This window comes from Pteropus medius, unplaced genomic scaffold (assembly GCF_902729225.1).
Source record: "Pteropus medius unplaced genomic scaffold, Ma_sr-lr_union100, whole genome shotgun sequence".
NCBI lineage: Eukaryota > Metazoa > Chordata > Mammalia > Chiroptera > Pteropodidae > Pteropus > Pteropus medius.
The window spans coordinates 4,361,650-4,422,597 of NW_024340695.1; the positions used below are offsets into that span (position 1 = coordinate 4,361,650).

General features: G+C 43.9%; 1 protein-coding gene across 2 annotated transcripts; it reads left to right on the forward strand.

The window, feature by feature from the left end:
* Positions 1-3,037: 3,037 nt before the first annotated feature.
* ACSS1 (acyl-CoA synthetase short chain family member 1) lies at positions 3,038-58,604 on the forward strand. 2 transcript variants are annotated; one of them, XM_039864656.1, is made up of 14 exons: positions 3,048-3,439; positions 11,680-11,776; positions 28,215-28,414; positions 40,251-40,426; positions 40,819-40,971; positions 43,606-43,753; positions 45,090-45,227; positions 49,449-49,541; positions 50,733-50,845; positions 51,241-51,367; positions 52,072-52,199; positions 52,295-52,358; positions 55,683-55,801; positions 56,928-58,604. In XM_039864656.1, the coding sequence occupies exons 1-14, from the start codon at positions 3,115-3,117 to the stop codon at positions 57,105-57,107; spliced, it is 2,061 nt and encodes a 686-aa protein (XP_039720590.1). In that variant the 5' UTR covers positions 3,048-3,114; the 3' UTR covers positions 57,108-58,604. The 2 variants fall into 2 exon arrangements, with proteins under 2 accessions (XP_039720592.1, XP_039720590.1); XM_039864658.1 differs by lacking the exons at positions 52,295-52,358; positions 55,683-55,801 and having other exon boundaries at positions 3,038-3,439; positions 52,072-52,158; positions 57,927-58,604.
* Positions 58,605-60,948: the final 2,344 nt, after the last annotated feature.

The following is a 60,948-nucleotide window of genomic DNA, read 5'->3' on the forward strand; positions in this document are numbered from 1 at the left end:
AGTAGCCTTCTCACATGTCATCTCTACCATTGAGTTCATGGGAACGTCAGGAAAGGTGAGCCCTTCACCCTGGTGAAGACACTCCCAGACTCCTAGTCAACTAGGTTCTCTCCAAGGTTCTGATTATGGATTTTTTGTTTTGGGTTTGCTTTACATTTCAGTTATTTGAGCTGGTATTTGTCTGTCACCCCCCACTCCACCCCCAATCATGACTTTGGGTTCATCCTTGTTGAGCTGACAGCCCTCAGCCCTGGGCTGTGTAGAAGGGGCTCCACAAATATCTTTTGTGTGTCATTGAAAAGAGAAGTGGGAGAATGAAGAGAACAGGAAAAGGAATAATGCAGGGAAGAGGAAGCAGAGTGCTTTATAGGTTCCTTGGAGGTACTCAACTACAGTGAATGGATTTGGTGACTCAAGGCTAGGTCTTGCCGACAGAGAGGTGGGGCAGGTGGGTCTTCTAGGGCATCCGTTATCAACAGACTGTTTCTTAGGGGCATCCAAGTGCTGCAACTTGCTGAGTAATGTGGTCGTATGACGTATGAACGCAAAAAGGGTATTAGTGGGCGGCACCCCTAAAGCTGTTAAAACTATAAGCTCTGGATGCAGAAAGCTAAGGCTCTACTATTTGCTAGCTTTGTGGCCTTGGGTAAGCATCTGTCTTCTCTGTGCTTGTTTTTTCACATGTAAGCAATGATCACAGCATCTTCGTCTAAGGATTGTGAGGGTCAGCAATTTTGGCTATATCACTGTCTCCAACTTAAACATCAGGCATGAGATACAAGGTTCCTACAGGAAACCTCCTCAGCCCTTCCTACCTTCTGTGCCTGCCAATTACAGCTTTCAGTACCAGAGGGCTTTGCTCATGTTAAGGCCAGGGGCTTCCTGGGGAGAAAATGTGACCAGAGCAGCCTGGATAACCTGCTGCTCTCTCAGAACCACCCAGACCCATAGGACACAGCTGTGTGGAGGTGACTAGGGTGGGTGTAGGGTGGGGTGTGGCTCCTCCTTGTTCTAGTTCAAGGAGATCCGCTTATAGGATGCAGCAGGGATGGCCTTGGCCTTAGAGGCTGTGACACTCAGGAGGAAAGTCTGGTAACCTGGGCTGCAGGAAGTGCAATTCTGGACTACTAGGTTGATTTTGAAATGTTTTATGTACAAACCATCACTTCTCTTTATCCAATCTGAAGGAAAGGGGAACTATGTGCCTCTTCATTCTATGTGCATTTTTCACTGTTCTCTTCATGCAGTCTTTTCCTTCAGGCTAAATCCCTCATAGCATGGCAGCTAGGTTTCAAGACAGCAAGGACTGCAGCTGTGCACTCACAAGGCTTAAGGCTGGGGCTGTCAGAGCAGCACTCTCACCTCAGTCTGTCAGAAAAATCCAACGGGCCAGGTTCCAGGGGGCAGGGGTACAGGCTCCTTCTCTTGATGGAGCGTACCTCCCACGCACTTAATACAAAGGGATGCAGTGTTGGTGGCCATCTTTGGGACCTCCTGCCACAGTTTTGGGCTTTATTTACAATTTTGTATATTCTATTAAAAATGAGGATTCAGGTCAAGCGGTGAGTTGATATTGAATGGGGGACTGGAGGGTACTGGGTGCTGCTCCCTCGTCAGCCCGTGTGCTGCTTTTTAGTAAGTCTATTGATTAGTTTGCTTTCAGTCTCCTTATTTCTCCTACTAGGGGTTAATGGGAGGGAGTTGATAGCACTAGATAATTTTTAAATTAAGTAAAAAATGCCGATCAAGCGCTTGGCACAGGTCAGGACACATGTTTAATGCTAGCTATTATCATTGGTTCCCCCGCCTCAAAAATCCTTTCTTCTCTGGCAGGAAGCAGGCATTCAATAACGGCCTGGGGCTGACTGACAGCGGAAGCTCCTTGGAATGGAATGGTAGGGACTTTGCCTCTGCAGACTTCACAGTCAAGAAGGTGGAATCTTTCCCAAACCTAAAGAACTCAACCACTCAGTTTCAAAAATATCCTTCCCTCCCCGCGTCCCCGCCACCGCCCCGTGTTTACCTTTTTTATTATGTGTTTACTTTCTGGGTATTGAAATACTTAAGAATTCGGTCGAGACAATTTTCTATGAGTTTCCTTCGATCCTTTTTGGCTTGACAAGACGACCACCACCTCAAGTAGTGAACTTCAGACATGATCTCGTTTATTCTTTTCCTCAGCAGGGGAGGGAGATATTACTCTCGTTTTATAGAAAAGGAAAATGAGGCACAGAGAGGCTTGGGAACTTGCCCAAGGTAGCAGAGCTAGAAGTGACCACTGAGGCTGGAGAAACTGGAGAAAACGCCTGTGGTTCCATGGTTTCAAAACAGCTGAGGTTAGTGGAACGTTGCTTTTGTTACACTTTGCCCTGGCAGGAGGGGACTCTCGCCGCGGCTGAGGCTGGCAGCTGGGTTATAAGAGCATTGGACCCCAGACCACAGTCCCAGGTCCCCACATCCTCCTAGCCTGTGGTCCCTTGATCAGCCCATTTAGCCCACGGGGACTACTTGTGTATGTGTACGAGAGGGTACAGGCCAGCCTAGAGGATAAGGGCATACAATTGGATTAATACCTTGACTTCAGTCTGAGATTCTGAACCGACCTAACTTTGGTACTCAGACCCACTTGTGTGCTTTGCAGCATCAGTCGCTTCTGTTCTGTGCAGGTTCCTTTCCTCCGACCCAGACTGCTCCAGGTGCCCGGCCCCGCCCGCGTTCCCGACGCACGTGTCTGCTATTCGCTGCGTGGCTGAGCTGTCGGAACTTGAAGATACACAAATTGAAACCGAGTGGCCCTATGTCCAGCGTCGGGGAGGGAGAGTAAACGATGCGAGTGCCTCGCAACAACTCTAGGGTCGGGGCCCCGCTCCGCCCCGCTCGCGGGAGCCCCGCCCCAGGCCGCTCCCCTCCTCCTTCGCAACACCCTTCCCTGCGGCAGGGGAAGAGGAAGGGGGTGTGGACCCGGCCGGTTCCGGAAGGCAGCTTCAGCCGGGAAGGGGCCTGGGGAGTGGGTGGTGGCAGGAGGGCGGAGACGGGGCGGGGCCCGTGGAGAGCAAAGGGGCCTCCCGCTCGCCGCCGGGCTTGGGGCACAGAGGCCTGGAGGCGTGGGGCGAGATGGCGGCTCGCAGCCTGGGCTGCGGTGTCTGGAGGCTCCTGGGCAGCCTGCCAGGGCACGCGGGACCGCGGGGGTGGCCGCCGCCCGGGGTCAGCGCGCTCCGCAGGGCGGCCTCTGGGCCCTCGGGCAGCGTCCCCGCCGCCGGCGTGCAGCCCGCCTCGTACCCCATGCTGAGGGTGCAGGCGGCCCAGCAGCCAGCCGCCTTCTGGGGGCCGCTGGCGCGGGAAACGCTGCTGTGGGACACTCCCTACCACACCGTTTGGGACTGCGACTTCAGCAGCGGCAAGATCGCCTGGTTCTTGGGAGGCCAGCTAAACGTATCTGGTGAGTGGGCTGCGGGGACCCAGGGCGCCCCAACTCACACCTCCAGGGAGGACTCACAGAACCCGGTCGGCGCAGCAGCCCCAGGCGGATCGCAGCCTCGTGGGCCACGTCAACACCCGCCCCAGAGGCTCCAGCCTTTCCTCCCGCTGCAACCCCAAGCCCAACCCCGCCTTGCCCACTCCAGCCTTTGCCCACGGAGACCTGGCCCGGCGTGAGCTGGAGTCGTCAGCTTCTGGCCTGGCTCCAGGGGCTCCTCCAATGGTGGGCTCTCAAGTTTAACCTCGTGGCTCCACCGCCCCGTGGAGCGCAAGCCTGCGCCGAGCAGCGGGGGACACCGGGGCCGGGTTGGGGTGGAGTGTGCCGGGCCCCCGGGAGTCGGGACTTCTCCGCGCCTATCTCACAGGCCGGAGGCAAAACCGAAAAGCATCTGGCTATTGTCAACACCAGCTGCCTGTCCAGCGACTGGCCTGGGAAGAAATAGTGCCCATGTAAACAAACCGAGTTGTGGCAGGTGGCCAGGAGGAAAACACCCCAGACCAGCAGCTGGAATCACTTATCTCGTTGCTCTTGGGCAGGAAGGAAGGAATGGCGGGGCGTCTCAGCTCTCAGTTTCAGTTGCCTCTCCTCTGCCCCCGCCCCAAAGACCTAGGGCTTGCTTTAGACCTGGTTCTCACTGAGATCCCAGAAACCAGCTCCACCAGTGTCAATACTGCTCTTTTGTTAAGATTTGAGATTGGGCCGGTGGGGGAGATTACACTATGCCTCCAGGCAGCAAGGAGAAAAGGTCCAGGAACTGGAGGCAGTGTCCAGCCAGGCAGGGTAGGCTGGGTGTGGGCAGCCTGAGGCGGAGGGGACTTGCAGCCAGTTGGGTGCTTAGAGGGATTGCGCTGTCAGGAAGGATGGCACACCCTGTTAGGTGGAGTCTGGGCAGTGTTTCAGGGAAAGACCTGCAGATCTTCATGGCAGGGTTGGACCCTGGTCAAGACCTGAAGTTTGAGATAGGTGTCTCACACAACTCCACCATTTACTCCTCTGAACCTGTCTCATTTGTAAACTGGGAATAATAAGTTCCTCCTGCTAGACTAATTGTGAGGACAGTGTCCGAGGTGTGGAATAGGCCCAGCACTTTTTAGTGATCAATAAGTAGTAGTGATTTTAATTTATTATATTTAGAAATAGCCATACAATTATAGATAGTATCTTGTAGTTATTTTTCAAAGAAACTCAAGGGAATTTTGAACCAGATTCCCCACCCCCCATATTGTATACTACTTTGCTGGCTTAATCAAAATTACTTACTAGATAAGTGTTTTCTCTAAAAATGAGTCAGCAGCAAGTGTCCTTAAACAAATGGGGAAAAAAACCAAACCCTTAGGTTTGCAGAGTTGGTGGCAGTGCCCTTGAAGAGAAGAGAGCAGCTCACAGAAGAGAGGGCAGAAAATGTGCAGCTACTGTGGAAGCCAACTGGGACTTGGGAGGTCTGAGGCTGTCATGAATGATCAGGGTTGGCTTGAGCAAACCTGCAGTCTCTTACTTTCAGATAAGTCACTGGAGATGGACCTCACTGGGCAGGCAGCAAGGGCCTCTTAATCCTCACTTGGTCAGGGTCAACATGTGGTCAGCTAGCAGAAGTGCCTTTTTCCTTCACTTATTTTGCCAGAAATGGTGCTTCAGAAACTGCCTTGTGGGAAAACAGCTTTTCAGCAGCATTCTCACCTGTAATGTGTATGCCCACCCTCTCATCTGTCAGAAATATCTCTGCCCTTTGTCAGCGTCTGCAAACCACAGAGGTGATGATATAAAAACGTCCAGACCAGGTCATAGCAGCCCTGGGAGACCCCTAGAAAGCTGTGGAATGGTGAGGGTGTTTTGGCCTGATCTGTCTGTGTGATAGTGTGATGATGGCTTGTCCCAAAAAGGTGTCAACTTTTGAAACTCTGATTACCCCTTCAGGAAGATCTATACCTGTACTTCTTGAATTGTGGTCCCCAGAGCAGGGGCATCAAGTATCACCTGGGAACTTTTAAGAAATGCAAGTTCTCAGACCCTATCCTAGACCCCTGGAATCAGAAACCCTGAGGGTGGGGCTCTGCCATCTATGTTTACAAGCCATCCAGTGCTTCTGATGTTCATGTAAGGTTGACTGCCATTGACCTATATGCTAGCGTGGACAAAGGCACTTCTAAATGAGCAGACTTGGAATTAATGGAGATGACTTTAGTAAAGAAACAGAAATGATAGATAGGTGGTATAGTACACCTTAGTCGTTCTGGGTATACCTTGAGAATCCCACCTGTGTCTTAATCCTTGCTTTCTTCTTATTCTTTGCATGGGTTTCCTTGTCTGTTCAATAAGGAAAATGTTCTCCTTGTAATTGTTCCATATCTTACCGGCCCCAAACATTGTATTACTCTCATAGTTCTGTGGGTCAGGACTTTGGACAGGGCCCCATGGGAATGGCTTTCTTCCACTCCCCATTATCTAAGTCCGGGACTGTTGTCATCTGCTTGCTTCTTACTCCCAAGTCTGGGGCCTGAGCTGGGATGATTCAAGCTAAACTCAGCTAGAACTGTGGCCCAAAGCACCTACACAGAGCTTCTCACAGCTTGATGACTGGGTGGAGGGAACATCATTGACCAGAGGTCACAGACACCACCTCAGAAAGCTGCTAGATTCCTTCTGACCAGCAGTGGTTGGCTTGAGGACACCTAGGACTGTCATTAGCATTAAACGAGAAAAGCTCTCTCTACACAGTTTTTAGCATGTAACTTGTACCTACTCACTCCAATTATTAGTCTTTGTTCTTTATTGAATCCTTTGGGGATGGGGTAGGGGACTGTGACCTTAAGCCTAGCCTTTGGCAGTGCTGCTGAGAGTGCTGTTTCCTCTGAACAGGACCATGTGGGCTTGTGTCTGATCAGCCTGGGACAGATGGGAAACAGGTCAGGAGGGCATGCAGGTGGCCAACATCAAAGTCCATCTGGAGCTCTGGGATAGTAGCCAGGTCTTTAGGTGGGTCTTGATGTCAGAAGGCCCACTGGGCAGGGGAGGAAGAGTCACCACCTCATTTAGTGACTTGCTTCTATTACCTTTAAATAAAACTGCTTTGCAGAAGGTTCTTTGGAAAGCCAAGATCTAAAAAAGATTTTTTCCAATCTTTGAAATATGACTCTGTTCTTTGTAGGGCTCAATAGATATTTTGCTCTGTGGCATATCAACTCAAGATGTCAGGAAGTTGCAAATGTGGAACTGGAGGGATATTATTACATGTGTTACTTTCAAAAAACACAAACTCTATTTTCTAAACACCAAATTCTGAGTTTGATTTTTAAAAAGTGTGTATTTTTACTTTCAAGCAAGGGTTAGAGAAACTGTATTTAACTAAGCATTAAACACAAGTTTCTGGATGCTTTTTGGAACATTAGTTGCAGCAATGGGAACCATTTTGCTGTCCTTTCTCTTCTTTATGACATGCCTGAAATAATTTAGAAGGCAGACACACTGACAATGGCAAGATGCTACATTCATGTGCTTCACTTATCTCTCAGTGATTGAAGTACTTTTAACTTGTCTAAGGTCTTTCAAGGAATTCTAAATGAAAATATAACCCCAGGTCTTAGGAACAAGATCCTGTAGAAGAGACTGAATTCTCCCCAGTTGTCAGAGGCATGACTGACTTTAAAGAGCAGATGTTTCTGGAAAGTTGGAAAATATAATTTTTGCGACTGATTTAATATTTTAAAATATGCCAGAGAGATTTTCTATTTAAAGAAAACCCATTGCGAATCATTTTTTTGACTATCAACTCCCCCTTTTTTTTTTTAAATTAAAATTAGATTTCTGTATGTAGGTTTACTTAAAGTTGGGGAGAGGGAGGGATGTATTTAAACCACAGACAGCAGGAGTTCTTGAAAATTCCTATGTAAGTGTATGCCATCTTTATAACAGAAATAATAACCCTCTTGTAGTCTTTTTTTAAAAAACAAAGCCCCAAACCTGTGAACCACCAGTAGGCATTTGTTTAACTATTTGCAGAGCTGTGTTTCTATGTTAGACCTGCACTGAAGTTAACATGATGGCGCCTCTTCTCATCCCATTGTCGTGACACCAATGTGAAGTGGTTGGTGGTCTTATTGTACAGATGTGGAAATAAAGGTTCCAATTCATGTAAGTGATGAACAGTGCAGGAAATGCCCCAAATGGCACAGGGCCTACATTCTAATGAGTAAAGTAGAATTTGCCCACAAATCAGTAAATGGGAAAATCCACACTGGGGTAACTTGCTCAATGCTTTTACAGTTGTTAAGGGTAGATTTGTGATGTCATCCTCCACGCCACCCCTATGATAAGTGAATCTTAGGGACCTTGTGACCCAGATGGAAGAGGGTTTAGCAGAGCCATCATTGTGTCCCAGAATGGGGACCACTGGGTGGAATAAGTAAGCAGTTAAATGGTGCAGGCCCCTGAATGATGGAGAGGGAGGATCATTGTGTGCTAGGAAATTTGGAAAAGGCTTGAATTAGGAGATAGGAACCTTAAATTTCACTAGGGCCTTCCCCAGCTCTTCTTGGAAATGCATGGAACTGGAATTTTCTTGTCCCACTGCCCATTTCTTTGGGTGGAGACACTTTTTCCTCAACATGAGGAAGTAAGAATTCCTTTCATCTTCGTTCTCTCACTCTCTTCTTTCTTTTTCTCCTTGCAATTGAGCTAATAGCAGGAACCACACATATACGTGGCGTTTTAGGGCCACTGTCACCCAGACCCTGCACTTTGCTTTTTCTGGGAGCTTGTGTCATCTGAGTGTCAACCCTGAGAGTTGTGCGCTGTATTTCCCTTGGAAACACTTCCATACCATCTGAGTCTGTGACAGAAAACTCTCCAGTGGCATCTAATTTCTGCTGTCATGCCCAGAGTCAGGAACCATTACCCCCACTACAGATTAGGAAATTGAGATTTAGATTAAATAACAGGTGGATCATCTTTGGTTAGTGAGTGGCTGGACAGGGACCGGACTTTGGAGAGTGGCTTTGGCCTATGACTGCAGGCTGCCTTCTAGCAAGGGTGGTGCCACCTGTCTTACAGAGCTAGCAGGTGTCTTTGATCACTCCTGTCTCTATAAGGAAAAGAAAGCCCCCTGGAATCTGGAATATACATACAAAGTAGAATGTGTGTAGATGTATGCATGCATGTCTGTCTGTGGGTGTATGGTCCTGGACCAGCAGCAACAGCATCACTAGAATCTGTTAGAGGCGAAATGCTCAGGCCTACCCAGACCTGTGCTCAGTCAGACTTGGGATAATGATGGTGCTCACAATCTCTTTGCTAAGAAGTCCAGAGGGAGTTCTGGGGGATTTAGAAGTGCTGATTTAGACTAATAAGAGATCTTTTTGAGGAAGAAAGCCATGAAGACAGGATGAGTTCTGTTCTCTCCCTTGGGGAGGGGGCCAACCTGGTGCCATTTATTCTATTGTTGCCCTCCAGATCTAGGACTTGAATGGTCTGTCCACCAGAGCTGTGGTGCTTCTCTGCTCTGTGCTCTTGGTTAGGCTGCTTGCATGCAAACATCTGGGAAGGACCTCTGGCTTCCTTCCACAGAGGGACAGCAGGGGCACACATCTTGAGTGAGAGGGGTCATGAGGTCCAAGGGATGTGAAGTGCTCACTGAGAGGGTGGGCACCAAGGGAAGACAGCAGTGAGGAGAGTGGGACAGTGTGTGCCAGGCAGGGAGAAACCATGCAAAGGTCCTGAGGCAGGAAGGTGCTCAACAGCCTTGGCACTGCCATTGGGGAGAGGTAGATCACGTGGAGCCTTGGTGGCCTCTTGTCTAGCACCTCCTATATGCAAGGAAGGCACCTAGGGGATACTGCACTCAGGGCTCGGTGCTGAACTGCCTGAATTCCTACCATTCGTCAGCCCTGGGCTGGTATTGCTGGCCACCCAGCTACACCCTGGATGCTGTCCATCCCGTGGACCTCTGCTCTCCTATTTGGAGTGAACCAGGCACAGAGTGCCCTTCTGGTCTCTGAGGCACTGAGGGTTTAGGTTCGAAGTTGGGCAGTCACCCTTGGGGTGGGAAGCATGTGCCGGCGCCCTGGCTGCTGTGAGAGCAGGCAATGTGAGTAGATGAGCCCTAGCTGAGGAGTTACTTGTGCTTTGAGGCCTTTCTTACTATTTCCTAGCTCAGTCTTGGGCAGGTCACTGGACTACCTGGAGACTGTTTCCTAAGCTATACCTGATCCAACCACGTTCCAGGGTGACTCAGAAGGTCCAACTCAGGGTGAGAGAAGGTGTGTTGGAGCAGGCTTCTAGGATAAGAGTGTGCACACCTATCACCTTGAGTCTTCTCAAGGCAAGTCTGGGGTGGAACTAAAGGTTTGCATCTGTTTTCCATTGCTGCCTGGAGCAGCCTTGGCCAGTGATCACTCATGTGCACGTGGAAGCAATACCCTCTTCCTGGGTGCACGGCTGTAACCCACTCTGTTTCTTTTCCAACCCTTTCTGCAGTATCTGCCTTCAGTTTCAAGGGTCTGGGCACTCCAAGCCTTGTTGTGAACTGCCCAGGGTCACTGCCTCCTGTTCCACTGCTCAGGTCCTCTAGGGCCAGGCAGTGGAAGGGGTACAGAGCCCAGGGCAGAATGTGGCTTCATCTACTGGATTGTTCAAGAGAAGTCAGAAATCCCTGGTGTCTGTGTGTGTGTGTGTGTGTCCCTCTCCCTCTCCCTCTCCCTCTCCCTCTCCCGTTTACAGTGTAAATCCAGGTTCTTCCATGAACCTCTTTTCAGTTTCTCTTCTTGCTTTTCCTCTCCTGTTTTTTGAGCATTTCTTCTCTTTTATTTTTACAATAATTCAAAGAACTTTTCTGTGTCGGTAGTATTAATAACTTTTTCCGTGACATTTATCTTTATTAAAATTTTTGATGTATAACTTATATACCTATTAGGAGCCACAAAATTGAAATGAAATTTTTTATTATAAGAATAAATAACACATAAAGTAACCCAAGAGAGAAAAATATAATTCATACACATACATTAAAGTATGTAAATTTTTTCATGCGCGTTCATCCTCTCAAGAATTATGGAAATCACGTGATCTTTGGTATCTCCCATAACTTTTGTCAGAATGGTTATCCCATTTCAAAGTCTCTGTAACTCATAGTATGATATTTACCAGTTGGTAATAGTACCTTGTATTCATATAATGGCTCTTTAACATTGTCTTTCATTTGTTTCTGGTCATAGCCCTGTGAGTTAGACATGATAGATAATGCAGCTCTCATTTACGTAGGAGGAGATTGATTTGTAGGAGGTAAGTAACTGCCTTGAAAAGAAAAACAAATTTATATACCCAGCCATTGGTGTGACACTGAAGACCACGTGGGCATATAGCTGCTGTCCCCAACAGTTATTTGTGGTGTTCTTTTCCCCTACTGATGGAGATGTGAGTGATGGGAGCCTGGCTTTGAGGGCTGGCTCTAAGGGGCTCTGGCATTAACCAGCCAGATCTAAGCTCACCTTGAAATCAGAAGAGTAGTGAACAGGATGTCAGCAAATGAACATGATCCTACTAATCTTCAGGTTTACAGTAAACTGGCAGAACTGAACTTCTGTTTTTGCGGGCACTCATGTGGCCTGAGCTTGGCTAATAGAGGGGGAGGGGATCAGAGCCTTCTGGAAAACCAGCATGGCATTTCCCAATTGTTGCATCACTCCTTGGAACAGAGGTTGATTTGTAGGGCACTGGCTGGACACCTGTGGCTCCTTGACCTGCGTCTCTACCACATGTTCCTCACAGGAACTGTATATTGTACTAGGGGTGTCCTATTAGCATTAAGTAGTTTTTCCAACACTGCAGGCTGCAGTGCCCAGCCCCAGCTGCACATTAGAACCACCTAGGGAGCCTTGAAAATGTCAGGGCCTATTGGGCAAGGTCCCTGGGGACGACCTGGAAGACACCAACACGTGGCTGGGTTTGGGACTATTGGCAAGAAGTACCTACTTCAGACTGTTCACAGGGAATCACTCTGTAACTGTGAGATCATATTTGTATAGTAATCATCTTATTTTTGTATACTCTTGACAATCACCCTTCTTTTTGAGGGGAAGTAGAAACATCAGCTTTGACGAGTGAGAGTCCACCTCAGCAGAGAGTTGTGTAAGCCACAGTAAACCAGACCCTCCCCTGATTTTGATTCTAAAAGCACCAAGTGTAATGTCCATAAACCTGTTTTTGTGCAGTCAACTGCTTGGATCTGCATGTTCGGAAGTCCCCGGAGAGTGTCGCTTTGATCTGGGAGCGAGATGAGCCTGGAACTGAAGTGAGAATCACCTACAGGTAACATGTGTCCCCTGACAGCAGACATCTCAGTGTGCCACACAGTCTCCTGGGCCTCCACGTCTCTGTTTGCATTAGATACCTCTGCTGGCTTAGAAGAGATGTGGCCTTCCTGTTGACTTGGCATTATTCAGTGTCTTCAGATTCCCATAGAAGGAACTCGGTGTTTGGGAATAACTATGATGAATGTTCAAAGCATAGTGGAGGCTGTTGGCATAGTCCTGTCAGCATGTGTCCGGTCCTGGGTAGGGGTATCCTGAGTATCAAGGAACATGATTTAGCTTTGAGAAAGTTCTCTCATCCCAGGAAAAGTAAATATGAATGCAAGCTGAATAAAATATATGCTGGCATAATGAAAGTCAGCCAACTCAGCCTCTTACTCCTAGTGTGCTTATGAGAGTGGGACAAAAAATAAAATCAAGTTTTTTAAAAAGGGGATACACCTTACATTCATATTCTTTGATTCCTTAAACAAATTCTTGATATAGTTTATGTGCCAAGCACCCTTCTGGATATCGTGTGTGTGTTGGGAGCTTTGAATGAATCCAGTGTTCAGGAACAGTAACTGGCCTCCCAAGACTGCCGCCTTCAACAGGGATGGCATTGCTTGGGGTCTCTGTGGCCAGTCACTGCAGGGCATTGGGTCTTCCTTCCCCGGTGGTAAAACTCCCTTTGCTAAAGCCTCGTGTTCCCTATATAGCATCATCTCAGACCCACTATGAACCTAAGTAGTGTGTCCTTTGTCTTTATCCCCACTCCCCATCGAGGAGTCATAAGCATGATTATGCTCCTGGTGGGTAGCTACTGCTTTTCTTGTCTGATCATTCAACATGTTTCATTGTGTGATGCTGTATCAGTCAGGACAGGCTGGGTTTGTTGCAGTAACAAACAATCCCAAAACGCATAGCTGAGTGTGGCTGGGTGGCCACCTTAGATTGTAATAGTCACAGAAGCCTCTCTGAAGAGGTAGCATTTAAGCTGAGGTCCTATTGATGAGAGGAAGCAGCCATGAGAAGAATGGGGGACCCTGAGGAGGAATGAGTGTAGGTAACCTGGGGAGAGAGAGAAGGTGTATGTGACTGGGGCGATGAGAGTGAGGGTATGTGGTAGGAAGAGTGTTCAGTGAAGCAGGTCCAGACCTAGGGGCTAGAGAACAGCAGTTCCTCCCCTGCCACTTGGTTGACTGGGTGTCCATAGGGCACCCCTAGTTTCTTGGTTGTTTCCCGAACTCAGGTTTTATCACAGACCCATCACCAAAGATGGTAAAACTACTCAGGTTGACTTTTGGGTACAGCAAAGTGACGTTCCTTAATCTGCTGCGGCTTCTAGTGGGCACTACCCTACTCGTCCTCCCCTCTTTTCACCAACACCCTCAGCCGTCACAATCCATCATGACCTTACCAGCCAGGGCACTGATGTATCTCCTGCTAGCTGAGTTTAGGGCCCATACGGATACACCTCAAGCCCTACCCAGATGACTGAAGCACCCCAGGACCCCTGTGCACACTGGAGTTGGGGAAGTGCTGCTTTAATAAACAAAGTGGCTCCACTGTTCTTTACTATTATTGGCCCGAGTTGATTTATATGTGATTCTTTAGTAAAAAATTAAGGCTCTGGGTAGGGGTAGAGAAGCTAACTAACTGAATGCTGGAGGTAAAGTGGGTCCAGCCAGGGACTGCTTGATGTGCCCAGACCTAAGAACCACTTTAGTTCCATTGCGCCACAGTAGCCCTGGGCAAGGTACAAACTTATGAGTACAGGCAAAGTATTTATTATTTTCTCTCCAAAAATCTATAGACTTCAACCAGAACAGTTTTACAGACTTCAGCCAGTCTTAGCACCAGATGACTATTACTGTTTCCTGTAAAAGAGAAATATGCGTACAGGTTGTCTGTAATTACAGCTAGTTAATTATTTTCCTGGTCATTTTAGGTTTTTGACATGAGATTTTCTCCCACTCCTCTCAGAGGAATGCTATCGAGACATTGGTGCTGGCTGTCCAGTTTAGTGGCATACAAACTGCCACTAAGCTTTCCAGTGTCTCATGCAGTGGCACCCAGGGTGTCCCAGGACAATCACAAGACCAGGACCGAGTTCCAGACACATAGCCTGAGACTTTTATGGAAACCCTGTGGGAATGTGGTTCTCAAAGGCTGAGGTGCTGGTGGCAGTGCAGTTTCCTGGGGACAGTGCCCACCTTGTCTCTCTGAAACTTGGGGTGACATGTCTCATTCCTCAGGTGCCCACAGCCTCTTACTCCTGGGTCTTCTAAATTCTTTTGATGAGAGGCACATTTCTGAGGAATCATTGTAGAGTTTGTAACATGAACCAACAACTCTTGCCCCAACAACCATTTGTAATACCTCCATCCCACTCACAAGAATCGCTACTGTTTGCCATATGTCTAGGCAGACACATATGCATGCCTGCAGGGGTACATATATACATGTGAACACCACATGTACCTGCACACATATGTATTAAACGTGTTCATTCTTCAGGCTCATTTCTACAACCTGCTCTTAGTGTTCAAGGATCTGTCCTGGAAACGCTCTCCAGGTGGCAGGCATGGCCCTGCCTCCTGCTCTGTTAGTCTTGCTGGTGATTTCTTAGCCATTGCCTGTGGCTGGACTCTCAGATTGCCTTCAAGTGTTCACTGTTCTGGATACCAGCACGTATTTGTAACCTTACCTCCCTCGGTTGGGGGGGTTCCATGTCCTCATCCTGTTCTCATCCCTCTTGTGCTATCGGGTCCTTCGTTCTGTGCCAGACAGGCTGAGGCTGTGGGAAGGGGGTTCCTCAGCAGTGCAGGTGGGCCTTGTGCTGTTGCTGGCCCCCTGGCTCTGGAAGGAAAACCTCTTCAGCTGTGGTATTTTCAGACTTCCTCCTTCAGAAGAACAGTGCTCACTTCCTGATGGGAAGTGAGGGGGCAGGAGGAGCACTTTGCTTGGTAGTGATCAGCCTGAAATAGTCTGTACAATCTCCCAGGGAAGAGAGCAGCCTGTGACCTAAGGCTGGAGCCAGGGCCAGAGGGCCTCCCTCGCCTAATTTCAGATGTGTGTCTAGGACTGGCCTGAGGAAGCTGTTCTCTTTCAGTGAACCAGAACTGCAAACCTTGGGCCCTTGTACCACTGGAGGCTGAGCCTGCAGGTGTGAGGCCTCCCGAGGCAGAGGCTGCTGAGACCAGGTGGACCTGGATAACCTGGTCGTTTCCCCAAGGCTTGCAGCCAGATAGCACCCTTGGTGTTTTTCCTTCCAACTGTCCACGTGAGCTGCTCCAGCATGGTGCCTGTTTTACAAGGTTGTCCACATGTAGTTCAAGTTGGCAGATTCCAGAAACCCTCAGGGATGGAGATGTAGAGAAACACAAATCCTTTTCTTTAGGAAGGTCGTGGTGGGATTTCAGGTAGATTCATGAAGTCAAGACCACTGCCTGCCTAGATCTTGGGGTCTGGAATTTCCAAGCTGGGGATGGACACAGGGCATAGAGTACAGCAAACTGAAGCCCTGTGGCTCGTTGTGGGTGTCCCTGTGTGCAGGGCCTTCATCCCATGGTGTGTATGTAGGTGCTTGGAAACGGGAGAGAGCACGCTACGGTTGCCATGCTGAGAGTATTTACCAAAGTTCTTAACCAGTTCATCTTTGCCTGAAGTTCTTTAAAGAAGGGTCTGAATTTGAACCTGAGTCTGGATGTGACTCTTTTAATTAAGCTGTCACAGGATTTAACCCTGGCCAGTAGTGTGGACTTCAACCTCCCCATCTGTCTAACCACAGATTAGAAGAAACCAGTGCTGTTCCAACATTAGTGGTCATGGGGCAGCATATGGTATCATGCCCAGTATTGTAAAATGCAGAGCAGCAGAGCTGGGCATCAGTATTGCACCAGGAAGGTCAGATATCATCTTATATGTGCCCCCCACATGAGCTGAGTGTAGTTTTCACCATGGTCGAGCCCCTGGAGGGGGGATTTCTGGTTGTTCCATCTGGGCCTTCTTATTGGCGGGGTATGCACAGTCAGGAGCCCCTGTTCAGAGGAGCATGGGGGATGTCAGGCCCCCCTCCATCCTGCTTGCCTCAGAGCTCAGGTAGGGGCCGAGGGGATGACTTTCTCCCTTGGTTTGCTGGGCCAGCATTGGGTATCATTGAGACTTGCGGCCTAGTGCCTAATATAAAGAGCCTGTAAGGAGTACCAGATGGGGCCTGGCCCTCTGTCTGAGGCAGCTAGACCAGTACACAGAGGTGGAGGGAGCTAGGCAGGCCTGCAGACTGGAGGCACCTCCCTCAGAGGCTTGTTTGTGTCCTTGACCCTGGGTGTCTTCAAACTCAGCCACTTATTAAGGTCACAGAAGTGGCAAGTCTCTGTGGATGCCAGCTGTAGGAAGCAGGAAGTCTCATCATGGAAACCCATCGAGAAGGCTCTGAGGAAGTCCTGTGGAGGGTTGGGTTTTGAGAGGCAGAGGAATGGGGCATGATAATGCTTAGAAAACCCAATATCCTTGGCCCCTGTGCAGCCGCACCCTGCCCCAGGCCACTCTGCTCTTTGCTCAGCATGTGGGAACCATACTGGTTTCAGGGTGGCTCCCTATGGGCCAAACTTCCATCTCAGAGCCTATTACCTTATCAACAATGCTCACAGGAATAGTATCCTTCATGGTTTTGCAGTCACTCCTCAATGAGGCTCTTCAGCATACCAGCCCAGTTTAACTATTTGCTACTCAAGCTCACATCCTCCTTTTGTGATATTGTCTATTACGCCAGACTTCTTCCCAGGGTCTCCCTGAGATGAAGCTAAGTCAGACCACAGGTCACTGGGCTCTTGTGATGGTCAACTTCATAAATCTTGTGCCCTGTGTAATTATGACACTGTTATTATATATGGGTCCCTATTTCAAGACAACTAGGAATGATGCTCTCTCAGTGTCCCCCGCCCCCCCGATCAAAATCCAGTTCTGCAGGCAGAGACATCTACGGTTCTGCTCTGGCTCTTCTCAAGCCAACCCATACATATACATTCTCTAATTATGATGTGACATACCATGTTTGTCCTAATGATCTTCTGTACTTCCCCCTCCTCTCAGATGATGCATTCTCCTCTGATCATCACACGCTTGGGTCACAGCAGGCACTGAGGTTATACAGCTAGCAGTAGGAGAAGATGAGGTCGTCTGCCTCTTCGTGAATGTCAGACATCTGCAGAGAACCGCCATGGGCACGTTCTTCCCTTTTGCACCTCAGCAGCTGCTCTTCAGGGGGTACCTACCCTAGGGTCGCAAAGTGCACTTTGGTTTCTGTCTGTTTAGAGGCAGAGGGAGAAATGGCAGGTAGCACACTGGGGGCACACTGGAGGGTGAGGCGGCAAGCGTGGAGGAGACGGAAGGCCTGTGCTCCATGCTCGCTCTGTCCCCTGGCTTTGTGTGACCTTGAGCAAATCATTCCACCTTTCTGACCCTCAGTTTTCTCATCTGCAAGATGGAAACACATTTCTCCTGCTGAGCATTAGCAGGACATGGGGGATGAAAGCCCAGAACAGTGTTTGGGAGAATGAGGGTCCATTTTAGCTGTATGTTAGAGCCACAGAGTATAGCAAAGCCTCAAGGAAAATACATTTATTTTCTGTAGAAAACTTAGAAAACACATCTTTAGTGATCCCAAATTCAGTGGCTGGACTAGTGTTACCAGTGGTAGTTAAGCTCTTATGTCCTGTGAACCCTAAGTATGATGCGGCCTTCCTTGGAAAGTAACAGCTTTCAGAGTTTTTCTGTTTAAGTGTAGCAACTGCTTTATATTTCCCTGCAGCTTCTCTTTGCTATAGGTCACAAAATCAAATAATGATGTATGAGGAATTTCATACTTGGTTTATGAGCCTGTTCAGCTGAATTTCTGGAGCTTCTATTCTCTCAGTGGTAGTAAGTAGCAGAGCGAACAAATTTCATCACCTTGAAATCAGATTTAGTGTCTACAGGAATGTCTGGGTCAGAGGAGTCTGCCAGGGGAGAAGGAATTTGTCCTGAGGACTGATTCTGAGATATGATTCATGAGCCGGCTCTGTGCCCTGAGCAGCCTTCCATACTCTCTCTCTTGCTATGTTCTGCTTTCCCAAAGCTGATCCTTTCTTTTCTTACCACCTTCGTCTTCCAGAAATGGCTTGCTGAAGAGATTATCAAATTCTAGAGAAGCATACCAAGGAAAGATGAGTGTTCTTTCAAGTTCTGCATGTAGAGCATGGAGTCAACCCCTCCCCTATCAGCAGCCAGTCTTGGAGAAGAGAAATAACTGTGAAATGCTTTGTGTCTGTCACAAGCCTTACATTCACATATCAACACAATTACCTGGATTCACTTCCCTTATCGGCAGAAGAAAATGAAAAGTAGCGGGGAGTTGGTTTATTAGTGGGATTGGGCCTTCCCATTTGCTCTCTCAAAGGAATAGGACATTCTCCTGCCAGTGTGATATTGAGATGATGGCCAGCCTTGCCCTTTTTTCATTTGGGAAGTTAGAAGGCATCTGCAGAGTGGACAGGTGCTCATGGCTCAAACGCAGGCTTTGGTTGCCCTGGGCCTGCTGGGCTCTTGTGATTTCTGGCTTACTTGCTATTCTCATTCATTCAATAAATATTTGTATAGCACCTTCAGTGAGGTGGGCTCAGTTCTAGATGCTGGGAAGAAGGCAATAAACCTCCAAATCTCTGCCCAGGTAAATACAATAATACAGATACATGGCTTACTTTATTTCCCTGGGCTGTCATCAGGAAATACCTGGGAAGGAAAGATACTTTCAAATGGTAACCATGAAAAAACAGCTTTGATTTAAAGATAAATAAATAAATACCAGTGTATTTCTTCCTCTGTTCTGAACTCTGTTTCCAGCAGTGTCCTGTTTTATGTCATCTGAGTTCAGGTGGGTGTCATATTGTTTACAAATACTTGTAGTCAAATTTTGTCTTTAGCATTGGATAAATGTTATTCCCAGTTGATGCTTAAGAGTTGGCTATAGAAGGTCTCCTTCCTTTCCCCAAGGCCAGTCTGTATTTTACTAGTGTTAAGCACCATGGACATAAGGCCACATTTGTGTATTTGGGCACATGATTTGCATATGTCTACATTGAAGCCTTGGCATGGGGAGTCTACATTGCAGACAAACTTAAATATCTCGTTCAGTTCCTGAATAACAAGTGTCATATTTCTCTTTGCACTTGGAAATGTAACTCTAATTCATTTTAGTGAGATCTTTTCTCAGAAAGTTGCACATCACTGTTCTTTGGAAAAATCCTACAGGCAAGGAGGTAGCCAGTTTCTTGTAGCAATAGCCCAAAGCACATGTCACTAAGTGGTTGCATTATCTTTTTGATTCAGAAACAGTAGCATTTTGATTTTTGGAAGTCTTTGAGAAGTCATGAATATCCAAAAACATGCTTTTGAAAAACCTTTAACCACTTGGAATAACATGATCATTTGAATAACATTTATTTTTCAATGATTTGAAGACCTAGATTTACTCACCATATTTTCCAGGGTATATATAAGTCTAGAGCAGATTGCTAATGAAAAACAAAAGTTTAAAATGAAAAGGAAAATCCAAATTTAAAAAATAATAAGTTAGCTGGAAAGATGAGTAGAAATTGAGATAGAATTAAATAGGAACAAGTGGAAAGTCAGGAACATTTGCTTTTAAAAAGTAATTCCCTGATCATAATATGGTAAAGCATTGGTTAAAGAGAAGGTGTTTCATGTACTGAGAAATAGGGCGGATTATTGAATTAATTGAATTTGAGCCACCTGTGTCAGGGGTTAAAAAATTAATACGCTCTTAATTTACATGGTTAAATAGAGTTGAGGTCCAGGATCTGAGTACTTGTATTCTGCCTTAGGCTCATACCATGGGAATGTGGAGGTCCATTTGGTAACCTGGAGGTTTCTAGAGAATGTGAGTGGGGTCATGGAGGGCTGGATGAGAACCTGAGAGACCAAAGGCTTCATGAGGCACTGAGAGGTATTCAGGAATTTGAAAGGCTGTCATTGAATGACAAATTAGATTTATTCAGGGCAGTGTAAAAGGGCTGAGCTGAGACCAAGGGGTGGAATTTGAACAGCTACAAATCTTGGTCCAATTTTAGGAAGATTTTTTTCTCTACTAAAGTGACATAGAGGCAGCCCTGTGAGGTGGTGACTCCCTGCAGTGTGATGTTTAGGCAAAGGCTGGACTGCTCTTCCTACGGATGTGACAGTGAGATTTCTGAACTTTCTGACCTTAAAAGACTCCTTTGACCTTGAGATTTATAGCCATGGCAGAATGGATAGGAAAGAGCGAGCTTGGAGATTTACCTGGATCCAATTCTTTTTTTTTCTTTATCAAGTTTATTGGGGTAACATTGGTTAATACAGTTATATAATTTTCAGGTGTACATTATAATTTGACATCTATTCCATTGTGTTTACAATCTAAAGTCCAGTTTCCTTCAGCTACCATATATTTGATCCCGTTTACCCACGTTACCATCCCCCTACCCTCCTATCTTTGACACCCTTTAACCGTCTACCTACCTCCTCCTCCTCAACCTCTATCTATAGTGGTTACCTAGTCTGGTAACCACTAGTCTACAGTCCATGTCCATGAGTCTCTCTTTGTTTGTCCTGTTCCTTTGTTGCTTTTAGGTGTCTGTCCCACATATAAGTGATACATTTGATTTCCAACTTTTTCTGTCTGGCTTATATTGCTTAGCATGATTATCTCTAGGTCCATCTATGTTGTCACAAATGACAGTATTTCATCTTTTCTTATGGCTGAATAATATTCAATTGCATATATGTAGCACAGCTTCTTTAGCCAATCATCTATTGGACACTTCGGTTGCTTCCATGTCCTGACCACCGTGAAAAATGCTGCTATGAACATCAATGTGCAAATATCTTTTCGGATATGAGTTTTAAGTCTTTGGGGTAAATACCCAGTAGAGGGATTGCTGGATCATATGGTAGGTCAATTCTTAGTTTTTTGAGGACCCTCCATACTGTTTTCCATAGTGGCTGTGCCAATTCGCGGTCCTACCAGCAGTGTATGAGGGTTCCTTTTTCTCTGCATCCTCTCCAACATTTGTTATTACCTGTCCTGTTGATTACAGCTATTCTATCAGGTGTGAGATGGTATCTCATTGTGGATTTGATTTGCATTTTCCTAATAGCTAGTGATGTTGAACATCTTTTCATATAGTTGGTGGCCATTTGTATGTCCTCTAGGGAGAAGTGTCTGTTCAGGTCCTCTGCCCATTTTTCGAATGGATAGTTTGTTTTTTTCTTGTCATTGATTGTATGAGTTCTTTGTATATTTTGGATATTAGGCCCTTATTGGAGGCATTGCTTGGAAATGTATTTTCCCATTTGGATGGTTGTCTCTTTACCTTGTCGATGGTTTCTTTTGCTGACCAAAAGTTTTTAAGTTTGATGTAGTCCCATTCATTTATTTTAGCTTTTACTTCCCTTGCCTTTGAGGTCAAATTCATAAAATCCTCTTTAAGTCCAAGGTCCTTGAGTTTCGTTCCTATGTTTTCTTCTATGCATTTTATTGTTTCAGGTCTTATATTCAGGTCCTTAATCCATTTGGACTTAATTTTGGTGTGTGGTGATAGACAACAGTTTAGTTTTATTCTTTTGCAGGTGGCTTTCCAGTTTTCCCAGCACCATTTATTGAAGAGGGTTTCCCTTCTCCACTGTATGTTTTTGGCTTTTTTGTCGAAAATTATATGCCCATATAAATATGGGTTTACTTTTGGACTGTCCATTCTGTTCCACTGGTCTGTGTGTCTGTTTTGCTGCCAATACCATGCCGTTTTGATTACTGTCGCTTTGTAGTATAATTTGAAGTCAGGCAGAGTGATGCCTCGAGCCTCGTCCTTTTTTCTCAGTATGGCTTTGGCAATTTGGGGTCTTTTGCACTTCCATAGAAATCTGATGATTTTTTGTTCCATTTCTGTAAAAAATGCCGATGAGATTTTGATGAGGATTGCATTAAATCTGTATAATGCTTTAGATAATAAGATCATTCTAACTCTGTTGAATCTTCCAATCCAAGAACGCGGAATGTCTTTCCATTTTTTGTATCTTCTTCAATTTCTTTTAATAGTCTTGTAGTTTTGATTATATAGGTCCTTCACATGTTTTGTTAAATTTTTCCTAGGTATTTTATTCTTTTTGTTGCAATTGCAAAAGGAATTATTTTTCTACTTCCTTTTATGACCCTTCATTATTAGAGTATAGGAACGTTATGGATTTTTGAACATTGATTTTGTATCCAGAGACTTTACTGTATTTGCTTATTGTTTCTAGGAGTGTTCTTGTGGAGTATTTAGGATTTTCTACATAGAGAATCATGTCATATGCAAATAGTGGCAGTTTGACTTCTTTCTTTTCTATTTGGATGCTTTTTATATCTTTCTCTTGCCTGACCGCACTCGCTAGGACTTCCAATGTTATATTCAATAACAGTGGCAATAGTGGACAGCCTTGCCTTGTTCCTGATCATAGAGAGAAAGTTTTTAGTTTTTCACCATAAGTATAATGTTGGCTGAGGATTTGTCATATATGGCGTTTATTATGTTAAAGTACTTTCCTTCTATACTAATTTTGTTAAGTCTTTTGATCATAAATGAATGCTATATCTTGTCGAAGGTTTTTTCTGCATCTATTAATATGATCGTATGATTCTTATTTTTAAATTTGTTTATGTGGTGTATCACATTAATCGATTTGCATATGTTGAACCATCCCTGTGCTCTGCGATGAAGCCCACTTGATTGTGTGTATAATCATTTTGATATGTTGCTGTATTTGATTTGCTAGTATCTAATTTATGATTTTTGCATCTGTGTTCATGAGATATATTGGTCTGTAGTTTTTCTGTGTGTGTGTTATCCTTACCAGGTTTTGGTATCAGAGTAATATTGGCCTCATAAAATAAGATGGGAACTATTGCCTTTTCTTCAATTTTTTTGGAAGAGTTTGAGGAGAATAGGTATTAAATCTTCTTTGAATGTTTGGTAAAATTCACTGGTGAAGCCATCTGCGCCTGGACTTTTACTTTTAGATAGGTTTTTGATGATTGTTTCAATTTCCATACTGTCGATTGGTCTATTTGGATTTTCAGATGTTCTTGATTCAGTCTAGGAAGATTGTATTTTTCTAAGTACTGGTCCATTTCTTCTAGGTTATTGAATTTGGTGTTATATACTTTTTAATAGTATTCTTGCATGATCCTTTGTATTTCTGTGATGTCAGTCATAATTTCCCTTCTTTCATCCCTGATTTTGTTTATTTGTGTCCTTTCTCTTTTTTTTTTAGTGATTCTAGTCAGGGATTTGTCAATTTTATTAACCTTCTCAAAGAACCAGCTCTTTGTTGTATTTATTTTTACTTTCTTTTTTTTTTGTTTTCAATTTCATTTATTTCTGCTCTAATTTTGATTATTTCTTTCCTTCTGCTGACTTTAGGCCTTATTTGTTCTTCCTTTTTTAGTTTTTTTTTTAAGATGAAGTATTAGGTTTTTTATTTGGGCTCATTCTTGTTTTTAGAGAACTTTCCTCTTAAGAGCGCTTTTGCCATGTCCCAAAAGTGTTGATTGGCTGTATTATCATTATCATTTGTTTCTATGTATTTCTTGATCTCTCTTTTTATTTCTTCTGTGACCCGGTTATTCTTCAGTAGCATGTTGTTTAATCTCCATGTATTTGTAGTTCTGCCTGATTTCTTTTTGCAGTTGATCTCTAGTTTCAAAGCATTATGATCAGAGAATATGGTTGTTATGATTTCAACCCTCTTATATTTGTTGAGGCTATCTCTGTTTCCCAGTATGTGGTCGATCTTTGAGAATGTTCCATGTGCACTAGAGAAGAATGCGTAAGCAGCTCTTTTGGGATAGAAGGCTCTATAAATGTCAATTATGTCCAGTTGGTCCAATGTGTCATTTAAGGATGTTACTTCCTTTTTGATTTTCTGTTTGAACGATCTGTCCATTTCTGACAGTGGGGTATTTAATTCCCCTACTATGATACTATGATAGTGTTTTGGTCTGATTCTCCCTTTAATGTTAGTAATTGCTTTACATATTTTGGGGCTCCCTGATCGGGAGCATAGATATTAATGAGTGTTATGTCTTCTTGATGCATGATTCCCTTTATCATTATGAAGTGTCCCTCAGTATCCTTCTTTACCTTTTTTATTTTCAATTCTATTTTGTCTGATATTAGTACTGCTACTCCTGCTTTTCTCTGAATACCATTTGCTTGAAATATCATTTTTCACCCTTTCACTTTGAGCCTATATTTGTCTTTGGAGCTGAGATGTGTCTCCTGGTGGCAGCATATGGTTGGGTTTTGTTTTTGGACCGATTCTGCAACTCTGTGCCTTTTTATTGGTGAGTTCAGTCCAATTACATTTAGGGTGATAAATGAAATATGAGGTCTTCTTACAGCCATTTTATCTTTTGCTCTCTGGTAGCTTGGTGTTTCCATTGTTCCCTTGTCCTTGTGTTTCTTTTTTCTTTATTTTAATTGGCTTTTGTGGGTTTTGCCTCTGGTCTGTCTTTTTTTATGTTTATACTTCATTTCTAAATCTCCTTTGCGTAGTTACCATTATGAATATGAAAAGGATAGTTATATATATACAGTCGTCCATTTTCTTCTGCATGTGCCTTATCTCCATTCTCTTTTGCGAATTTGGATCTTTGAATCTTTCCCTTTTCAATCATTGTTATCTCAACTTGTCCCTACGTATGCTGAATGTTCTTTACTATCTTATTTAAGTTAATAATGCCCTGTTCATAGTAGGGGTTGCACGCCTCTGCTTCTATTTTCCTGATAGTCACCTTACTCCTAATTATGTTTGGTTTTTTTTTTTTTTTGTCATTTTGTTTTAGGTGAACTGACATCTTTCAGTATTTCCTGTAGTATGGGCCTTGTAGTGGAGAATTCCCTCAATTTTTATATGACTGGAAAGGTCTTAATTTCTCCTTCCTATCTAAAGGAGAGCTTAGCTGGATACATTATTCTAGGCTGGTAGTTCCTTTCACTTAATAGTTTAAATATTTGATTCCATTTCTTTCTGACTTGTAAGGTCTGCACTGAGAAGTCCAAGGATAATCTAATGGGTTTTTCTTTATAAGTTACCGTCTTCTTTTCCCTGGCTGCCTTGAGAATTCTGTCTTTGTCGTTGATTTTTGATCATTTTAATACAATGTTTCTTGGCGAAGGCCTTTTTGAGTTGAGATAATTAGGTGTTTGTTCTTTTGACTTCTTGAATTCCAAGCTCCAGTTCATTCCTTAGATTAGGGAAATTCTTGTCTACTAATTGTCTAAATATGCTTTCTAGTCCCTGCTCCTTTTCTTCACCTTTGATAATGCCCATCGTTCTTATATTTCTCTTTCATTATTTTTCATTTTTCGGTTTCTCTCTTTTTCATTCTGATTTATTTCTAGAGTTCTGTCTTTGATATCACTGACCCTTTCCTCTTTTTGTTTGACTCTATTTCCCAAGCTTGCAATTTCATTTTTGAACTCTTGCAGTGTGTGTGTGTGTGTGTGTGTGTGTTTTATCTCCAGAAGATCTATACTATTCTTTTTGAGGATTTCAGTCTCCTTGCTTTATTCATCATCTAGGTGTTTTTTCAATTCCTGAAATTTTTGATATGACTCATTTTGGAACTGAGTTTTTTCAGACTTACCATCTTGAATTTTCTGTCATTTAAGTTGCATATTTCTATGTCTGTAAAGTAAGCTTATTTTCTAGAGATTTTTCTCTTTCTTTCTGAGATTCCTTGTCACCTTGGTTGTTTATGGTGTTTAATGGACTATTTCTCCTCCTGGGCATTAAAGGAGGTGTATTCTGATGTTTTTCCAGAAAGAAGATTTATTATATAAAGGTTTCTCTTTAGCCTGTTGCAAAGAAGGTGCTTTTCTTTTGGTTTCTAGTAGGTGGAGTCTAAGCCTCTTGGATCTCTGCTTAATATAAAGCCTGAAGAATGCCTTTTTAATTTTTTTTTGTAGATATTTAACCATGCTCACTATTCGCAGTTTCACTCCCTGCCAGTGTCAGTGAGTCTCAGCAGTGTTTCCTCAGATTCCCCTGGGGCTCCGTGATGATCAGTCAGAGGATATGTCGGGAGGGGCCATCTGGGTTGGGAGTTTGAGGCTAAGGCTCAGCCTCCATTTTGCAACTGGGTGAAAATCCAGCGTTGTTTCTCTGCGGTCCCTTCCTGCTTCTCTGCTTTCTGCGCTGATGACTGGGCCCTTCTGTCGGCAGCGCGGAACTCACAGTACTCCCAGGCAGGGCTGTTCAGGTAACTTGCCGCACCTTTCCCCCTCTCCCTTCTCCTGCAGGGAGCTTCAGAGGCTGCAAGAGGTAGCTTCGGTCTTGGCAGCATGTGCTCAGATTCCCCTGGGGCTCCGCGGTGTTTGTTCTCAGAGGATATGGGGGAGGCGCCGTCTGGGTTGGGAGATGAGGTCTGCGGCTCAGCCTCCGTTTTGCAACCGCGGCTGGTAAAAATCAACTGTTGTTTCTCTGCGGTCCTGTCTCGCTTCTCTACTTTCTGCCCTGATGACTGGGCCCTGCTGCTGGATGCGTGGAACTCACAGCACTTCAATGCAGGGCTGTTCAAGGAAGTCGCCGCACCTTCACCCCTTCCTCTCTTCCTGTAGGGAGCTCCAGCATCTGCGGGAGGCAGCTTCTATGTTTCTCCCAGTTCACCGCCTGACTCCTGGGGTTCTGACCTGTGGTAGCTCTCATGCACAGATTTCACGCTCAGATGTGCTGGTGTGCAGTTTGGGTGTTTTTTGTTGAGTTTTAGATGTTCAGCTTATTGTTGTTTCAAGGTGAGAGATCTGAGGACATCTTTCATTCTACCATGTTTTTTAAAATCTGGGTCCAATTCTTTATCAGAATTTCTTCTCTGGATGCAGCAGCAGGGATGTGGCACTCCCAGACCCAGCTGTAGCTCTGGGGCACATGTAGAGTCCCCTTGACCCTCCAGGGAACACGTGGGTTGTCTTAGTTTGGTCTCCAGATTCTCCCCCAGGGCTATACATCAACTGTCAGGAAACTTCTGTCCCTGTAGAGAAAATTCACTCATTCCTTCCTCCTTTGCTGCTTTGCTCCTCCTCCCTATGACCAACCTTTCCAAAAAGCTCTCTCTACTGCCCTCAGCGATATACCACCAAGCTGAGATGATAAATATCCTTCACACTCTCATGCACGTGCCCTCATTTCTCCAGTCAGAGCTGTGCTCTTGGAGGAAACATTCCCTCTTATTTCCTTTGTCTAATGCCCCATTCCCCCCATGATACCTAGAATGGAATTTTTAACATTTTAGGAATTCACTAAAGTGAGTTAGCTGATTTTAGTCCTTTTAGAAAATGATTTCAAACAAAGATATCTACTGGGAAAGATAATAACTACTGAATGTTCGGCAGGGTCCCAGGTGGGTGACACTTCTCATTAATACCTGTGATAGTTACACAGGTGGTTACAAGGTGGTGTTGCCTGTTGTTTCTCAGATGATTGTGTGCAGCTGCTATAGAAAGCTAACCCAGGCCTCTCTGTTGGGACAGTTCGCATTCATTCCTTAAATTCAAACTGCTTCCTTTGGTCTGCAGAATGACTGGATTTCATCACCATTGATCTGTGATACACACTCAAGTCTCCATCTACCGGTGCACTGTCCAGAGGCTTAAGTCTTTAGAGCCATGAAGGTGGTGTCTGAATTGGACTCAAGTTACTCTTTTGCGTCATTGACTGTAGCTGCCTCTTCAGCACTGTCACAGCCCGTCCCCACCTCATCCTCTGGAGTAGTGGAATGTTTCTGGCCCTTGGATTCTGGGGAGTTGGTGCTGGGGGATATTGGGAAGGAGCTCTTTCTTTCATAATAAACTTAAGCAAATAGTGGATGAAGTACCTTTGCCATCCTTCTGAAAGCTTTACGGAGAAAAGATGAAATCCTGCAGAATAGGCGCACTGGAGCCAGGCTGGGCAGGAGTTGCCAGCCGTGGTGGGACGAAGTGTAGGCTGGGCTTGTGATCTAGTTTTCATCTGGTCTTCTTGCACTGTGGCTTTGGGAAGAAACAAAGTTCCCTTTGAGGTTCCTGCCTGAGATAGGGAACTTTCATTTCCATTCCACTGCATTTTCCTGGGCAGCCTTTTGTTGAGCTTTGCCTTTCTTACTCTGAAGCCCTTTCCTTCATGGCCCTTTGAACAGAGGGGAACTATGCAAACATGCTTGTAAGAGGCCTTGCAGAGCTTGAAAGAGTCTGACCTCTGGCCCACTGCTAGTCTGACAAAGCTGCAGCTTCCCACCAAGTGCCTCTTAGAACACTTGCAGTTTGCAGAATTGTTCTACTCCAATTTTTTTTGCATTTTGGGTCTTCTCCATTTCTGATACCCTTCTCTTCTCTGTGCTACAGGGAACTGTTGGAGACCACGTGCCGCCTGGCCAACTTGTTGAAGAGGCATGGAGTCTGTCGAGGGGACCGTGTGGCCATCTACATGCCTGTGTCCCCACTGGCTGTGGCTGCAATGCTGGCCTGTGCCAGGATTGGAGCTGTCCACACGGTCATCTTTGCTGGTTTCAGTGCGGAGTCCTTGGCTGGGAGGATCAATGATGGTAAGCATATGGGTAAGGAGAGGGAGGGAGGAACCCAGAGACCCCTGGTCCTTGTTTCTTGGTGCCTGGCCATCAGGAACTTAATAGTGGAGACAGACTTTAATAAAAGTCACACAGACAAATGACAGACACTACCAGAGACAGGCACATTGCTGAATGAGCATTTATTCTATGACTTGAGATCTGAGTGTGTTGGATTTAACCAGGCAAAGCAGGGAGGAAAGATTCCAGCTGGAGGGAATAGCATAGGTACCAGCTGAGTGGTGGGAGGAGCACAGTGTGTGTGAGGGTCTGGAGAAGACTGACGTGGCTCCAGTGGAGGAGGGAAGAAACAGAGTGAGATAAAGCTGGGGATGTATAGGGAAGGTACCACAGGTCAATAGTTGGAAGTCTTCCATCGTGAAGAATGAGGGGGACCATCTCCAGAGGCCAGGAGTCAGGTATGAGAGCTTGCTATGTATCTTTTAGGCTTTCTGTCTGCAAGTGGGTTAGAATTTCCTGGATAGTGTGCAGAACAATATTATTTCCTTTTTTTAGTGTCAGAGGGCCCAGTGTTTGAATGGTGCCCCATATCTGTCCAAACTGAATCTTGCTCCAATGAGATTCTAGAGGGCCCTTGAGTTGGCTCCCCAAGGAGACTGCCAAGTTCTGGGGGCCATTAGGAGTTCTTTGTGTTTCATAGAAGATTTGCCTATAGGTAGTGAACAGAGTTAAAGGTTGCTGGCCAACCCCTTTAGAAAAGGCTGCTAAGCCTTTCCACTCTGTTTCACCATTTCTCCCTCCACTTCCAAGTGTTGATGCCTTTCCTTTTCTCTCTCTAAACAATGTAGCACTTACTACGTGCCAGGTACTGTTCTAGGCACTTTGCAAAGGTTATCTCCTTCAATTTAACTAACTTAGTCCTTGTTTAATATTGTATGAAATAATGTTCTTACTCTTTCTCCCTTTTTTAAATTACCATTGTAACCATTTTAAAGTACACAATTCACAATGCTGTGCAGCCATTATCACTATCTATTCCAGAATTTTTCATCATCCCAAGTGCATTCCTCATACCCATTAAGCAGACATTCCTTATTTACCCCTCCACCCAGCCCTTGGCAACCCCTAATCTTTCTCTATAGTTTGCCTATTCTGGATGTTTCATATAAATGAACTCATACAATATTTGTGGGCTTTTGTGTTTGGCTTCTTTCACTAAGCATAATATTTTCAAGGTTCATCCACATTGTAGCGTGTTTAGTAATTCATTTTTTATAGCTGAATAATAAATATTTCACTGTATGGAAATACTACATTTTGTTTATCCATGCATCTGTTGATGGACATTTTAGTTGTTTCCGCTCTTTGGCCATAGAGCTGCTGTGAATGTTTGTCTACAAGAACACCTGCTTTCAATTTTTTTTTTTTTTTTTTTGCTATATACTTAGGGGTGGAATTGCTGATTCAATTAGTAATTCTGTGTTTAACATATTGAAGAACTGCAAAGCTGTTTTCCAAAGGAGCTGCCGTGTTTCATATTCTGACCAGCAATACTTGTTTTTTTTCCTTTAAAAAAATAACCATTTTAATGGTTATGAAGTGGTACCTTATTGTGGTTTTGATTTGGATATTTCCTAATGACTAATATCTTTGAGCATCTTTTCATGTGCTTGTTGTCCACTCGTATGTCTTTGAAGAAATGTCTAAAGTTCTTTGCCATTTTTTAATTGGTGGTCTTTTCGTTGTTGAATTGTAAGAGTTCTCTGTATATTCTGGATACTAGACTTTTATAGATATATAATTTGTAGTTATTGTCTTCCATTCTGTGGGTTGTCTTTTCATTTTTTTGATTCTGTCCTTTGGTGCACAAAAGTCTTAAATTGTGATGAAGTCAAATTCATCTATTTTGTTTCATTTGTGCTTTTGGTGTATTTTTAAAGAATCAATGTCATGAAAATTTGTCTCTATGTTTTCTTCTAAGAAATTAAAATTTTTTTTTCAATTAGAGTTGATGTTTAATATTTTATATTAGTTTCAGGTGTATAGCATAGTGGTTAAACATTTATATAATTTACGAAGTGGTCTCTCTGATTAGTCTAGTACCCACCAGGCACTATACATAGTTATTACAATATTTTTGACTATATTCCTCATGCTATATTTTATATCACTGTGACTATTTTGTAACTACCAATTTGTACTCTTCACATTTTTCACCCAGCCCCAAACTCCCTCTCCCGTCTGGCAATCGCTAGCTTGTTCTCTGTATCTATGAGTGAGTATCTATGAGTCTGTTTTCATTTTGTTTGTTCATTTATTTGGTTCCTTAGATTCTAATTATAAGTGAAATCATATGATATTTGTCTTTCTCTGTTTGACTTATTTTACTTAGCATAATAATACCCTCTAGGTCCACCCATGTTGTCACAAATGGCAAGATTTCATTATTTTATGCCTGAGTAATATTTCATTGTATATATGTACTACTTCTTTATCCATTCATCTGTTGATGGGCATTTAGGTTGCTTCCATATCTTGGATATTGTAAATAGCACTGCAGTAAACATATGGGTGCATATATCTTTTCAAATTAGTGTTTTGGTTTTCTTTGGATAAATATCCAGAAGTAGAATTGCTGGGTCATAAGATAATTCTATTTTTAATATTTTGAGGATCCTCAAAACTGTTTTCCATAGTGGCCATACCAATTTTCAATCCCACCAACAGTGCATGAGCGTTCCCTTTTCTCTACATCCTTGCCAACACTTGCTACTGTTCTCTGATTTATTGATGATAGCCATTCTGACAGGTGTCAGGTGATATCTCATTGTGGTTTTAGTTTGCATTTCTCTGATGATTAGTAACGTCTAGCATCTTTTCGTACATCTATTGGCTATCTGAATGTCCTCTTGGAAAAATGCCTATTTAGGTCCTTTGCCCATTTTTTAATTGGATTGTTTGTTTTTTAATATATAGTTATCTGAGTTCTCTGTCAATTTTGGGTATTAACCCCCCATCAGATGTGTCATTGGCAAATATCTTCTCTCATTCAGTAGGTTGTCTTTTTGTTTTGTTGATAGTTTCCTGTGCTGTGTAAAAATGTTTTAGCTTGATATAGTCCCATTTGTTTATTTTTTCTTTTGGTCCCCTTGCCTAAGGAGATATATCAGAAAAAATACTACTAAGAGCAATGTCAGAGAGTATACTGCCTATATTTTCTTCTAGGAGTTTTTTGGTTTCAGGTCTTATAATTAAGTCCTTAATCCATTTTGAGTTTATTCTTATATGTGGTATAAGAAAATGGTCCAGTTGCATTTTTTTTTGCAAGTATCTGTCCAGTTTTCCCAGCACCACTTATTGAAGAGACTGTCTTTATCCCATTGTATATTCTTGCTTCCTTTGTTATAGATTAAGCATAGAAGCATGGATTGTTTTCCTGGGCTGTCTGTTTTGTTCCATTGATCTATGTGTCTGTTTTTATGCCATCATGCTGTTTTGATTAATACAACCTTGTAGTATAGTTTGATATCAGGTGGTATGATACCTCCAACTTTGTTGTTCTTTCTCAAGATTGCCATGGCTATTCAGGTTTTTTTTTTATGGTTCTATATACATTTTAGGGTTATTTGTTCTAGTTCTGTGAAAAATGCCATTGGTATTTTGATAGAGATTGCGTTGAATCTATAGATTGTTTTGGGTAGTATGGACTTTTTAACAATGTTAATTCTTCCATTTATGGTTCCATTTATTTGCTTCCATTTATTTGTATTCTCTTCAATTTCTTTCTTCGACATCTTATAATTTCCCAAGTACAGGTCTTTTACCTCCTTGGTTAAATTTATTTCTAAGTATTATAATTTTTATCGATGTAATTGTAAATGGAATTGATTTCTTAACTTTTCTTTCTGATATTTTATTATTGGTATATAGAAACGTAACCCATTTCTGAATATTAATATTGTATCCTGCTACTTTACTGAATTCATTATCAGTTCTAACAGTTTTTTGGTGGAATCTTTAGAATTTTCTCTATATAGGATCATGTCATGTGCAAATAATGACAATTTTACTTCTTCCTTTCCCATTCAAATGTCCTTTATTTCTTTTGTCTGTTTACTATGGCTAGGACTTCTAATACTATGTTGAATAAAAATAGTGAAAGTAGACATCCTTTTCTTGTTCCTCATCTTAAGGAAAATGCTTTTAGCTTTTCCTCTCTGAGTATGATGTTAGCTGTGGGTTTGTCATATATGACCTTTACTATGTTGAGGTATGTTTCCTCTACTCCCACTTTGCTGAAAGTTTTAATCAGAAATGGAAGCTTTTTCTGCATGTATTGATATGATCATATGATTTGTATCCTTCGGTTTGTTAATGTGGTATATCTCGTTAATTGATTTGTGGATGTTGAACCAACCTTGCGTCTCAGGAATAAATCCACAGTATATGAAATTTTTCATGTACTGCTGAATTCAGGTTTGCTAATATTTTGTTGAGGATTTTTGTATCTATGTTCATCAGGGATATTGGCCTCTAATTTTCTTTTTTGTAATGTCTTCTCTGGTTTTTGGAACCAGGGGAATGGTGGCCTCATAAAATGAGATTGGGAGCCTTCCCTCTTGAATTTTTTGGAATAGTTAAGAAAAATAGGTGTTAATTCTTTGAATGTTTAGTAAAATTCACCTGTGAAACCATCTGTCTTAGGACTTTTGTTTGTTGGGAGTTTTTTGATTACTGATTCAATTTCATTGATGGTAATTGGTTGGTTCAGATTTTCTATATGTACTTGACTCAGTCTTGGAAGATTGTATGTTTCTAGGAATTTATCCATTTTTTCCATATTATCCAATTTGTTGACATATAATGGCTTTCAGGATTTTCTATTAATCCTTTGTGTTTCTGTGCAGTCAGTTTTTTTATATTTCTCTTTCATTTCTGATTTTATTTATTTGGGTCTTCTCTTTTCCTTGAGTCTGGTTAAAGGTTTATCAATTTTGCTTCTCTTTTCAAAAAACTAGCTCGTTTCATCGATCTTTTGTATTGTTTTTTTTTTTTTTAGACTACTTCATTTATTTCCTCTCTGATCTTTATTATTTCCTTCCTGTACTCGTTTTGAGCATTTTTGCTGTTCTTTTTATAGTTCCTTTAGTGGAGAGGTTAGATTGTTTATTTGAGCTTTTTCACATTTCTTGAGGTAGGTCTGTATTGCTATGAATTTCTCCCTTAGGACTCCTTTTGCTCTGTCCCACAGATTTTGACATTATGTTTTCATTTTCATTTGTCTCAAGTTATCTTTTAACATCTTCCTTTTTCTCATTGTTAACCCATTCATTGTTTGAGTAGCATGTTATTTAGCCTCCATGTGTTTGCATATTTTTCAGTTTTTTTCTTGTAATTGATTTCAAATATCATCTCATTATGGTGAGAGAAGATGCTTGATATGATTTCAGTCTCCATTAACTTACTGAGACTTGTTTTGTGTCCTAATATGCAGTCTATCTTGGAAAATGTTCCATGTGTACTTGAGAAGAATGTATATACTGCTGCTGTGGGGTGAAACACTCTAAAAATATCAGTTAAATCCATCTGGTCTAGTGTATCATTTAAGGCCACTGTTTTCTTATAGATTTTCTGTCTGTAAGATCTGTCCATTGGTGTTAATGGGGTGTTAAAGTTCTCTGCTATGACTGTATTAACTGTTACTCTCTCCCTTTATGTCAGTCAATATTTACTTTGTATATTGAGGTGCTCCTATATTGGGTACATAAATGTTTACTAGAGTAATATCCTCTTGTTGAATTGATCCCTTTATCATTATATAATGTCCTTCTTTGGCTTTTATTATAGCTTTTATTTTAAAGTCTCTTTTGTCTGATATAAGTATCGTTACTCTAGCTTTTTTAAAATTTTCATTTGTATGAAATATATTTTTCCATCCCTTTTCTTTCAGGCTCTGTGTGTCTTTCAATCTGAACTGATTTGTTGTAGACAGTATATGTATATATATATATGTATGTATTCATTTCTTATTTGTTGTAGACAGTATATTTGTATATATATATATATATATGTATGTATTCATTTCTTATCCATTTTGCTACCCTATGTCTTTTTTTGTTTTAATTAATTAATTTTTGATGGTGACATTGGTTAACAAAATCTGGTATGTTTGAGCTATACATGTTAACAATAAGGCGTGTATATATATATATGGTATATACATATATATATATTTTTTTTTTTTTTTTACATTGTGTGTTCACTTCCAATACTTAAGATTTCTGTCACCACATATTTGACCCCTTTTACCTCATCTACCTTCCCCTCTCCCCTCCCTCCTACCCTCTGGTAACCACTAGTCTATTGTCCATGTCCATGAGTCTCTGTTTGTTTGTCCTGTTCGTTTGTTGCTTTTAGGTTTATATCACACATACAAATGATATCATGTGGTTTTCAACTTTTTCTTTCTGGCTTATTTTGCTGAGCGTGATTATCTCGAGGTCCATCCATATTGTCGCAAATGGCAGTATTTTGTCGCTTCTTATGGCTGAGTAATATTCCATTGTATGTATGTACTACAGCTTCTTTATCCAGTCATCCATCTTAGGACATTTCAGGTGCTTCCATGTCCTGACCACTGTGAATAATGCTGCTGTGAACATCGACCTACAAATACCTTTTCGGATATGGGTTTTAAGTCTTTGGGGTAAATACTCAGTAGAGGGATTGCTGGATCGTATGGTAGATCAATTCTTAGTTTTTTGAGGAGCCTCCATACTGTTTTCCATAGTGGCTGTGCCAATTCGCGGTCCTACCAGCAGTGTATGAGGGTTCCTTTTTCTCTGCATCCTCTCCAACATTTGTTATTACCTGTCCTGTTGATTATAGCTATTCTAACAGGTGTGAGATGGTATCTCATTGTGGATTTGATTTGCATTTTCCTAATAGCTAGTGATGTTGAACATCTTTTCATATAGTTGGTGGCCATTTGTATGTCCTCTAGGGAGAAGTGTCTGTTCAGGTCCTCTGCCCATTTTTCGATTGGATCGTTTGTTTTTTTCTTGTCATTGATGGTATGAGTTCTTTGTATATTTTGGATATTAGGCCCTTATTGGAGGCATTGCTTGCAAATGTGTTTTCCCATTTGGATGGTTGTCTCTTTACCTTGTCGATGGTTTCTTTTGCTGACCAAAAGCTTTTAAGTTTGATGTAGTCCCATTCATTTACTTTAGCTTTTACTTCCCTTGCCTTTGAGGTCAAATTCATAAAATCCTCTTTAAGTCCAAGGTCCTTGAGTTTCGTTCCTATGTTTTCTTCTATGCATTTTATTGTTTCAGGTCTTATATTCAGGTCCTTAATCCGTTTGGAGTTAATTTTGGTGTGTGGTGATAGACAACAGTTTAGTTTCATTCTTTTGCAGGTGGCTTTCCAGTTTTCCCAGCACCATTTATTGAAGAGGGTTTCCTTTCATTTTCAACAAATAATTTTTGTCGAAAATTATTTGCCCATATAAATATGAGTTTACTTCTGAACTGTCCATTCTGTTCCACTGGTCCATGTGTCTCTTTTTCTGCCAATACCATGCCGTTTTGATTACTGTTGCTTTGTAGTATAATTTGAAGTCAGGCAGAGTGGTGCCTCGAGCCTTGTTCTTTTTTCTCAGGATGGCTTTGGCAATTCGAGGTCTTTTGCACTTCCATACAAATCTGATGATTTTTTGTTCTATTTCTGTAAAAAAATGCCGATGGGATTGTGATGAGGTTTGTATTAAATCTGTAATAATGGTCATTTTAACTATGTTGATTCTTCCAATCCAAGAACATGGAATATCTTTCCTTTTCTTTGCATCTTCTTCGATTTCTCTAATAGGAACTTATAGTTTTCATTATATAGGTCCTTCACATGATTTATTAGATTTATTCCTAGGTATTTTATTCTTTTTGTTGCAATTGCAAAAGGAATTATTTTTTCCACTTCTTTTTTTTTGACACTTCATTATTAAAACTTAGCAATGCTATGGATTTTTGAACATTGATTTTGTATCCAGAAACTTTACTGTATTTGCTTATTGTTTCTAGTAGTGTTCTTGTAGCGTTTTTAGGGTTTTCTATATAGAGAATCATGTATTCCGCAAATAGTGACAGTTTGGCTTCTTCATTTTCTACATGGATGCCTTTTGTATCTTTCTCTTGCCTGATTGCACTCGTTAGGACCTCCAATGTCATATTGAATAGCAGTGGCAATAGTGGACAGCCTTGCCTTGTTCCTGATCTTGGAAGGTTTTTAGTTTTTCACTATGAAGTATAATGTTGGCTGAGGGTTTGTCATATATGGCCTTTATTATGTTAAGTTTCTTTCCTTCTATACCGATTTTATTAAGTATTTTGATCATAAATAGATGCTGTATCTTGTCGAAGGCCTTTTCTGCATCTATGAATATGATCATATGATTCTTATTTTTTAATTTGTTTATGTGGTATATCACATTAATCAATTTGCATATGTTGAACCATCTCTGTGTCACTGGGATGAAGCCCACTTGATCGCGGCGTATAATCTTTTTAATATGTTGCTGTATTCGATTCGCTAGTATCTAATTTTTGCATCTATGTTCATGAGAGGTATTAGTCTGTACTTTTTCTTTTTTTGTGTTCTCTTTACCAGGTTTTAGTATCAGGGTAATACTGGCGTCATAAAATGAGTTTGGAAGTAATATCTCTTCTTCAATTTTCTGGGAGAGTTTCAGGAGAATAGATATTAAATCTTTTTTGAATGTTTGGTAGAATTCAATGGTAAAGCCATCTGGTCCTGGACTTTTACTTTTTGGTTTTGGATGATTGTTTCAATTTCCATACTACCGATTGGTCGGTCTATTTAGATTTTCCAGTTCCTGATTCAGTGTAGGAAGGTTATATTTTTCTAAGTACTGGTCCCTTTCTTCTAGGTTATTATATTTGGTGTTATATACTTTTTCATAGTATTCTTGTATGATTTTTTGTATTTCTGACGTCGCTGTCCTATATCTTTTGATTGGAGCATTTAATCCATTTACATTTAAAGTGTAATTGATATATGCATAGATATTACCATTTTATTATTCATATTATCTTATTTTTTTCTTCCTCTTTTTTTAAAAGAAGTCCTTTCAACATTTCAACATTTCTTGTAATACTTGCCTGATGAAGATGAATTCCTTTAGTTTTTTTCCCATCCAAGAAACTCTATCTCATCTTATCATTTTAAATGATAGATGTGGTGTGTAGACTTATTTTTGTTTTAGGTCCTTTCTTTTCATCGCTTTAAATATTTCCTGCCAATTCTTTATGGCCTGCAAAGTTTCTGTTGAGAAATCAGCAGACATTCTTATAGGAGTACTCTTATAAGTAACTAGCTGCCTTATTCTTGCTGCTTTTAGGATTCTCTCTTTGTCTTTAACTTTTACCATTTTAATTATGATATGTCTTGTGAGTCTGTTTGGGTTCATCTTGTTTGACACTCTGCACTTCCTGGACTTATATGTCTATTTACTTCACCAGGTTAGGAAAGTTTTCAGTCATTATTTCCTCAAATAGGCTCTCAATGTTTTGATTTCTCTCTTCTGGTATTCTGTGATGCAAATATTGTTATGCTTGATGTTGTCCCAGAGCTCCCTTAAACTATCCTCATTTTTCAAATTCTTTTTTCTTTTTGCTGTTCTGATTGGGAGTTTTCTGCTTTCTTGTCTTACAAATCTCTGATTCGATCCTCTGCTTCGTCAAATCTACTATTGATTCCTTCTTATGTATTTTTCATTTTAGTCATTGTATTCTTCATTTCTGACTGGTTCTTTTTTATAGTTTTTATGTCCTTATTCATGCTTACTTTCTCTTTGTCTAAATTCTTACTGAGCTCATCTATTCTCCTAAGTTCAATGAGCATCCTTATACATAGCCTCTGGGTGTGCTGGTTCTGGAGCCCCTTGTGAGGGGCTTTAGTGCAGGCTGCAGTCAGTTGCCTATGACTGGCCAGTGGCTACCTGGTAGGAGCTACAAAGCTATCTATGTTTGGTTACTAACTGAGCTGGACTTGGAAGTATGTGGGAGAGGCCATGAGGTGAACCAAGGCTGCCTGCCACTAGTACTGGGTCTGGGACAGTTCAGCAAAAGGTCCGGGGCACCCACTGGCTAGAGGCTGTCTGACAGTCTCAGCAGATGAATGAGATGGAGCCTCAGGGAGTCACCAGGGTGGAGCAAGTGGTGTTCCTCATATTGGTGCAGGTTCAGATTTGTTGCCAGTGCTGAGCTTCTGGCCACTTGCAAATGTCTCTGCTCACACTGAGGTTAGATGCTGATCCCTGAGATTTACTCAGAACTATTACAGGTATTGCTAGTTGCCCGCCACTAAAAGTGTCTCCCCCGTTGCACAAGCGGAGGCCTGTTGATTGCTACTGAAGGAAGCTCCTGTTGAGAGCACCTGTTGGGGCTACTTGCCCAGTAACCACCCAAAATTGCCACTAGGCAATTTGTGAATTGGGTGTTTTGGGGATTCAGGGAGTCACCTGACAAGGATTATGCTGAATCTGTAAAACAGTTTGGAGAATATTGCCATAATATTAAGTCTTCCAATCCATGAACATGGATGTCTTTCCATTTATTGATGTGCTCTTTAATTTCTTTCAGCAACTTTTTGTAGTTTTCAGTGTATAAGTCCTGCAACTCCTTGGTAAATTTATTCCTAAGTATTTTATTCTTTGGAAGCTTTCATAAATGGAATTGTTTTCTTAGTTTTCTTTGTGGATTGTTCATTGCTAATGTATAGAAATACAGTAAGTTGTGTGTTCTTGTATCCTGCAAAGTTGAAGAATTTGTTTATTAGCTTTAGTAGTTTTTTGTGGATCCCTTAGGATTTTCTACAGTTAAGATCACCTCATCTGTGAATAGAGATAGTTGTACTTCTTCCTTTGTGATCTGGATGCTTCTTTTTTTCTGTTTTTCTTTTTCCTAATTGCTCTGGTTAGAATTTCTATAACAATGTTGAATGGCAGTAGTGAATGTGGATGTTCTTGTTTTGTTCTTGATCTTAGGGGAGAAAGCTTTCTGTATTCCACCACTGAGTGTGATGTTACCTGCTGGTTTTCATAGTTGCTCTTTATCAGGTTACGGAAGTTTCCTTTTATTCATAGTTCATTATTTTTATCATGAAAAAGTGTTGGATTTTGTTAAGTATTCTTTCTACATCAATTCAGATGTGATTTTTGTCCTTCATTCTATTAATGTGCTGTAATACATTGATTGATTTTCATACGTTGAACCATCCTTGCATTACCCTGGGCCTGGCTGAGTCTGGCTGGGTCATTGAAGAGCAGGTGCAGACCCCAGAGGGCCTTCCCATGAAGGTGAGTGTGGGGGCTGGCAGCTCCTGGCATCCACCCAGGGTGTGGTCTTTGTTCTCTAGCAGTTTGGCCCTGGATCGTGCAGGGGCCACACTGGACATGTTGGGGCTTAGTCTCTGGCTTCCCAAATTTTTTGGTCTCTACCTCATGGTGGCTGTGCCTGGGGGTGATGTATGGCCTCTTACCTGGGAAAGCCCTCAAGATATATGGGAAGGAATGATAGAAGGTTCAAAGAGTTCAGCTTCAAAGTAACATCTCCAGTTACTTCCTGCTCCTCCATAGAGCTGAGAAAATGCTTGTCACTTCTGCACTCAGCACAAAGATTACAAAGCAGTCATACCTCTTACTTTTTTGCTGATTCTTTTACTCAAGATTGAACTTTCTCTATCACCGCCTTAGGCCTGGAATGTGCTGCTGCCAGCCTAGGCTGTGAGGGTTAAAGTGGGGAGGAAACTGATCAGAAATGTCCATTGTCTCTATTAGCCAAGTGCAAGGTGGTTATCACCTTCAACCAAGGACTTCGGGGAGGGCGCGTGGTGGAGTTGAAGAAGATAGTGGATGAAGCCGTGAAGTACTGCCCAACCATCCAGTATGTCCTGGTGGCTCACAGGACGGATAACAAGGTCCACATGGGGAATCTGGATGTCCCTCTTGAGCAGGTGGGTTTACCTCATGTTGTATAGTTTGAGGAGAGGTTATTATTTGGTTAACTAGGTCTGAGTCTTGTTAGATTGTGTTTCTGAATCTGGGTTCCCTAGAGGTGTCCAGGGTTCCACTGTGATATTTGATAGGTTTATATCATGGTTGAGAAGATGGAACTCAAATAACCACAAACAGAGAAACAGTTAATATAACAGAAATGGTTGGATTTATCCTTTTATTTTGCATCTTCTCTACATGTGGAATTGAACTAGGGCAGTCCAGAGAAGGTGAGCTCTGATCCAGTCTGCCGAGTCTTACAGTGGCTAAGAAGAGTTGTTCTTAAGGAAGCTGAATGAAGGGGAGAGGCTAACTGCCCTGGGTGGTGCTCTTTTTTTCTTCTCTCTTGCAGGAAATGGCCAAGGAGGACCCTGTGTGTGCCCCAGAGAGCATGGGCAGTGAAGACATGCTCTTCATGCTGTATACCTCCGGGAGCACCGGGACACCCAAGGGCCTTGTGCACACCCAGGCGGGCTACCTTCTGTATGCCGCCCTGACACACAGGGTATGGCCTCAGTGGTGGGTGGAGGGTGCGAGGTGCTAATTTCTTGGTGGGACTGGGCAGGGGACTAAGTGGGGCTGGATCTAGGGCTAGAACTCCTGTTATTAAGCAGTTTCCTTAAGTATGAGTTGCTCATGTTTTCCTGCGGGTTGCTCATGAGCAGGGCTGCTATGAGTTGTGGCACTAGCCCAGGTGAGAGGGTGGGCAGGGGAGCTGTGTTCCTGTCCTTGCTGGAAGAGTCCGGGTCCCAAACTTGAGTCTTACTGCTGGCCTTTAGCCCTTTGCACCTATGCCTGTATCATCTATTGGCTCAAGGGCCTGCAGGAATCTGGCCCTCACCAGCTCTGACGTACTCACTGGCGGGGTCACCTTCTGATGCTCAGGTCCTAGACACTTTGTCCTTTCTGGGCCCCTTCCTCTGTAAAAAAAAAAAAGTCAAAAATTATATTTTACAACTGCTTTGGTATAAAGATGACTGTATTACTATTATATATTAAAACATTTTCTTTTACTTAAAAGATTATTTTTTCTCCTTCCGATTTTAAAGGAAAGTAAAACATTTTCATGGGTCCCTGAAAGAATTGTGGCTTCTAGGCCCTGCTCACTGGGACCATGTTTTAAAAGTAAAATTAAAAAAAAAAAAAAAAAGATTTACTTTTATAAAGAAAATTAAATTTAGTGCATAGAAGTTATATTACAGCAGACCATCCTTTTTTTGGCCATGGCCCCTAACCTTTTTGGCAACAGGGACCGGTCGGTGCTCCTATGAGAATCTAATGCCTGATGATCTAAGGTGGAGCTGAGGCAGTGATGCTAGTGCTGGGGAGCAGCTGCAAATACAGATATAGCTTCACTTACTCGCCCACCCGCCACTCACCTCACCGTTTCCTAATAGGCCATGGACTGGTATCAGTCTGTGGCTTAGGGGTTGGGGACCCCTGCTATAGGAATTATAAAGCAAACACTATGACACATTTTTATATTCCAATAAAGAGTTTAGAAATCAGTACTCATTTAAATGTGGGTGGAGGATTGCAGTTTATCATGGCATCCTTGGTTGCCTTGAGAAGTGGCTGATACTTTCCAGGTGGGATTGGATTTCGATGTATCATCTGTGGACCAGACCCTCTCTTGCAGAAGGTAAAACTCAGCTCCAGCAGGTGGTAGCAGCAAAGAGAACTATCTGACCAGGTGACTGGAAAGACCAGGCTCATCTAAGCAGGGCTCAGACAACAGGGTAGTGAAAGTGCAGTCATTGTTAAAAGTATCCCTGCTTCCCTCCACTCCCCCCAACCCAACCCTCGCCCCAACATGGCTGCACAGGGCCCATTACTAAGCTGTCTAGAAACTCCTGGAGAATCTCAGTGTTTGTCTTTGGCAGCAGAAGACTGGAGCCATTTGCCCCCCAATTTAAAAAAATATTGAAAATAGAGCACAGATACAGAAAACCATCCAAATCAAATGTGTGGCTTAATGAATTATTATTATAAGGCAAACCCACTTCATTCTGGAAATGGAATGTCACCAGCCTCACAGAAGCCCCTTCATAGCCCATCTGCCCTCAGCCCCCTCCTCACATCTTGACTTCTACAGCAGCGGTGCCTAACCTTTTTTGCACCAGCCACTGGTGCTGTAAGAATAATGCCTGATGATCTGAGGTGGAGCTGAGGCAGTGAAGCTAGCGGTGGGGAGCAGCTGCAAATACAGATGAAACTTTGCTTGCTCGCCTGCCACTCACCTCCTGCTGTGTAGCCCAGTATGGTCCATGGCCCAGGGGTTAGGGACCCCTGTTCTACAACATCACTGCCTTGTTTTTTCCTTTCTCTAGTTGACACGTGGATGTACATTCCGAGGTCCTGCAGCTTACTCTTTCCACTGACATTTTTTCGATATGTCTTTTAAGCCTTTTTAAATGTATAGTTTTCCCTTTATCTCTTCCATTTTCTTAAACTTTGTCTGTTGTAGCACTTGGCTGTTTGTCCTGGTGGCCCTGGTGGCCCTGGCGGGCCTTCGTGTTTCCTGCAAAGGGCAGTTAGATCCAGAGATGGGATTGAGCTCAGGTTGGGCCCTTTGACAAGAATGCTTCAGACACCTGTCATTCCTCTCAGGCTCTTAGAAACTGATGATGCTTGAGGCATTTCTTGGTCTTTTCAACTTTAATGTTTTGCAGTTTTTAAGGGATTTAAAAAATTGTGGCATAACTTAATGCAGGAAGATGCCCTTATACATAGGACTAGATGAAGTTTTACGTGTGAGTAATATGTGGCCACCACCTGTATCAGGATATGGGATCATCTTCAGCTCCTGGAAGGCCCTGACATGCTACTCACAAGGCCCAGCAAGACCAACTCTGGTGTGACCTCTGCATACAGATCAGCTTTGTCAAGCTGGGGCTCATACAGTATACAACTTGGGGCCTGGCTTCTTTCACTGTCCTCTGCAAGAGTCAGTGTGTTGCTGTGTGTACCGGTAACTCCATCTTTTCACTGCCATGACCCCATGAAGCCACCGCATTGTACTTTCTCCTTTGCTTTCGGTGGTCATTGGAGCACTTGCATCTCACAGTTAAAGAACATGCTTAGTGACATGTGGGAATGTGGGGTGATGGGCCCCTGACAGCCTCTCTTGTTTCTGCAGCTTGTGTTTGACTACCAGCCGGGGGATGTCTTTGGCTGTGTGGCTGACATCGGCTGGATCACAGGACACAGCTATGTGGTATATGGGCCCCTCTGCAATGGAGCAACCAGTGTCCTTTTTGAGAGCACCCCCGTTTACCCTGACCCTGGTGAGGACTGGGAACCCAAATAGCATCCCCAGGAGGGTGCTTGAGGAAGGAGGAGAGATTTAAAGGAGGATGGAGTGAGGGCCTTCATTCTGGTCTGGCTATGGTTTGTGGTCCCATGGTATAGTGCTGAGCCTTGGACTCTGCCAGGTGGGCCAGGACTGGGGACCCTGTCTACCGCAAGATCAGATGACCAATAGAAGGGGGTCCAATTTGGCACTGGAAGCCATCTCAAGACTACCCACTCCAGTGTTCTTTAACTTAAACTGTCTGCCTCAGAACTACCCCTCGAGGGCTAGGCAGCCGATAGGGACCGAAAGCTCTGTTCTCTTACCTCTGTGGCCATTTGACTAGATCCAATCCTCCCTCGAAGCCAAGCCAACTGACCTCCTCAGTTTCCCCTAGGCAGAGGGTGCTTTCTACAGCCAGTTACTTATGTCTTCAGGGCTGTTCCATCAGAGTATGTCAGGTGTGGCTGGAGCCACCTCCATGAATTGATTTCATTTAGAGGCTGTGGCCATGTCTTGCTCACCTTGGTATCTTCCTCCCACTCAGTGTAGTGTCCCCAAGTATTTGTTTTAATGTAATTGAATAGTGGTGCCCCTGCTAGAAGGGCCAACTGTCCCATAGCACTGACAGTTATGTGCATAGCATATCATTGTCACCTCCCCTGGCTCCTCTCCAGCCTCCCACGGGGGCACGGTGGCTCTGGATACACTCCAGGAAGAATGTGTAGGGGGCATAGCCAGGGGAGTAAGAGCCATGTCTTAGGTACAGTTGCAGGCATGTCACTTCAGCCACTTGAAACTCAGCTCCCTGTGTGTAGGGTGATGGTGGTGAGTTTCAGGGGTTTCTGAGAAATGAGGTGTGTAGTAAGCAGTTGTCCTGCTCCCTAGGGCGCATACAGTGGTGGCCTTGCCACACTATTCCAGGGGAAGCACCAGTTACCATTTTAGAGACCATTTAAATGCAACCGAACACAAGCTCTAGGTTAATGCTACATGGGTTATTTTTAAATTCAGAGTAACATTCTTTTAACTTATTAGTCATATCATGTGGGTATACCATGTGAATGCAGCTGTCCAGAGCCAGGTGAAGGCTGTTTGCAAATGAGCCTGCCAATAGATGGGAATGGAGGGGCAGGATGACTGCCACAGCGAACCTTTTCCCAGGGGGCTCCCTTTCTATCCCAGTGATAAATGTTGAATCTCGTTTTTGTGAACAATGCAGGTGTTTGCACTTATTTAGTACCCAGTGCTGTTGACTGATCTCTAAATTAGGTTAAAATAGGTAATGTCCGATGGGCTCTCAGACCGACTGAATTGGGGCTGTTTTGTAGGTCGGTACTGGGAGATGGTGCAGAGGTTGAAGATCAATCAGTTCTATGGTGCCCCGACGGCTGTCCGGCTGTTGCTGAAATATGGTGATGCCTGGGTGAAGAAGTACGACCGCTCCTCCCTGCGGACCCTGGGGTCAGGTGAATACTGCTCTGCATTCAGAGAGGGAATGCATGTCATCTTTCAGAGCCAGGGCAGGCTTCTAAGTGATTTTAACCATGAAAACTACGTGGCCATTTCTTTGAATTCAAACAATGCCAGGCTGCATTGAGTAAGAAGCAGAGGTCAGCCCCTCCCTGGAGACCACAGCTGTTAACAGTCTGGGGCACAGCATTCCGGGAACTATCTGTGCCTCAGTTCTGTACTTAATCCTTATTGTGAATCCTTACCAACTCAGTAAGATAAGTCCTGTGTCCTTTCTTTGTGGCTGCACGGGATTGTCCTGTGGAAGTGAACTGCAGTTCACTCAGCATTCCTCTGATGCTGGGCGCTGATTATTCCCAAGCTCTGTAAGAAATGTCATTCTGTGCTGTGCACTGCTCTCACTTTGGATATTTCCAGGCAGGTAGTTGCCAGATCGAAGGTAATCTCCATTCATAGTGTTGATAAATATTGCCAAGTCACATGAAGACTTTTGGGAAAGGTGACATGGGGTTTGTTCATATGGTACTGGGAAGCCTTGCCTGTTCCCTCTGCTTTTCCCGGACGCGTTTCATTTCTGCTCCTCCACATGTTGTCAGATGTGGTCAGGAAGGAAAACAAGGCAGGAGGCCCTCTATGCTTCTTGGTGAATACAAGGATCTGCTTGGTGGTTTTTCATGGAGGAAGAACATTTGGGGCAGGTACCCCTAGGGATTTGTCTTTCTGCCGGTGTGTCCTTTGAAAAGGACAGTGTGCATGCTTTATTTGTCAGTAACAAGGGCATGCAGTACTGGTACAGGACTTGGGGGCCTGGTTTGCTCTGCCCTCTGTGCCTGCAGCACCCTGCTGCCCCCTCCCACCTCTCAGGTACCTGACCCTCCCTGTAGGCCCTTCTCTGTGCTACGTCTCCTGGGGATTTCTTTGGCTTCTCTGGACCTCGGGCTGTCAGTTTTTAGATGACCTGACTTCAGTTGAGATATCTGTCCTCATGCTGACCATTTCACCAGGCAGTGAGCTCACAGAAGTCACAGCCATCTGTGTCTTTAGCACTGCTGTGCCCACATGCAGGAAAACTCAGCAGGCCAGGTGGGGGCTGACTGCTTGTTGTGAAACTGAGCACCCAGATGTTGCCCTGAGGACTTCACCTGAGACTCTGACTTCTCTGGGACAGAAGTCATTAGGCAGCGCTGCCTGAAAGCTGCCTTTTCATGCAACCAGCTCCTCTCTGCTCAGGGCGTGCTTGGTGGTCAGTGTCAGTTTGTTTCTGGATGAACAAGCCCTTTGAATTTTCTAAGCGGGGGCAGAAGAAAGTGCTTTGGGCCATCTTCTAGGTGGTGGGGAGTCTGAGTTGCCTCTCTTGGCATGTTGGTGCTGTGGAGGTAAGGCCTGTGCACTCCTGACTGGGACCCCATGTCGATGGAGAGGACTCATGATGCGTCCCTACACTCTGGGCTAGGCAGCAGGTGGGGACCAAAAGCAAGTAGAGGGATGTCCAGGGCCATCGAAACATCTCAGGTTCTCCAGGTATTGTCTGCAAGGTTACCTGAGTGGGCCTAGGGAGTTAGGTGGGGACAGGGTTGGAGGGAGGTTTGATTTGCCATATGCACTTGTGGGATTTAGTTGCTGAGGAAAACTCACAAAGACCCAAATGACAAGGCACATGCTCTGAGCACTTTAGGTGCTCTAGCAGTTGTGTTAGAGTGGGGTCTGTCTCTGCAGAAAGCTGCCTCGGGCAGGGATCCCTCAAAGTCCCTGCGGTTCTCCTTCCATAAAAGTCATGGCCAGACTCACTCTTAGATCTTCCTCTCTTGGATCAGGTACTACTGATGCATGCAGGGACCCTTTTGCACCAGGGAGCCCACAAGAGGTTCAGCTGGGCTCTGAGTACTTTACTTGTCTGGGAGTCATATTGCTGCCATTTGACCAGTGCCAATAGCAGAACCCTGTGGGGGTTTCCAAAAGACCAGGTTATCAGTAAGCAGTGCTGACAGGCTGGTGAAAAATAACCTGGCAACTCCTTGCACGGGGCACCAAGCAGCACTAGGGACCAGTATACTTCCTATCTGACGAGGGCCAGCTTTGTGTTGGTCTGCTGCGGTCATAGCTCAGGACCATTCTAGGCAACTGGATTAGCCCTCACAGCACTCCAGACTTGGGTGTGTTGATTTCATTTACTCTTACCAGTTGGCAGAATCCAGCTCACTCAAGACTTCTACCCCAAGATACATATTTCTTGAAATTTTTTTTAACTTTTAATTTTACAAGTAATGCACAGATATATTCTTATTGTTAAAAGAAAAACTCGGTAATTTATAACAAAAGATGACATCCTTCGTGAATGCTGCTCCAGGGGACCCTATTGCTTGTTCACCTTCTGGCAGCTTCTTCAAAGTTATATTCCTATGCAAAAACACAGCTCGGCTTTGAGTTGATTCTTTAACATGAATGTGATCAAGCTGTACTATTATCCTGTGATGTTTATTTTAACTCAACAATAGGCAGAGATTTCCATATGGCTTTGCCCCCATGTTTGAAAACTTGCTCACACCCTTTTGTGTGGATTGCCATGGTCCTTGCAGTCATGTCCCTGTGGTTGGCTACTGGGGCTATTGGCAGTTTCTCAGTATCAACCAGTGCTAAAATGGCATCTTCCTGCCTCTTTTTTGGGCATGTGTGAGTGCAGAAGTGATACACACACCACTCAGCCACCTGTATGACCAGCATGGGAGACCACAGCCAGGAAAGGTCTTGGTTAGCTGCTACATCATGGGTGCTCCTGATCAAGAGGCAACTGGCATGAGAGTATTTCAGTATTTTAGCAACAATATGTCTAAATCTGCTAGTTCTGGCTGAATTCTAATCTGGCGTGGATGTTTTATTAGGGTAGTGTCTTAGCTGTTCAGGCTGCTATAACAAAACCACAGACTGAGAGGCTTATAAACAACAGGAATTTATCTCTCACAGTTGTAGAGGCTGGGAAGCCCAAGATAAAGGCGTGGGCATGGTTAAGTTCTGGTGAGAGCCCTCTTCTGTTTCAAAGACAGTGCTTTCTTGCCCTGTCCTCATGTAGCGAAAGCAGGAGGGGGCTCTGCAGGGTCTCTTTTATAAGAACCCTAATCCTATTTTGAGAGCTCCACCCTCATGATCTCAGCACCTCCCAAAGGCCCCACCTCCTCATACCATTATCTTTAGGGGCTGAGATTCCAACATAAATTTGGAGGACACACACCTTCAGACCATAGCAGGTAGGTACTGGGAACTGGCAATAAGTCATAGGATGTGAACACTTTCCCCTTTCTATTGAGGTGTAAAATACGGTGAAAAGCACAAATACCAGATGTTCAGCTTGAGAACTATTTACACACACACACACACACACACACACACACTCTCTCACACACACATATATATACATGCACACCACACCCAGATTAAGCTGTAGAAATTTTCAGTGTCCAGAATGTTCCCCGATGCCCGCTCCTAGTCAAGAGCCCTCAACCATGACTACTACTTGATTGCTCTCAGTGTGGACCGATTTGCTTGTTCTTGAACTTCATATACATGGGCTTGTGCGGCATGCTTTACTCTTGTGCCTACTGCGGTTGCTCAGGGCTGTGACTCAGGTTCATCCCTGTTGAGCATAGCAGTGGCTTACTCATTTTCATGCTGTATGGTATTCCACTACATGAATACAGCACTCTTTATTTCTCTCTTCCACTCTCGATGGATAGGTTTTAGATTTTGGCCACTGTAAACATCCTTGTACGTGTCCACTTTCGGTAGACGTATGCACTCATTTCTGTGGGGTGTGTGCCAAGAGTGAAATTTTTGAATAATAGGATAAACCTATATTTAGCTTTGGTATAATCTGCCCTAAAAGGTTGTCCATAGTAGTTGCATCATTCACTTTTAGATGTTAAGAGAAATACCCAAATCGCTCCCCAAGATTGCCATACCAAATTATACTCCTATAGTGCATGTGATAGTTTCCTCTACATTCTTGTCAATTTTTTTATTTTTTATTTTTAACCTTCTAATGGTGAAAATATCTCATTGTAATTTTTATTTCTTTGATGGCCATAACGTGTGGCAGATTTCACTGCTTTTTTATATCTTCTTTTATGTCCTTCAGGAAAATTATATAGCTGTTTCCCCTTAATAATCTATTCCTTCTAGTTTCATATTCATTGAGGTCCATTAACATCTTTTTTCTTTTTCAGTGGGAGAACCAATCAACCAAGAGGCCTGGGAGTGGCTCCACAAGGTGGTAGGGGACAGCAGATGTACACTGGTGGACACCTGGTGGCAAACAGGTGAGAGCGTCCTCGAGGAGGAGGGTCAGGGCATGCTGGGTAGGTGGGTGCAGGGCTTACCTGGTGGGTTCCTCCCACAACAGCTGTGCTCTCACGTTAGTGCACTGAGAACATACAACCAAGCACCAAGTGCAGGGGTCAGGTGTGAGGCTCTGCAAGTGCAACACTACCCATGCCTCAACCCTTAAATGTGGTTGTTGAAAACCTGACATATGGACCAAAGAAGCTCGGAGGTGGAGCCTGGTGGCAGCTATTTTGCAGTGTAGGACTTGGGATGTGTAATGGCTTCTCTGAGCCTTGGTTTTCTCATTTGTAAAATGGTGGTGCTCCTTCCAGACCCTGGGTGAGGATGGAATGAGGGGATACCACTAATGCATGTTGCTCAAGGCCTGACATATAGTAAGTATTCAGCTAAATGTTCACTTTCCTCATAGGGATCACTTTCTGAATGTAAGTATATGTGATGAGGATGGGCCCTATTGTTTAAGGGACTGTGAGTCTAAATCTAAACTTTAGTGAGAAAGGCGTTTTCTCTGTAGCATTTTGTTCAGATTTTCCCCATCTTCTCTTGAGTATCTGACTTATTAGAATGTTTGGGGCAGGAGACCACTACTGATGTGGCTGAGGTCTCATCTTTTGAGAAGCCAGAAAATGGGACATTCTAAATAGCTCAGTTTTCATTTTTTCAGGAGGGCACGGGACTGAGATTACAGCTGAGCCTTGTGAGGAAATGCCAGAGAAATAATGTGAAAACAGAATTTGTGGGCGTCTGTTTTTGTTGTTCTGTATGGAATGGGCACTGGTCCAGAAGCAATTCTTCATCTTCCCTGTGCAGGCAGATGGGCTCTGCCTTTCTTACTGAAGTGAGGGCTGGATGAGCAGGGCCTCAGAGAAGGAGAAGCAGCACCCTCTGGGCCACAGAGCTGCGACACCTGGGACTGTGCCCTCCGTCTGGGCCCCACTCCCACTCTGCAGTAGAGGAGACCAGAACACAAGTTTAGTTTTGGCTCAGATAAAATTTCTTGTGACACTGGGGGCCGTTTCCTTCCCCTAAATGGGCATTTTCACCCACCTCTCACTCTGAGAGAGTACCAGCCAGTGTGTCTGTCCCAGACCCTTGATGACATGGCCTGGATAAACATGTCACTAGCCTGTAAGCCCATCGGTGTTTCATTCCTGTTGTTCCCACAGAAACGGGTGGCATCTGCATTGCACCGCGGCCCTCAGAAGAAGGGGCAGAAATTCTCCCCTCCATGGCGATGAGACCCTTCTTTGGCATTGTCCCAGCTCTCATAGATGAGAAGGTGCGTAAGGGCCTCACAAGGGTGTCTCCTTCCTCCCTGTGCACCCCACTGAGCTCCCTGGTGTTCCTTTCTACCTTCCTGGCCTCCTCTGTCCACTTGCCCATGTCATGTGTGCTCATTGCCTGGTAGGTGGCAGAAAGGCCTGTGTCTTCACATAGTATTCACTGCAGAGTCTCCTCTTAGAGACACAGTAGATTAAATCGCCTTGTAGGGGGAGCCCAGGTTCTCTTCAGAAGCCCCTGCAGCGGAGAAAGCTCTGGACATTTCCTTTGGGGAACACTTGTCGTTTTTCTGCCTCAAACCAACCAATTAGGAGAACAATGCTGATTGTCAGTCCATTGCTTCTCAACCAGAATCTGCCTGTTCTCTCACACTTGCGTCTCCTGGGTCTGCAGGGGAACATCCTGGAAGGCAATGACGTCTCTGGGGCTCTGTGCTTCTCCCAGGCCTGGCCAGGCATGGCCAGGACCATCTACGGAGACCACCAGAGGTTTGTGGATGCCTACTTCAAGGCTTATCCAGGTGAGCTGGCTAATGTGGGTCATGTCATGCCTTTACACCTGCTGTGGAACCCTATTCTCAGAAAACGTTTCTAAGGTCACAGTGACTGTGAGCGTAGGACAGGCACCTTCGAGGCATGACTTTGAATCCCACCCCCTCCCTCTTTACCTCCCTGACTTTATGTCGAAAATGGGAAGAGACCTGTCTCAGGAACCTCATGGTTAAGTGAGACAGCACGCCTGAGGCTGTTAAGAAAGAAGAGTGAAGAAACCATCTTGGAAAACTATCTTGATGACTACAAATTTTCTTCTGGTTTACTTTTGATTTTTTCTCCCAGTTTGCTTCTATGTCATTGGGTTGGAAGCGTACACACACAGTGTGCCTGTTGGCACCCATAGTCTTCAGTCTCAGACTTGTAAACGAGACTCATTTTTGGGGAAGCTTGAGTCCGCTCCTTGTATGCCTTCTGCTCAGACATTTGCAATCTTCACTGCATTCTGCTGTCTCAGAGCCATCTGCTCTTTCACTAGCACACAGCCACATAGCACATCTAGAGAGTGTCTCCATGAGGAGTTGCAATGAGGGCCAGCACCAGGAAGTCAGCAGGGTGCAGGGTTGTGGAGCTTTCTTCTATAGAGTCCCACTGTGTCCCTTATGGAAGGAAAGGAGCCCCGCTGGGTCCTGGTTCGGAGGTACTGACACTGAATTCCCTTGCTATGGTGCAGGCTACTACTTCTCTGGAGATGGGGCTCACCGAACTAAGGGCGGCTATTACCAGATCACAGGGCGGATGGACGACGTCATCAATATAAGTGGCCACCGACTGGGGACCGCAGAAATCGAGGATGCAATGGTGAGTGCAAGTCATATTGGTCTCAAATTGGTAGCTGTAATTTGCTGAGTCAAGTATTCCACCTCCCACATGTTGTGCCATTTTGTTCTGTGCAGGCTAGCCACCCTGCAGTGCCGGAGACTGCTGTCATTGGCTACCCCCACGACATCAAAGGAGAAGGTGAGCGCCATAGAAGGAGCTCCTCTAATCTTTGGTCTTGGTGCCCATCATGGCACTTCTGTAAAAAGAACAGACTCTGGAGGAAGGGTAGCAGGGTGTTTATGGGTGAAGCTCTTGGTTTTCTTCTTTTGCAAGTGGAGTTTTTGGATGAGGAGCCTGAACAGCATGCCCGTTAGACTAGAGTCAGATTTCTGAGATGCCCTAGCTCTCCTGTCCTTTAAGGACACTCATCTACAAGTGGCCCTGAGCTGTTTGGCCCCCGCTGAGTGTGGGGAGTTTGCTTCTCTGTCCACAGTGCCTCTGGTGGCCCTGGTTCAGAGGCCTTATGATGAAGTACCCTGCCTTGCTTACATTGTCTCCTTGCACGTGCTTGTGCACAGCATCAGGTGTCAATTCTGTAGCCGTTCTGGCTGATCAGGGTTTGCCATGGAGCAGGCTCTTTTGCTGCTCTGGGACTGGAGGAATTTGACCTGTGGTTCCCACTGCACAGAGACATGCAGGGAGAATGGAGAGCGAGTGATCAGAATTGTCTTCTTTACTGAGGACACACTTTGTTCCAAAGTCTGCCAGTTTCTAAGCAGGTAAGTCTGGGAAGGGGTAGGATCATCTGAGTGTTGTAATGCCTGTTCTGGTGTGAACTAGACACTCACTGACCCTGTGCTGCACTGCCAGGCAAACTGACCTCTACTGTTCTGCAAGTGGCCTAGGTTTGGGTGTTCTTTCTCCCGCTGTCAGGAATATCCTGTGTCAAGTGTGTCCCAAATGTCACCTGCCTTCTTTTTACATTTGTGTACCGCTGTTCATTATTTAGTCCACTTTCTCTAAATTGACCCATTGTAAAATTTAACATTAATTTCAGTGCTCTGAAAAAGGCACGTTCAGTTGCCGTAAGAAAGGTGTTCCCTCGAGACTGCTTTCTCTTTGTTAACATGAGATTAGGCTGTTAGGGATCAAGGGGGTAAAGATGGCAACAAGTCCTCATGAGTGACACTCAGAGGCCTCAGGCCACTTCATGCTCCCACCAGCAACGCTCAGCGCTGCTTCCTGGTATCCTAAGCAACTTTGGTATTGTCAGGCCTTTTAATGTCTGCCAGGCTGGTGGGGGAGAATTCATATATCATGGGTATGATGATATGCATTTTCCTGATTTCTTATAAATTTGACCATCTGTCCATTTGTAATACAGGAATAACCCATTAACTCTTCTTGGTATGCTCTAAAGCCATCTTCGAAAGCTGTCGTACATTTATTTGTCTCCACTCCCTGTCTGCACTCGATCAGACTGATGTGCTGTGTTTCTGTCATTGGCCTATCTCACCAGTTCCTGAACTTAGCCTCGCGTACCTCCTAGCTGTTAGCTGGCTTCACCTCCCACGTCAGCTTTCCTGATCCATCTCTGCTGAGAACTTAACAATCCAGGGTCATTTCAGTCCTATCTCATTAGAGATACAAGTGACTGGCAGGAAAAGGCACCAATTAGAGACAAAGGGGAAACACCCAGGGTAGCATGTACAGTGTGTTGCCACTAAGGTTTAAAAGGTGGCAGTATACAACTACAAGTTAACTTTAAAATTTGGTTCTGGGGACAGCAGCCAGCAGCCCCTCAGAACCTGCTTATTTTGAGTTCTGTGCAGGGGCTGTCATCACTTAATCCTGACTCACAGCCATGAGGCAGGTACTGTTAGCTCCCATTTTACAAGTAGAAAACTATGGCACAGAGTAGTTAAGTGACTTACACGTGGGTAGCAGTCTCTCCTAATCACCATACTGCACTGCCTTTCGAGGCATGAAGGGAGAGAGGCAGGGAGGAGAGATGCAGTTTTATTTTATGTACTTCTACAGTGTTTTACATTTTGGTAATCAGTATGTGTTGCTTTGGTGGTTTTAAAATTTTAATTAACTATAGTTAAATACACCGCAGACCCTTCTCAGTAGGCCTTCGTAGCTGGCTCAGGTGTTGGCTATGCCCTTTTCTTCTGAGCCCCTGTGGCGTGAGCCTGAACTACCTGGCATCTCAAATACCAAGATGAGAGAAAAATGGGGCTCAGGGGTGCGGGGAGACCAACAACTGTTTACACACAGCAAGTGCCATGGCTACTTTCGTGGACAGAGTCAGAAAAGGCTTCACAGAGTGCAAGGTAGCTGAACTGGATTTTGAGGGATGAATAGGTGTTTGCCAGGTGGAAATGGGGAACAGGGAGTGGCTTTTAGGCAAAGGCTCTAGGTCTCTTCAGATTGTAGCTTATTCAGGAAAGTAATTCACTGGTGCATTTAACAAATATTTTTTGAGTACTTGCTATGTCCCAGGCACTGTTCTAGATGCTAAGACACAGCAGTGAGAAAAAGAGACGAGACACTAGAGGTGACATGCTGGAGGGGCTAGGGAGTAAGAGAGAGAGACAGACAATAAACATGACCAATGAGGAAACTACATAGTACGTTAGGTGATACGTGCCAGAGGGAGAATTCATTAAGATGGGGTGGAAACGGTATAAGAATAAACAGGCAAACAAACAATAAAGAGGGTTTCACATATAAAGAAACTTCATGTATGAGAGAGGGGGACATTGCACGTCAGTGGGGAAAGGACAGGCAATCCAAGATGGTGCTGGGACGAGTGACTGACTGCCTATGGAGAAAAAATAGAATTGGATCCCATGTACGAGATTAATGAATTTAGAGACCTGTGGGAGCCACTGTTAGTCTTTTCTAGAACGTGGTAGGATATTCACAAATACAGTGTAGTGTCTATGCTAAAGTATGGGTTGGCCAGTGTCGCCCAACATACTTTCTGCCATGATGCAACTGTCCTTCATATGTGCTATCAGTACAGTAGCCACTGGCTACGTGTGGCTCATGCGATTGAGGAACTACATTTTTAACTTAATTTAACTTAAATTTGGATGTCCACCATGGCTAGTGCTTACAGTGCTGGACACATGTGCATGAGATTAGTGCCATGTGCCATGTTCCCTTGCACCATCTCATGGGAGCTGATAGTAAATCTCCTATGAGCCCGTGTTACAGGCTATTTCACAGGTGTGTGGACAGTTAGAGAGGTTAAGTCCTGTGTTCAAGGCCACATGCACAGCCGGTCAACACCAGAGCTATGGTCCCAAGCTCTCAACCAAGCATGCCCACCCACCTGGGACATTCAGTGGAGCTGACAGAATCACTTCCACTTTGAATGAAAATGATAATGCATTTGAGGGCTGCAACTAAAGAAACCAGCTGCTCAACATATGATTTGAAATCCTTTGGATTTATGGCGATTTGTATATAATACCCTGGATAATACATCCCCAAACTTCACTCTCCTTCCAGCTGCATTTGCCTTTATTGTGTTGAAAGATGACACAGGTGACTCAGACATGGTGATAAGTGAGCTAAGGTCCACAGTGGCCACCAAGATTGCCAAATACGCCGTGCCTGATCAGATTCTGGTGAGTGGACTCCACCTCAGGTACAACTGCACTGCTTATCTCATCTCATGCCTTCTTCTCACTTCCCACAACTAACATCGCAGCAAAACTGACACAGCTGGTTTCCTGGGTGGCAGTTGAGGGTAGTGGATGGTTGCATTGTCAAAGGGAGTGGGAGAAAGGCAGGGAGATGGATGTAGTGGCAGAAGTTTGCTCAGCTTGCTGGTTCAGGGTGTACTGCTGGGCAAGATTACACTCTCTCTTACTTTGGCATATGGAGATTGGTTACAAGAACAGAAAACATTAGGGTTTTTAAATAGAGAAACACGTGGAAAGTACCAGAGTTCTTCAGCCCCCATGCGGTTTCTGAACACTTTTTCTGGTGCCAGGAAAGGAGATGCCACTAGACCCTATCTGAGGGAGCCTGTGTTGGAGTCAGTTCTGTGGAAGAATCGGGCTACCCTCTCAGCCTGGTTAGCTTTTCATCCCTTTCTTTGTTAACATTTTCCCCATGGCATTCCTTGGTCTGGGAGTAGTCCTCTGAGGCCTCACTCCATATAGCACATGGTCAGACTATGACTTGGGGACCAGAGTTTCAGGAAGACCTGAACTTCCCTAAGATGAATTGAACTCTTTCAAAAGACCGGTCACGTTTAAAGTGCCCAAACACAGCTTCTAATGTATTGCCATTGACATTGAATGGGCTGTGGCTGTTTGAAAATATAAAATGCTAAATTTTCAAACACTAAGCAGTTCTCACATCATTAAGTAGTTCTGACATGATATATAAGACAAAACCAACCGTAGCCCAGGCCAGGGAGTGGAGACGAGGCGCTGTGGCATGTGCTTGGTTCTCTTGCTACCTGGGGCCCTTACTAGTGTAGCTGATGGGAGAAACAGAGGTGTCAGCAGTGAGATGAACACAGGTTCAGATGAACCCTGGCTCAGTGGAGGCTTCAGCATGACTCATGGTTGATCCTGCCCTTTGGGTTGATTACAGCTTCAGGTCCAGATTGTAGGAGGATGAAACCAGAGACCAGGGGCTCCACTATCCCCTAAACAGAGTTCTTCCTGTCTCAGTGCAGTCGGAGGCTTCTGAAGTTTGGGTGCCACCCCAGATTCTAATGCCGTACCCCTTCCTTGCCAGATAGTGAAACGTCTTCCAAAAACTCGGTCTGGAAAAGTCATGAGGAGGCTCCTGAGGAAGATAATCTTGGGCAGAGCTCAGGATCTGGGGGACACAACCACCCTGGAGGACCCGGGCATCATCGCAGAAATACTGAGTGCCTACCAGCAGCACAAAGACAAGAAAGCTACTAGTCAGTAATGGGCTCTGACCAAGACCTAGTGCCCAAGCTCCTAACTTATCCTTCTAGAACATAGCTCTCAGTTTACTTATTCCCAGATGTCCCAGAGCAGTCACCTCCCAGCACGTAATCCACGGTACCCCTAATGTGAATGAAGTCTATGCTAAAATCCCTCCCTTCTTTCCACAGGAGAACTGTGCAAGGGTACTGTCCAATGTGCTTAGTGTTTGTTCTACTTGTCCTGAATTTGGTTTCCTGGAATGAGAAGTCCCTATTGTCTCTGTTTCTGTGTCCTCTCCAGACAGCACGGGAAGGTTAAAAACCTGGTTAAGCATGCCTACTCAGGTGATTAAAAACTAGAAGCAGTCATACTTTTTCCAGTTGTTTCTAGATACCAGAGGCAGATATTTGATTTTTATATTTTGGAAGAATAACATTCAAGCATACATACAAAATGTAGGCTTGCTTGTACATGCTCTTTGTAACAGAGTTATGAAAATCTCCTTTCCTGCCTTCGTGCATAGGAAAACATGGAGAGGATTGGATGGTGCACATTTAGTTATTGTTCAGCATATTTGGAGATCTGAATTGGAAATGTTTGTACCTCTGTCTAAACACAGCTCTTGAGAATGCTCGAGCCTACAGCATCCTTTTTTGGTATATATTTCTACCTCCCTTGGTTTGTGTATAATGAAACTCGTTCCTAAAGTGATGACATGAATGTGCTCACCTTTTGGTTCTAAAACTACTCCAGTCACATGTTCTGTTTCTCCAAGCTGTGATATAGAAAGATTCCCCCTCTCCACCTTGGATGCCTCTTGGTAGGAGGTCAACATGCTCCAAATTTGTGGGGTGGTTCAGAGAAGCCAATGAAAACTCAGGTAATTTTGAGCATTGATTTGGCTAGAACCAGACCCTTGCAAACTCTGCCTGTCCTTCATTCTGTGGTTGGGGTAAGAACCATTGAGGTCCAGTGATGAGAGCTGAAGCTCTGAATCTGGTCTCTCTTTCAATGTGCCTTAAGTCTCTTCACGTTAGCAAGATGATATAAATCATCAGGTTACAAAGTGTTTGTTTATTAGCCAAGCATGCCAGGGCCAATGACATGGAGTACAAGGGAAGGTAGCCTACTGAAGTAGGCCCTTGAAGACAGGGAGATGTTATCCTTGTCTTTACCCCAGTCTGTAGTGCCTTCCACCTGGGCAGGTGTTCACGGGGTGTCTGGGGTATTGAACACTTACTGTGGACTGTAGCTGTACTGGCCTTCCAGGTGATTAGGTGAGTACCCTGTGACACCCAGCGGGTGGCCATAGCACACATATACTGAGTGACTGTATGTTGTTGCAGCGCTCAGCCACAGAGAACTGTGCATTGGACCTGTCACATTTGTGCTGGAGTTGGCGGACTGTAGTTATGATGCTGTTTATGAAATGGCTTAGATAGAAACTTGAACAGTGACCAGAGCCTCAGAATGATCAGCATAGCAGTTCAAATAAAGATTTATTTTGTTCATTCTCTTTTGTGGGTTCATGTTTTTTAATCAAATAATGCTATTCTTTGTTGCTGAATATATTCTAAGGACAAAACTGGAAGGAGCCTATTTACCCAAAAGAGAACACTTGAAAAAAAAAAAAATCCATCATCTGACAGGGAGGAAGTACACAATAAAAGGTCACTTGTCTTAGGCTGTTATTTGGTAAACATACCTGTCTCTAGATTATCATGCTATCCAATACACTAGTTACATGTGGCCGTTTAGATATAAATAAAAAATAGGATAGAATGGAATAGAATAAATGGAATATTCATTTCCTCAAAGGCAGTGAATACACTTCAAGTGCTCAATAGCCACACGTGGTCAGTAGCTACCAGGGTCTTGTGGTGAGTGCTGATCGAGAACATAGATGAGCATAAGGATACAAAAAGATCTCTAGGCAGCCGAATCAATATCACAGATGCAAACAGGAGAAGCACAGGCTTGCCTATGAGACATCTCATATCCCAGGTTGTCCTTATTCTAGATGTGGGTGAATGAGGTTTTCTGTATTCTTCATTAGACAGAGAAACAGATTTTATGAGAAGGGCACATTGAACTGGTATCATGAGAGGTGGAATGTGAAAGGCCAGGTCAGCTCCCACAAAGCCTGGACCCACTGCCACCTCCAGAACAGGAGCTGGGAATGGCTGTTCTCAGGGATGGTATTTGTTCTTGTGCGTCAGGGACGGGGGGAGGGATGCTGGGTGGATTCCCAGATGCCCTTCAGAGGTAGTCTGGATGCACCGAAAGGTAACTCACTGGGAAAAGCCACACTTGGGCACCTCTGGGTACTGCGAAAAATTGTGGCAAGATGGTTCTCTTACTGGAATAATAGTCTATATCAACACTTTCTCAGCAGGGCATCATGAGAGGCTTACAAATAGACTTTTAACAGGTCAGGTTGTCCTTTCTGCTCCTCTCTGGTAAACACCCTGATTTATGTCGGGGACTATTTTGTCCCCTATTTTGTCAGGGGCTTTGTGATGGTCATTCCCAGCATCATGGTCTCTGATCTAAGTGACAGGTTCTAGCCTAGCCATTTGACACTGTCAGGGCCACTGGGAAGCAGACATGTAGACACTGTTGAGCAAGGGGCTATTGCACCCACAGAACAAGACAGGACATGGAAATGAGTATTACGTAGACTTTTAGTCACTACGGGGTATGGCCTGCCTGAGAACAGAGCAATGCAGAAGACGTGGAGCCCAGGGGAGATGCACAGAGGCCTGGTGAAGCTACACCAAGTCCACGCTATCCTTGGGCCTGCTTTGGATTTTATCTTAACTGAAACATCCTGACAAAGATCAAAGTGCCACTGAGAAGGAGAGAAGAGCAGGCAGCTACAGCGAAAGCAGAAATGAGACATCTGATGGTGTTGAAGCACAGAACTATTAGACTGAATTCAGAGACAGCTAATCTTGAACATTAAGTACACCTCAGACCATCGTAATATATTACATTCACAATAACCATAAATCCCCAAGGCAAAGTAAACTCAGATTCAGAAAAGCAATTAGGCAATGCCCATTAAGAATAATTCCTACTTAAAGTGGCTGAAACAAAACAAAAGTTGTGTTCATGCTCAAAGGGAAAATTCAACTTTCAACATGATTAATTCACAAAGGAAAATATGTACCAATTAAATATAAAAATGGGAAAAGAAACCATGGCTAACATGATTTGCACAACATTTATCCAAAATCAGAGGCGATTCAGGCTCACACTTGTCCCTGGTTCGCCCACAGCAGCTGTGTTTATGGTAAAGAAAGTAGTGTGAAGTCTCATCCCATTTCCTCAGTCTGACAGAAGTGGAGATTTGGCTGTAGAATCACATGAGCTGTATTAGTCCTTGCAGAGCTGACTTGCACCCACTGCCCTCAAGATATCTAACATTGGTAATGACAAAAAAAAACACATTACTGAGTGTCCCATGCAAGGAGGCTGTGAGCAGGTTCTGGATTCCATCACCAGTTTCTTCATACCACCTTCCAAGGCAGATACTGTCTCCACTTCCCAGAAGAGGTGAGAGAAGTGGCAAAGCTAGGGTTTGGTTGGAGCTTGTCTGGCTCCACCCTTGACCCTATGCTGAAACCAAATGTGTGGCCGCTTCCTAGGAGAGCTTTGAGGAATGACAACAGCATTTTATTTTGTTTTACTTTATTGTTTTATTTTTTTAAGGCACCTTACTGTTAACCTCTGAGTAGCGCTATGAATTGTTATCCTCCATAAGGGGAAAGAAGAATCCTAAATCCCGGCCAAGAGGAAGGCTTCCTGAAGACAGATTTTTGGGGGGAGTGAAGAGGGGTGGTGATGCCAATTTGAGT

Coding starts and splice junctions, on each gene's coding strand:
- ACSS1 (XM_039864656.1), top strand. CDS start 3,115: ATGGCGGCTCGCAGCCTGGGCTGCGGTGTCTGGAGGCTCCTGGGCAGC. Junction 52,359..55,682: donor CCACGACATCAAAGGAGAAG/GTGAGCGCCATA, acceptor CTCTCCTTCCAG/CTGCATTTGCCTTTATTGTG. Junction 55,802..56,927: donor CCGTGCCTGATCAGATTCTG/GTGAGTGGACTC, acceptor CTTCCTTGCCAG/ATAGTGAAACGTCTTCCAAA.